The following is a 72,089-nucleotide window of genomic DNA, read 5'->3' as shown; positions in this document are numbered from 1 at the left end:
TGATAAAAAGGTTATATTTAAGGCGAAATTGAAGGTTTATTTTCAATCATTTTTCGAGATGCGTGTAGCGGCTGTATAAAAACCTAGGACAGGACCTGACAATTGTTAATCCACTTTTAGAACCAATTTCGGACCAGCTCGTGATTGGTTGAAATTGACATAAGCAAGTACAAGTTGTTGAAATCAGAGATGCCATTTATACAGATTTATCTGTATTATACAGATTTTTACATACGCATACAGATTTAATACAGAGTACAAATTTCTTACAGATTTCTTAAATTTAATACAGATTTATACAGATTTCACCAAAAGTATTAAGGAAAAAAATAAACTATCTATTAGTATTTGAGCTATCTATTAGTATTTGACTGCAATGACGAGATAAACGTTTAGGAATCAACGTACAAATCACTTTTTAAAATATATATTTTTTGAGCAGATATTTAATGAAGAACACTGAAATCCATTTATATTAAAATTTGTAACTAAATTGAACTTACAAGTTAGACAAGTCTTGGCATCATGAAACATTATTGCCAGACTGACAGTTGTATTACCTGACTCGACGTTTCATATTGGGTTTTGGAAATCCATCTCAACTTATGAAGTGAACATTTTCAAACAGACAAGTATATGGCACCATAATTCAATTGTTGTTGATAGGAAAAAACTCTAAAATTTCGTCGATGATTATAATATAAGATATGAAATTTAATGTACCACTCTATAACCATAATCTATTGGAACAACACCTTTTAACATAATTGTATTGTAGAAATTTCATTTTATTAGCGAATACAGATAAATACAGATATTTTATACGAATCAATACAGATTTTCTATGAAAATATCTGGCATCTCTGGTTGAAATCAATATTACTGCAGGGTGGTAGAAAAAGTGTTGTCAGTATCGTCGGTAACAATGTAGCTTGATATTGGATATTTTATTTTTCGGGTCATCTTTTCAAAATTATTAATTTCAATAGGATTTAAGTTCAATTTGTTTTTAAGTCCTGTCAATGCGGAAAGTATACGAGTACATTTAATAATCACTAAATGATACAAAGAGAAAGCCTGAAATCACGAAGTGTGATATGGACGATAATATTGATTATGTTGGTTGAGAATAGCACCGAATCTTTGGATACTTCTGTATGTTATTATTTTTCTCAAATAGAATATGTTGAATACTTTAGTTAATAACGCTGCAAAAATTAATTACCCAAAATTGAGTGTTTCAGAAAAATTTTATTAAGCTCTTTCAACTAAACGTTTTCTTCAAAACAAACATCTGATCAAAATGAATCCAGAGCTATATTTTTGACCGATATAACATTTGTCTAAGTGTTTTCAAATGATAAATAATTGCATGTTATAAGGGGAGAAAGTTTTCAGAATGAATAATTATCTCTACTGGCAACAGTGATCCCGAGGCATTTATTATTCACAGCAGGGAGCAACCGGAAGAAGAAGAGAAATATTTTTCTGCAAAAGAAGCCAGTTGTCTGGTCCTACACTCAAAATAATATTCATATTATAGTTACGTGAAAAGTTATGTGAATATTTTCCACCCTACTTTTCACGTAGGTTTTAATGGACTGGCATTTAAAAGCTGTTTAATGCATAATCCAGTAAAAGTTACGTGTTTCATAGGTAAAATGTAATGTACTTATCATATCACATCTATCTATCAGTTCATATCAAATTTAGATACCAGAAAATTACTATTTTATATATTGGTTGAAGTCAAAAGGGAGATTCCAGATTTTGATATAAATCTATGACATTAAAAATGCCATGAAATATAAAATATTTATTTCAGAAAATTGTCATATAATTCCAATGGCCTAAAAAGCAACTAAGAACATCGTGGTATCTCAAATCGACAAGCCTCCAGAAATCGTTTATGTTGTCACTGCCATCCAACCGAAGCCGAAGTCACGATCCAAGAACTTCCACAACACTACCGATGCAGGTTGAAGTCGCATTACATGGTTCCAGTGTCTCTAGCTTCATACCGACGGCCTGTTTGAAGCATTCGGCAGGAGCGGGTAAACTTCCGGACTCACGCAGGCACTCGGTCCAGTTGAACACAGGGAAACTTTCATACTGGAATGGTCCGGTCGACGGAGTAAAAAATTGTAATTAAAAAACTTTTCTCGCAAATATTTACACTACTTACCTTTAGAGGGCCATTGCTCGCCATTTTCAAAATAGAGTTTTTCACACTGGAAATTCACGTAGATTGTTTGACGTTTGGTCAATTCACGTAAACCTTATGTGATGACTATTCAGTTTAGGGGATGTTCGTATAACATTCATTTTCGTCACGTAAAATATCCAATTTGCATTTGAAACCATTCTACTTGATTTTTAAAGTGAATCGAACGTGAATTTATATTTGAGTGTTTATAAATCTATGAAATGAAAAATACCATGAAAAATAAAACATTTATTTCAGAAAATTAGCATCGAATTTCAATAGCTTAAAAAGCAACTAATAACGTCGTGGTATCTCAAATCGACGTTTGGTCAATTCACGTAAACCTTATGTGATGACTATTCATTTTAGGAGATGTTCGTATAACCACAGACTAACAGACAGGACACTCAAATTAGATTCTTTAACCATATAAACGGTCATTTCGAATATTCCTTTATTTGGGACAGTACTCACATGTGTCATGATGGCGCCACGTTACCCTATCAAAAACATTCTGTCTGTCATCTAGACTGTGTTTATTTTTTTCATTTACCAACCGAGTTGCCATTCATACAGAATTACCTGTAATGTATTGATTTGTATACCTCCATGCGAATTTCATGCAGGATACAGATTAATTACATATTGCCAAAACTATATACAGAATTGTACCTACTTCTCATCCTACAACGCAATACAAAATCGAACCCGTTTTGTTACAATATTTACTTGCATCTGGTCTGCCGTCACTTAATTTCGGGTGAAAATTACCAACACAATCAAAAATTGTCTAGATGAACAACGTTGAGTAAAATAAATGTTAACCTTCCAACATCGCTAAGAAAGTTATATACACTCAGGCAAATTGAGTAGTGAAAATCATAAGGCAAGTCTTATGATGCATCAAAAATCACTAAAATCATCATTTCAGAAGATTAATATGAAAAATATACCTCTGCAGTATACATCTCATCTATCACTATTATAGTTTTCATACGAACAACTTATGAATTCCACAGTATATGAGAGAAGTTATGTTTGTCATAGAAATTTCGCACAATGTTCCTAAAAATTTCGTATGAATTTCATAAGGCGTTTTATTGGAATTCAAATTTTCGTGACTTCATAAGGCAATCTTATGATTCGCATACAATACTCTTGTGGCTAAAAACCATACGAAATCATTATGAAATTCCATATATTTTTTGCCTGAGTGTATATTATCAACGTAATCCAAAAATTTATTGTGACGATTCATTTTCAAATATTTCGATGAAATCAGGCAACCCTGCAAGCAGCTGATCGGTGTTGACAAACGAGGGGAAACCAACTAGTAAAAAAACTTTTACGTAACACAAGGGGTGTACAGATAGTAAATAGTTCGCGCAGTACAATATAGGTGGAACTAGTGCATAACGATATAGGTGGAACTAGTGCATACTGTCATGTCTGTTAGTCTGTGGTATAACATTCATTTTCGTCACGTAAAATATCCAATTTGCATTTGAAACCATTCTACTTGATTTTTAAAGTGAATCGAACGTGAATTTATATTTGAGTGTTTATAAATCTATGAAATGAAAAATACCATGAAAAATAAAACATTTATTTCAGAAAATTAGCATCGAATTTCAATAGCTTAAAAAGCAACTAATAACGTTGTGGTATCTCAAATCGACAAGCCTCCAAAAATCGTTTTTGTTGTCACTGCCATCCAACCGAAGCCGAAGTCGAGATCCGAGAACTCCCCCAACACTACCGATGCAGTTTGATGGATGAAGTGTATCTAGCTTCAATGCCGATTTTGAACTCGGTCCAGTTGAACACATGGAAACTTCCGTACTGGAATAGTCCGGACGATATAGTGAAAAATTGTAATTAAATAACATTTCTCGAAAATATTTACACTACTTACACTTTGATGGTCACTGTTCGCATTTTCAAAATCGAGTTTTTCACAATGGAAATGCACGTAGATTGTTTGACGTTTCATTTTCGTCACGTAAAATATTCAATTTGACATTTGAAACCATTTTACTTGATTTTTCAAGTGAATCGAACGTGAATTTTTATTTGAGTGGCAGTTATCTCTACACGCAGAGAAATTGAGCTTGTTTAAAATAACAAAACAGTCAGTAGATTTTAAAATATGATTTCTGTTGATTTCAAGCTAGAATATGATTATTTTGAACCAATTTCTTCCTTCTACATCAACAACTATATCTATTTGATTTGAAGACGAATTCTCATCCTGGCTAACGAAAAACTTGGTTTGTTTCGGCAGATTTTATCGTAGAAATAAATCAGCTATTTATTACATGTCAACAAAAGTTGAGTTGAAGTTATTGGCAACGTATTTGTTGATTCAATCGTGTTTTACATTAATATCAAGAAAAAAAAATTGGTTTATTTTATCTATGGTCTTATTTGTGTAATGACAACTAAGTTTATTGTTTGAATAATTCGTATCAGTTTTGTTTCTCATAAACCAGAGAATTTTTCTCCCGTGGATAATCGAAAAAGTTTGCACGTGTTTTAGAAGGAAAATTTAAGTGTTTCATTCGTTTCCTTGGAGTCTTTTAACAGTTCAAGTGTATGTATGGATAATTCAAAATATTACTAAACTTGCGCTACATTACATATCTCGTTTTTCACAGAAAATGTTTGATCTTGACCAGATTAATGGAGCACCGAATTATTGATTGGGCCCAACAGCTATTGAAAGCAATTAATAATTTGAAAATGTATAAAAATCGAAATAAGATTAGTTTAAAAAATTGCCTTGAAAATTAGTTCGAAAGAAATCTCTTTTTAAGAATAATGACAAACAAAAATGTATGATTTTAACAAATAAAAGCGTTTGTTGAGATACTAATTATTTTAGGTTTAAATCTTATCGTTCATTTCAACTGCCAAACTTTTAAATTCAAAGAACTAATAATATTATCTTTATCTAAAGCTAGTTCATTTTAAACTTATTTTGAAAGTTAAATTTACCATGAAATTGTTTGTCAAGAAATTTACAGGAACGCGCAAGTAAAAATTTTGTTATTTTTACAAAATATTTCTCGAAACAAACTAATGCACTGAGCAAAATCAAATGTTTTCTTTTGTAGCTTCAAGCAAATTTATTTGCAATTTGGAATCAGATTTTCTTTTGTCACTATTTCAACAAAATAAATCGTTGCGTGAAACCAAAATTTAGTTATTTTTACAATATTTTTCTCTGCGTGTAGTACACGCAGAGAAATTGAGCTTGATTAAAATAACAAAACAGTCAGTAGATTTTTATATATGATTTCTGTTAATTTCAAGCTACACTGAGCTAAATTCTCATTTTCATATTATATGATAATCTAATATATTTGCACTATTGGAAATTCCAATCAAAATTGCAGTGTATCAATATCATGTCAAACATATAAGATATTCATATAAAACATAATAGTTTTCTTAAAGTTATTTTCATAAGAATTTCATATAGCGAATGGAATTTCCAGACTCAATAAAATTTATTAGCACCCCCTATAACAACTATTAGATAATCACACAACATATATTGGGACAATTTATGAATTGCATATTCCATTCAATCAGAATTTATATAGATAGATTCATGTAAAACATATGGCTTGTTGTATAACATTTATAAATAGCCTTAAATGCAGGCCATTATAGTCCCATATACCAGTAATATATACATCAAATGATTACTATTGAATTAAACAAGTGATGCGAATATGCAATATTGCTAAAAACAATGGGCTTATTATATTAAGAGAAATTAAAAGCTGCAATAAAAGATAGTTGCATTATTATAAAAACTTTATGTATTTTTATCATTTCAAAATAATTTCGTTCTCACACTTACGTTTATCGGAGATTTTCTGTTATCGCGCTGTTCTTTTAGGATTCGAGCTTTACTACTGGTGAATCCCTGGAAGCGCTTTCTGATATTAACGGTAAAGAATTGTGACCCAAAGCTATTAAATAAAAAATAAATCATTTTACTAGTCAGTAATGAAAAAATGAAACATACCTTATTATTTCATGATTCGTAAATATATCCTTAATAGGAGTTGAAAGAGCTAACGTGTCTGCGATTATAAATTGCTTTATGATGCAGAAATCCCAGGTGAACTGCCTGAAGCAGCTGATGAATATCGAGGACTCACCACATACATGATGAAATGGGAAAAGTTCTATCGAGTTTTCATATAAATTGTATGTGATATGCTTATCAATTCATTATTGTTACACTAATTTAGACTTCATGTTCATTCTTAATAAAATATATAAATTTCCATATGGCTTCAATGAGTTATACGATGCATACGATTCATATGACGAATCTAATGAATATAAAAAAGATTTTTATTTCAGTGTAGAATATGATTGTTTTGAACAAATTTCTCACATTTACATCAACAATTATATCTTTTTGATTTGAAGCAAAATTCTCATCCTGGCTAACAAAAAAATGGTTTGTTTCGGCAGATTTTATTGTTGAAATAAATAAGCTATTTATTAGTTGTCAACAAAAGTTGAGTTGATGCTATTGGCAACGTATTTGTTGATTCAATGATGTTTTACATTTATATCAAGAAAAACTTGGTTCACTTTATCTGTGATCTCATTTGTGTAATGATACAACTAAATTTATTGTTTGAATTAACCGTAGCAGTTTTGTTTCTTATAAACCAGACAATTTTTTTCTTCCGTAGGTAATTACACGCAGAGAAAAAGATTGTAAAAGTAACTAAATGTTGGTTTCTCGCAACGATTTATTTTATTGAAATAGTGACAAAATAAGATTTGGTTTAATAGAGCAAATATTGTTGCTTGAAACTACAAAACTAGATGTTTGATTTGTCTCAGTGAATTAGTTTATTTCAAAAAATATTTTATTAAAAACAACAAATATTTGTCTTGTGCATTTCTGTCAGTTTCTTAACAAACAACTCCATAGTAAATTTAACTTGCAACATCAGTTTACAATGAAATAAGATATAAATCTAAACGATTATTATTCCTACTTACGTTTTTGCTTTCTCATATAGAAAGGTTATGCAATCACTTGAAAACCGAGTAGTGAAAACTGGCCCAGAGGGCCAAGTGTCATATACCATTCGACTCAGTTCATCGAGCTGAGCAATGTCTGTGTGTGTGTGTGTCAAATAATCTCACTAGGTTTTCTCGGAGATGGCTGAACCGATTCTGACAAACTTAGATTAAAATGAAAAGTCTCGTGGTCCCATACGAAATTACTGAATTTCATCCGGATCCGACTTCCGGTTCCGGAATTATAGGGTCAAGTGTGTTGAATATTGTACACCGTCACTTAAACCGGCGAAACAAAAAACGTAACAAAAATTCTAAACTGGTCTCAAAACTACACAAATCGATAGTCATTATCAGTAGGCAACTAAACAAACCGATTCCGGCTATCCTGGTTCCCGGTATCCGGTTCCGAAAGTACCGGAAATAGTGGTCATATATACCATAATAGATCTCACTCACTTTTCTAAGCGATGGTTTGACCGATTTCCACAAACTTAGATTCAAATGAAAGGCCTTCCGGTCCTATACGAAATTCCTGAATTTCATCCGGATCCGACTTCCAGTTCCGGAATTATAGGGTAAAGTGTGTTCAATATTGTACACCGTCACTTAAACCGTGATAGGACAGTTCCAGTACAACATATGCCGAGTTCCTTTCTTCAAATTGACAGTGTCGCCAAGAAACTCATCCGACTTCGAAATATCTACCGGAGGCAGTATCAACGAACTGGCATCCTAGATAAGTCGACTTCTTATAACAATTAACTAGGATAATCCAGAAAAGGAAAACTGAGCTTCGCAACAGTAACTTCCAGCAAAAGCTTCGAGAAATTCTCCTACATTCAAAGCTCTTCTGGTCCTTAACGAAGCCTATTCCTTCTCTGATGTCACCCCAGGACGCAGCTGAAGGAATACCTTTAATCACACCAGTAGAGAAGGCAAATGCGCTAGGCCAGCAGTTTGTGAGTTCTCACAATTTAGGACTCAACATTGTTAGTCCACATGAAAGAGCCATTGCTGATAGCGTAGCTGAGGTTGACCAATCAGACAGCTTGGTTCCGGAGGAAAGTAGAGTCACTGCGAATGAGCTGATGGCTATTGTGAAAAAATCCAAAAATATGAAGGCCCCCGGTTTCGACAACACATTGAACATTGATCTGAAACATTTTAGTATTCGCTCATTTGTCTTCTTAGCTAAAATTTTTAACAGGTGCTGGGAGCCTGGTTGCTTCCCTTCAAAGTGGAAGTTAGCTAAAGTTATCCCAGTTTGAAACCGAGGAAAGATCCTTCCTTTTCCAAGAGCTATCGGCCCATCAGCTTACTCTCTGCCCTATCCAAGCTGTCCGAAAAGTCAATACAAAGGCGAATTCTTGCTTTTGCAGATGAACAGGATATATTTCTGGAAGAACAGTTTGGGTTCCGGAAAGGAAGATCCACCATCCACCAACACACAAGGGTTTCATTCAGCAAAACAAATCAGTGTCCAAAACTACTGCCATGGCAATATTGGATATTGAAAAGGCATTCGATAATGTGTGGCACGATGGCCTGGTGTTTAAACGGCATCGGTATAATTTTACCATGTATCTTATTAAAATTATCAAAAATTATCTTGCAGATAGAGCATTCCAGGTTTCTCTGAATAATGCACTTTCAGAAAGATTTACTATTCCTGCTGGTGTACCCCAAGGAAGTATCCTAGGTCCCATTCTATACAACATTTTTACATCAGACATCCCACCTCTTCCGGGTGGTGGTGTTCTGTCACAATTTGCTGATGATACTGCCATTCTTTACAAAGGTCGTGTCATTAATGCTCTGAAGAATAAACTACAGACAGGTCTGGACGCTCTAACTGAATATTTTACAAGCTGGAAAATTGTGATCAATGCAGCAAAAACTCAGGTCATCTTGTTTCCACATTCAAGATCTCCAAAACTTGTTTCATCAGACGAATGCCGAATACGATTCGGTGATGAGGTCATCCAATGGTTTAATAATTAAAATAAATATTATGATTAAACATTAGTATGTAAAACAAGAGTAACTAAAACACCTATTATTAATAACGAATCGTATGAACAACAAAGATGTAAGGCCAAAGGGTCAAAACACTTGTACTGTAAAATGTTGATGTAATACACAAAAATAAGATTAATAAACAGATATTTATGCAAAAAAAGTACAGGTGTGTAATGTCAGAGACATAACTGGATTTCGTGAATACGAATAAAACAGACACTTTTACTTTATACTACCGAATATAAATTAGTTGATCGATAATGTGAATTGTGCAAGTTTTGCCCTTTCACACTACTCGAATTAGAAACGATACACCTAAACTACAGCATAAATCAAATAAAAATAGATTTCTCACTGTACGGTGACACTAACAGCACCTCTAGTGACAAACGGGTGTACTTTTTTCCATTAGCTACTGTGGTTGTGTTAAATGCGCAGGCAACTTTTTGCATGCATTTTAGTTGCATTTACGCACCCATTCTCCACCAGACGGTGCTTTTGGTGTCACGGGTTGCTCAACTACATTACTATTACACTGGGAAATCTATGTTTATTTGATTTATGACTACAGTACAGATTAGTTACATTAAACATTCTGACACACAAATATTACGAAATAACCAGTATAGTTCCTTATAATAAAATAATGGTGGTTCTGAAAAGAACCTTTTATGAAGGCGTTCGTGATGGACAGTGACAAATTGAGTTCAAATTCCGATGGATACCATTGACTTCCGATGGATACCGCTGACTTCCGTCTTCTATTTCCAGGATGACCTGTTGTCCGTGAATGCGAAACTAATATGTGTTCTGTTGGAGTCTTCTGCTTCTTCCGCTTGCGGTAACAAGCAAATTCCTCGATCGCACCATAATGAACACGATGACAACGACAGCCCAATTCGAAATGAATGGTTTCTGAGCCGGTGCTATGCATTTTATACAGCAAATCTGCAAAAAGTTTACTACAAACTACAATTGATTGAAAAATGGGCCGTATACAGTATAGTGAATTAAAATTTCGCTTAATTTTTTGGGTATAAAGTTATGGTTCTAAATGGTACCTTAGTCAATTTTTATGTCGATTATTTCATTTCGGATTTCAATATTTTAGTAAAAGATACTATCAAAATGCTGTACGGGATTAATTTCTGGCATCCCAGAAGAACCAAATTGTATAATTTTCTAAGATATTAAACACTGATTGGATATAAACGATTTTAAACATAGTTGCGAATTTAAAACTGTGAAAATTGCAAAAACGGATCAAATTATCTTAGATTTGTACTGCACTGATAATTTTAATTTTCGAATTACAAAGAAGCAAATCTTTAGGTAACATTTAGAGCCGTTAGAAGGGCTGATTTTGCATAATGTTCCACATTGTTGTCCATTTTCCGTTGTATTTTGCTCCAATGCAAACGACCACCAACAAGATGATGTAATCGATTTTCTTCGAAGAGAAACTGGCTTTGCGACCTGAGCGTTTGAGGTTTTGTACAACACTAAAGGTCTGCTCTAATTACTAGCGACTGCTCCACCTGACGACCGAAGTACAAATGAAAGCATTGACGACTGCTGCTCCCGACGATTGAAGTCCACATGAAAGCACGACCTAAGCGTTTGAGGCTTTATACTACGCAAAAGGTCTGCTTTCATTGCCAACTGATCCACTTGACTGAAGTCCAAATGAGAGCATGACCTGAGCGTTTGAGGGTTGATACCACGCAAAAGGTCTGCTCTCATTATTGACGACTGCTCCACCTGACGACCGAGGTCCAAATGAGAGCATGACCAGAGCGTTTGAGGTTTGATACCACGCAAAAGGTCTGCTCTCATTATTGACGACTACTCCACCTGACGATCGAAGTCCAAATGAAAGCATTGACGACTGCTCCACCTAACGATTGAAGTCCAAATGAAAGCACGACCTAAGCGTTTGAGGTTTGATACCACGCAAAAGGTCTGCTCTTATTATTGACGACTGCTCCACCTGACGGCCGAAGTCCAAATGAGAGTTTCGACCTGAGTGTTTGAGGTTTTTAACAACGCAGAAGGTGCACTCTCCGAAGCTGCTGATTGATTAAATTATTCCCACGACGACCGCTTCCATCCAACGCACAAGAAGAAATGATGGATTTTCGACCACGGTTCCCCTTTTATACGCAGTCAGTTGAAGATATGTGCCTGACTACCTCAAAATCGTTGTCCTTGCTCGAAAAACCCAAGCGAAAGTGAAGAGTTTGCCGCGTTGTTTTCAAATTTTGAGAAAACCTAATTTTTGAGTTATTTGTGGTTATCTCACACTGCTCAAAATTTTATAGTAAATTCCTGATCATATTTTTGATGAAATAGTGAAAGAATTATGTTGCTGCCATTAATACAAGTCGAGATATTCACGATTATGTTCTGCCCATTCTTCCATATGGCTAATTTCGAAAAGGCACCCCATAGTAAAGTAAGTCGTATTCACGACAAAAAAAACGAAATTCGATCATTTCTTCTTGTGCGTTGGATGCAAGCAGACGTCGCGGGACCAGCAGCTTCGGAGAGTGCACCTTCTGCGTGGTTAAAAACCTCAAACGCTCAGGTAGCAACTCTCATTTGGACTTCAGTCGTCAGGTGGAGCAATCGGCAATGAAAGCAGACTTTTTGCGTGGTATAAAGCCTCAAACGCTTAGGTCGTGCTTTCATTTTGTACTTCAATCGTCGGGAGCAGCGGTCGTCAATAATGAGAGCAGACCTTTAGCGTGGTGCCAAACCTCAAACGCTCAGGTCGTGCTCTCATTCGGACTTCAGTAGTCAGGTGGAGCAGTCGTCAATGAAAGCAGACCATTTGCGTGGTATAAAGCCTCAAACGCTTAGGTCGTGCTTTCATTTTGGACATCAATCGTCGGGAGCAGCGGTCGTCAATAATGAGAGCAGACCTTTAGCGTGGTGCCAAACCTCAAACGCTCAGGTCGTGCTCTCATTTGGACTTCAGTCGTCAGTTGGAGCAGTCGTCAATGAAAGCAGACCTTTTGCGTGGTATAAAGCCTCAAACGCTTAGGTCGTGCTTTCATTTGGACTTCAATCGTCGGGAGCAGCGGTCGTCAATAATGAGAGCAGACCTTTAGCGTGGTGCCAAACCTCAAACGCTCAGGTGGTGCTCTCATTTGGACTTCAATCGTCAGGTGGAGCAGTCGTTAATGAAAGCAGAACTTCTGTTCTTGATTCTAAATTTAGTTCTTGAACTCAGGTCCAGTTCCTTATTCTAGAATTCTATTCGGTTCTTTTTAGAACCATAATAATACTCTCAAAGAATTATGCGAAATTTTACTTTACTGTACTCTATACGGCCCATTTTTATTATAAAGAACTGTCTAGTTATTTCATTATATTTAATTGCGTTTCAGAATGAATAATATAACTCAGGCGCGTACCCAGAAATTTTTTTCAGGGGGTGTTTAAAAACATGTTGATCAATACGAATAGAAATATGTAATATGTATCATATGAAAAATTTTGGGGTAAAAAGTCGTTTGTTGAATATTAATCATTTTATAATTGACTTAAATATTTAAAGAGAAAAGTATTCATAATATAATAATTTTTTGAGTTTCGGAGGGGGTTTCAACCCCTAAAACACCCGTCTGTATACGCGCCTGATATAACTAATCTGTAATTTAGTCTAGGCGCATCGTTTGAAATTCTAGTAGTGAAAAAGGGGAAAGTTGCACAATTCACACAATCAATCAACTACCAATTCGAATTCGGAAGTATATGTTAAAGAAAGTGTGTCAGTTTTATTCGTATTCACGACATCCAGTTATGTCTCTGACATTACACACCCGTACTTTTTTTTGTTGTTAAGTGTGAAATGATTTCTTTCAAAATAATTTGGAGGGTTACACGCAGAGAAATTGAGCTGGTTTAAAATAACAAAACAGTCAGTAGATTTTAAGATATGATTTCTGTTTATTCCAAGCTAGAATAAGATTGTTTTGAACTAATTTCTCCCTTCTATATTAACAAACATATCTATTTGATTTGAAGACAAATTCTCCTCCTGGCTATCGAAAAACTGTTTTGTTTCGACAGATTTTACCGTTGAAATAAATCAGCCATTTATTACATGTCATCAAAAGTTGAGTTGAAGTTATTGGCAACGTATTTGTTGATTCAATCGAGTTTTACATTTATATCAAGAAAATAAATGGTTCGTTTTATCTATGATCTTATTTGTGTAATGGCAACGAAGTTTATTGTTTGAATTAACCGTATCAGTTTTGTTTATTATAAGTCAGACAATTTTGCTCCCGTGGATGATCAAAAAAGTTTGCACGTGCTATAGAAGGAAAAATTCAAGTGTTTCTTTCGTTTCCTTGGGGTATTTTAACAGTTGAAGTGTATGTATGGATAATTCAAAATATTACTAAACTTGCATTACATTACATAACACGTTTTTTACAGAATATATTTGATGCAGGAATTCTATCTTGACCAGATTAATGGAGCACCGAATCATTGATTGTTACATGTGAAAAATTTTATCGTCCCGCGACAAAAGGGTTGAAAGCAATTAACAATTTGAAAAATTATAAAAATCGAAATAAAATTAGTTTAAAAAATTACCTTGAAAATTAGTTTGAAAGAAATCTCTATTTAAGAATAATGACAAACAAAAATGTATGATTTTAACAAACAAAAGCGTTTGTTGAAATACTAATTGTTTTAGGTTTGAATCTTATCGTTCATTTCAACTGCCAAGTTTATAAATTCAAAGAACTAATAATATTATCTTTATCCAAAGCTAGTTCATTTTAAACTTATTTTGATAGTAAAATTTACCATGAAATTGTTTGTCAAGAAATTGACAGGAATGCGCAAGTAAAATATTTGTTATTTTTAACAAAACATTTCTTGAATCGAACTAATGCACTGAGCAAAATCAAATATTTTATTTTGTAGCTTCAAACAACAATTTTTGCAATTTCAAACCAGATTTTCTTTTGTCACTATTTCAACAAAATAAATCGTTGCGTGAAATCAAAATTTAGTTATTTTTACAATATTTTTCTCTGCATGTAATTTTGATACATTTTTTGTCGATTTTCTTTTAGCAATTCTAATTACTTGCATAAATGAAATTACTATTGTTTCCAAACCACAATCATTGCGCGATGCCCTTGTAGATCGGTTAAAATAGAGATATCCTGTAACAATTTTTTTTGTAGAAAAAAAGTGGTATGTAATATTATGAGGTTTCTAATATTACTGAATATCAATACTTACGCTTGGATTGTTGAAATACTCCACGAAAAAGTAATAAGCAGATGAAATTTCACTTTTTGAAACGCGTACGAACTATTTTGTTGATTCACAGTTGAAAAAGTTTCTCTAGTTTATAAGAAATATGACTGACACGGTTCATTTCAACAATATACTGTGTTTTATCATTCTACAAATTAGATCATATATAAAAGGAATAAAAAATTTTATTAACATAAAGATAAATTAGAATTGAATCAACAAAGATTTTGCAAATAAAATCAACTCAACTTTTGTTGATAAGCAAAAAATTTGTAGTTTATTTCAACAATAAAATCAGCTATAACAGCAATTTTTTTCGTTGGGTTAGACCAAAATGTTAATTCACATCGAACAGAGATCATTGTTGGTGTAGAAGAGGGGAATTGGTTTGAAACAATCATTTTCTAGATAGAAATTAACAAAAATCAGATTTAAAAATCTACTAGTTCTTTTGTTTTTTTAAACAAGCTCCATTTTTCTGCACGTGGAAGAAAAACTTATGTGCTTCTTTCGTTTCCTTGGGGCTTTTTAACAGTTTAAGTGTATGTATGGATTATTCAAAATATTAAACATGGATAACATTACATTACACGTTTTTGCTTTTCTTATATAGAAAGGTTATGCAATCACTTGAAAAACCGACCAGTGTAAATATACCATTCGACTCAGTTCATCGAGCTGAGCTGTGAGTATGTATGTGTGGGTGTGTGTGTGTATGTGTGTCAAATTTTTGTTACGTTAACTTTTTTTTATTAGTTTGCAACTAGAAATTTGAGTGATTACAACTAACATCTAACCACTCGCGTGACTCGAGAAGCGCAGTTTCTATTAATTGCTAAGTCGGCTTAGAATGAGTTGTCGTTACGTTGTAATCAGGGATGTCAGGTTCACAGATTAATCTGAAATTTTGAGTTTTCTGCACAGATTTTAAAACTGACACAGATTTTGACAGATTTTTGAAAACGGTCACAGATTTTCACAGATTCTTGAATAAATCACAAATCTCCAATTATCAAGGGGAACGTGCCATTTGAGCCAATTTGTTCTGATTCCTGATTCCGCAGATATCCACTTATATTCTAGGCACTCGTTCGCGGCCTTTAGCTGCCCTTACACGAGACAATATTATTGTCAATACAAGGAGTATTGACAATACTTTTGATTGTGTAATGGAAACTTTATTGGATTGACGAAAATATTGTCAAAAAATCAAAACTGCTCATCAATCCGACAATACTTTTTCTCCAGAGAGGAAACTGTCAAATATGTACAATGGACTCTTCTCTCAATGATTCAATGTTCAGTTGCAATATTTGAAGCTTCAAACGCTTAATTATTTCGAAAAATGCGGACTCAAGTTACCAAGTCAATTGGATTGACGGTATTGACAATACTTTGGATTGACAATAATATTGTCACGTGTAAGGGCTGCTTTTGACTCAACGCATACCACCGTTGTTCCGCGCTCTCGCCCACTGCTACACGCTAACCCGATCATACTCAATGTGGATAGCACATAATTCAGGATACCACATAAATTACTTGAAATCACAAGTTTGATACGATGTACAGATTTCACAACGATTTTAAAACTTTCAATTTTGACTTACTGTTTTTAAGCGCCTTAAATCAAAATTTGTTTATGAAAATATGAAAAATAAACAACGAAATAACCCTGTTCAGATTGCTCAAAATTAATTCAAGTAGAGTGATTTATCATATTTTTTTTAAATTCATATATCATGAGAATTATAATATCACAATCGATGTTCAATCCAATATTGTTTTCTTCGTGTTTGTTATACTGCAAAGAACAAAAATTACTACTCCGGGTTTGATTATTTTGGCCAAAAGTAGTTTTGAAAACAGAAATATTCTGGTTTTATTTATGTTTCATGCACTTCTTGCGACTCCATAGTGTGTTCGCCATATTGAAGTCAAAAAAAATCTTAAGGTTGCATTTTCGTTATCATTACGTTGAGAAAACCAACCGATGGCCATCTGAATCAATGCAAAAAATGTATGTTATAATCTTGTAATATCTATGTTAATGCTATATCAATTCACAGTAACGATTTTCACATTTGGTTACGTATTTATAAAATCCCGGGTTGGCGGCTCAATGCATAGGGCGCTGGTCTTACAAACCAGTTGTCGTATGTTCGGGTCCCGACGTGGAAGGATTCGTAGTGTCAGTAGAATCGTAGCACTAGCCATGCAATGGTTCTGTACACTCTGAATCGGCTGCGAAGTCTGTTGAAACAGAAGGTCAAATTCCATTACAGGAATGTAATACCAAGGCTTTTTACGTATTTATAAAGGTTTCGCAACGTTAGATAAACCTTGTTTTAACTAGTAGCTGTAACTAGTAATTTACACATGATAGATAGTTCATGTCTAGGGGAACGACAGATCTGGTTTTTTCAATTACAACACAAAAAGTAAATGGAAAGCGAAAAAAACTACATATAACCAAACATCTATATCGATCCGTTTGAAAGCGTTGCTAACCGTGGTAAAGAAAGTCAAAGAACATGCGATCTCTTCAAAAGCGTTTATTACTGTTCTTGACAATCACTGAGTGTCAACATAAAATCAAAGATAAACTCAAGATGGAATACTCTATGATTTTTCATATACCATTCAAATAGGACCCCTCGATGAAATCGGTTCACCGTCAGTTGCAGTATACAATTCTCATTTAAAACAAAACAACAAGCGTCGAACCGCTACATGCGTCGTAACTATGACAATTTTTGTTTATGTAGAATTAATCTTAAATTGCAATGTGATAGAAATCGTAGTTTTTTGCTGCATATCGAGTGGTTTTTGAAACAGGAAAACAAAAATCAATAAGAATTATTGCTAAGATTGCTGTTCAATTTGAAATATTCTTATCTTACGATGCATTAAAGTGAATGGATGTTACAACATATTTTGTGCGGTATGTTTACTTCTTTCCAAACTTGTATTGTTGCTATGGAATTTTACCGTCATTTTCAAATGCTTATTGACGCTTATTTACGAAGGGTCAACAAAATTACACTATTACTAAGTTCACTGGTTCACGATTACTGGTCCGATATTTTTCGATGGATCGTATGGGACATTGTAATCTTGAGTTTATCTTTGATAAAATCGTCAGCAGATTGAAAAAATGAAATTATGGTTCCAAAAAACGTTGAATTCAGTATCTGGGAACGTGAAAGTTTAACCAAAGATATCTCTGTCCCTGTTCCTCTGACGGTCATACTATTTTTAACTATTTGCTGAGAGTAAATTGATAATGGTTTCGAATTGGTGGATCCGTCATGATCTTAAGTTCCTTAGCGCAAAATTTCCTAAGAGCTTGAAGATGTAACAAAAGTGCCTTATATTAGTTTATGGCATGAATGTTACTCTATTATAAGAATTTTAGACCTTTTGAAAATCATCCATTTAAGATTTAAGAGCTATTCAGAAATTTTTAGATAAATTTTCGATATCTACATGACGACGATGAGCTGCAAAACGGTATAGAATATCGGTTCCAATATTATTGTGAAAATACACCGACGTTTTCAAAAGTCAGTACCTCGCAGACATTGACGATTAGTTTGAGCTTATCATCACACCGATCATAGAAATGGCAATGTTCCGGTAGATTTTCATATTTATTATTTCGTCGGTAACCCATTTTTTCGCACAGAGAGTTTGAAGTATGTATTGATTTTATTCAATTTCAATTTTGACATTTAGGCCGTTCACCAGGGTGTTGTACTATTTCCCGGTAAACTTATTGTTACCACCAAGTATATTTTCCACCGCATGTTTAGCTGGAAGGAGCTCTCTTCGTTCTCTGTTTGGACACAACTTAAATTCGATTGTACTGACTGACTCACTTTTATTTCGTGTCGAATTTGAAATTGATTTAATAGTGGCATGACTGAAAAGAAATTTTGATGAGGCCGGAAGTATATATTGCTAAGTATCTCTTCTCTAAACTCTTCATTATGGAAGTCTTGAAAAGCTTGAAGCCAGGAATTGAAGCTGTATATGAAACCGGTTTGATTTTCCAGTTCATTGATAATTTTCCAGTTCATTGGAGTAACTTCTCCAGATGAGCTGTGTAATTATAGGGACTGAACAAAAGCGTTGCCTCGATGTCAATGTTGGGATATTGCTCTCTACTCATCTGAAATAAACCAAATTTTATCAAGTTTCTAGCTAATATTTACTAAGCTGTGAATATTCAGCCCAGTCGTGATTCTTCTAATAAGCTTAATTTACACAAGCAAATATTATTATAAACAACGTACAAATCACCATGGTAATGTTTCTAACCCGAAAAAACTCAGCAAAAGACAACCGATCCAGAACCATCCGTTACTATGCACAGTAAAGATGACGATTTATCCTTTAGGGTTTAAAGTAAAGTTTTTAAGTGTTATCCCCCTCGTTCAATGTTTATGTTATAAAGATACACTGCTGTCACCTTGTTCGCGCTCTTGTTGCAACATAGTTGAGCCGACGACTTGAGCTAAGTGGTATCAGAACTAGTTACGGGTTGCTACGCTTGAAGTCAAATAAACTTATTTTCAACTAGTAGCCAGAATGTTTGGATTAAGTAACGATAGCTTATAAAATAAAATTAATTCAATATGACGAAAAGATGTGATGATTGGAAACCTAAATAACTATTTCGTAACTAGTCATGTTGGGAAGAAATATTGCTGTCACCTTGTTTTAACCAGTATAACATAAAAAACATGTTCGTGCTCTTGTTGCAACCCTTAAACCGGTCTCAAAACTACACAAATCGATAGTCATTATCAGTAGGAAGCTAAACAAACCAATTCCGGCTATCCTGGTTCCTGATATGCGATGCCGGAAGCACCGGAAATAGTGATCATATATACCAAAATGGATCTCACTCACTTTTCTCAGCGATGGTTCAACCGATTTCCACAAACTTAGATTCAAATGAAAGGTCTTCCGATCCCATACGGAATTTTTCTTAAGGATGACCTTTGCGAGCAAAGTACTGTTTCATTCTGTATGTTATACTAGTAAATGCACAAGAAACTCCTTGGTTCCTTTCAAAAATCGAAGATAAAAATTTTGAATAGAATAACACAATATTATACATGAGATAGGTGAATTAATACAGGTTTTTACAGAAAATAGCTGATGCAGCAATTCTATATTGACCAGACTTATGGAGCACCGAATCATTTGCTACAATAAAAATTAATGCACCAGAAACTTGACTGTTGCATGTGAAAAATTTGATCATCTAACGACATAAGGGCCCAATTACTATTGAACACGCAGAAAAATGGTGCTTGTTTAAAAGAACAAAAGCGCTAGTAGATTTTTAAATCTGATTTTTGTTAATTTCTATCTAGAAAATGATTGTTTCAAACCAATTCCCCTCTTCAACACCACCAATGATCTCTGTTTGATGTGAATTAACATTTTGGTCTAACCCAACGAAAAAAATTGCTGTTCTAGCTGATTTTATTGTTGAAATAAACTACAATTTTTTTACTTATCAAAAAAAGTTGAGTTGATTTTATTTGCAAAATCTTTGTTGATTCAATTCTAATTTATCTTTATGTTAATAAAATTTTTTATTCCTTTCATCTATGATCTAATTTGTAGAATGATACAACACAGTTTATTGTTGAAATGAACCGTGTTAGTCATATTTCTTATAAACCAGAGAACTTTTAACTGTGAATCAACAAAATAGTTCGTACGCGTTTCAAAAAGTGAAATTTCATCTGCTTATTACTTTTTCAACAATCCAAGCGTAAGTATTGATATTCAGTAATATTAGAAACCTCATAATATTACATACCACTTTTTTCTACAAAAAAAATTGTTACATGATATCTCTATTTTAACCGATCAGCAAGGGCATCGCGCAATGATTGTGGTTTGGAAACAATTGTAATTTCATTTATGCTAGTAATTAGAATTGCTAAAATAAAATCGACAAAAAATGTATCAAAATTAACCCTCCAAATTATTTTGAAAGAAATCATTTTACACTTAACAACAGAAATAAAAGAATTTTAAGAAACAAAAAACGTAAGTAGAAATAATAATCGTTTAGATATATATCATCATTTATTTCAACTGCCAAGTTTATGAATTCAAAGCACTATAAAGATTACCTTCATTTAACGTTAGTTCATTGTAAACTGATTTTGCAAGTTAAATTTACTATAGAGTTGTTTGTTAAGAAACTGACAGAAATGCACAAGACAAATATTTGTTGTTTTTAATAAAATATTTTTTGAAATAAACTAATTCACTGAGACAACTCAAACATCTAGTTTTGTAGTTTCAAGCAACAATATTTGCTCTATTAAACCAAATCTTCTTTTGTCAATATTTCAATAAAATAAATCGTTGCGAGAAACCAAAATTTAGTTACTTTTGCAATCTTTTTCTCTGCGTGTAAATCGTTGCGAGAAACCAAAATTTAGTTACTTTTACAATATTTTTCGCTACGTGAAAGCAATTAATCATTTGAAAATCGATTAAAAACGGGACTAAAATTAGTTAAAATGACCTTGAAAATTAGTTTGAAACAAATCTCTTTTTAATAATAATGACAAACAAAAATGCATGATATGAACAAACAAAAGCGTATGTTGAAATACTAATTATTTTAGGTTTGAATCTTATCATTCATTTCAACTGCCAACTTTATAAATTCAAAGCACTAATAATATCCCCTTTTTCTAAAGTTAGTTCATTTTAAACTTATTTTGAAAGTTCAATTTACCATGAAATTGTGTGTTTGTTATTTTGAACAAAATATTTATTGAAACAAACTACTCCACTGAGCAAAGTCTTCAAGCTTCAAGCAACAATATTTGAAATTTCTAATCAAGTTTTCTTTTGTCACTATTTCAATAAAATATATCGTTGCGAGAAACCAAATTAGTTACTTTTACAATATTTTGCTCTGCGTGTAGCAACGGTAACTAAGCAGGTACAAAACAAATCAAGTTTTGTTACGTTATTGATTCTAGTCGAATTTTATTTTGAATAATAATATCAATGAAGAACTATAGTTACTACAAATCTAGCGCTATGTTAACTAAAATAATCTACGTTGAATTCATGTTTTCAAAATGGGAAACTGTTTTACGCGTTGCTTCATGAGGGTACAACCAGAAGAGTACGAATTGATAGCATAAAGATACACAAATTCAAATATTCATCTGTTTATTTTTTACAAACGACTTCTGTTGCATAGAACTGTTTTGCGACTGCTTATTGTTGGACTTGAAAACGCCGGTAAAACGGAAATAGCGCATAAAATTTGCGGTTCTATTCGCACCGAGTTTCTTCAAACTAAAGGATGTAGAGCTTTTCACACTAACATAGGTGAGCATTTTATTGAAATAGTTAAGAGTTTAGCATGTCTACATAGCTATATTTACAGAAGGAACACGCGTCCAATTATCTGAAGTTGGAGGAGCTCAAGAGTTTTTGGATATATGGAAATATTATTTCTTAGATGTTTGTATGGAGTATTATTGAATTACGTTTGGAATAACGATCAATATTGTAGGTGTACGGAATCTTATTTGTAGTTGATTCTTCAAATATAAACTGCATCAACCAGTCATACAACATTTTTGAACGACTCATGGCACATGATTTATTGGTGGGCAAGCCATTTTTAATTATTGCGAATAAACAGGATTTACCATGCTCAATAGATTGCATTGATTTATGTGAGTGCATGAACGTTGAAGTTTTAGCCAATAAGTATCGAAATCCTTGTATGATTGAGGTTTGCGGTAACTGGAATAATTCAGATGATGCATATGATGGCCTTCAGTCGGGAATTAGGTGGCTAGTAAAAACGATTTTAATGAACAAGCAGTTGATTATGAACAGTATAAAATTCCATCGAGGAATATGTGAATTTGAATCAATACTAAAAGCCAGCCGTCGTCCATGGACAGGACTATCTCACAACGTAAGTAATAGTTTACTAGATGTCGAAATTACTTTTATATTTTATGTATGTTTACTATTATTAGTATTAGTTATTAGTATTAGTCTATTAGTTCTGAGATTAGGAATAATAAGAATGAAGAATTTTTGCCTTTCTCATATCTATCTATCTATCTATCTATATATATATATATATATATATATATATAAAAATGCAGAGATCATTCTTTGTAATCGCATCACGTAAGAACGGATGGACGGATTGAGATGCTTTTTTTTTTGTTTTATCAGTTTTTACCCCCACCGGGTTCGTACATCAAAAAAATTAGAAAAACTTGCCGGAAAAGTGGGAAAAACCAATAAAGTTATTTTGTATGGACAATGGAATTTTCCACTGAAAAAGTCGCCAATGATGTTTAGCGCGCAACGAGTTGCATAAGTGTTTGCTCGTCGAAAAAAAATAGAGGGTTCTATTCAAGATACGACCGAGCACAATAACATTAAAAATGAGATGTTTCTAGGGTTAACATAATAAATACGAAAATAAAGATGATAATGATGATGATACACTAAACTAAAAACTTTCTCAATTGACTAATCACAAACTTGCTCCAGTTTAAGCGCTTAGATTGTTAGCGAATGATAAAATTGACAATTAGATTCTTTCTTGATAATATATTCTATTCAATTTTGATCATTTGCACAAATTTTTACATTGTTAAGTTTTTGAATAACGTCCTTTAACTAGAAGTCAATTATGATGAATTCAAAGTTACTCGAAATCTCAATTTTAGATACAAACAACCTAAAGATTTGAACCTCAACAAATAAAACTATTTTATTTTATGATAATAATTTTCGAGAAACGTATAAACTTGTTAATTTTATAAACAGTTAATCGATCCAAGAGAAGATTTTATATATTTTAACGAAAAATGTTGTGTTGGAGTTTACACTCAGTAATAGTGTAATTTTATTAATCCTTCTTCTAAATCGTCGATAATCTTCGGAAAGTGTCGGTAAATAATATGGCAACAATACGAGGAAGAAAACATGTGAAACAATCCGCATAAAATATTTAGTTACTTACATTGATTTTCGCTTTGGCATATGAGTAATATACAGAATGGATACGCATATTGTAACTTGATGTTATTAGCACATGAATGAACATTGTCATAGTTACAACGCGTGTAGTCATCAGACGTTTATTGTTTTGAAGCAAATAATAATTAAACTGAAACTGGCGGTTAACCAAATTCTACGAGGGTTCCTATTCAAACGATACATGTAAAATCGCAGGTAATCTTACCTTGAGTTTATTTTTCAAACTATACGATATTGCATCTAATTGTACTGTATATGTGAGCCTGTGGAACTCATTTATACTACTAAACCGAGGAGGCTGCTCTTAGATAAGTTTCAGAATTTAATTTTGAATCATTTGAAGCGTTTAATTCCTGGTGCGACAACAACTTGTTCAGTCACATATTCACGTTTTGTTCGTATGGGAATTGAGATTTAAGTATGCAAACCGATCCGTTGGCAAATTAAAATATTGTTAAGTTTACAATATTGAAGTTTTGAAATCATTTAAATTAGGAAAATCCATTAACAAATCATCGAGGAACAAGCGCTGCAAATTAGATCCGAAAAATCAATCGCCGATAATTCTAAATTGCCCTGATAGTTACCAAAAAACCAAAAAAAATACTCAATTCAAGCCAATTTTTCAATGGGATGCAATTGAAATATTCAAATGTCGTTATCTCATAATGACGGACCTAAAACACAGCAGAGACGCCGAAACGCAAAGCAGAGAGAAAAGGAAAACCGGGAAGTACCACTCGGGAGAAAAGCAAGAACGCGTCCGATAGGTTTCGAATTCACTTTATTATGTAACATGAGATTGGAAAAGGAACAAAAGCAGTGTTGTCAATGACACTCCTCCTGGTCGAGTGCTGAATCTACTCATTATTTCAAACCAATATAGTTCAAAAACTTACGCATTTTGGCTGGTCCGACGGGCTTCGTTAGTGCGTCAGCGATCATTTCCTCAGTTGGACAATATACAAGTTTCAGGATACCTACTTCACAAAGATCTCGTACAAAATGTCGTTTGGTGTCGATGTGCTTTACTCGACCAGAAGTTCTCTCTGCTGTGGCGAAGCTGATGCAACCTTGATTATCCTCAAAAAGCGTCGTCGGATCACATTGTTGAAATCCTAATTCGTCCAAGAGACGCCTCAACCATATAGCTTCTTGACAGGACAAAGTCAGCGCGTTGTACTCTGCTTCTAAAGATGATAGAGCTACTGAACTTTGCGCTTTGCTTACCCAGCTAACTGGACCATCACCGTAGAAAAAGATGTAACCGGTAGTAGAACGCCTAGTCTGCTGATCACCTGCCCAGTCTGAATCGGTATAACCAACTAGCGAACAGTTATCTTTCGATCCATACCGCAGCTTCCAATCCTTTGTTGCATTCAAATACTGTAAAATACGTTTCGCAGCGGACCAGTCTGACATGTTCGGTTGACTAACTTTTCTTCCAAGGAGCCCAACACTTAGCGATATGTCTGGTCTTGCGTTGACGGCTAGATACAGTAGTCCTCCAACTAAACTCCTGAACAAAGATGGATCATCAAACGGCTGACTATCAGAATTATCCAAAGTATAACCCGAATCCATTGGAGTCCTCACAGGTCTTGAATTTTCCATATTAAACTTTCGAATTTAACTATAAATATACGGAGTCAACCGCAGCGTATAGTAACCATTTTCATTATCTATGTCATAGCCAAGAAAATGTTTAACGGAACCGAGCGCTGTCATTCCAAACTTCTGGTATAATTTTTCGAAAACTTTGTCGATCTCCTCCTCATTAACGCATCCGATGATTAAGTCATCAACATATACAAGTAAATAAATAGCGATTCCTCCATGACGTACATATAGGCAAGCATCTGCTTGGCAAGGATTAAATTTTAATTCAATAAGTGCTGTATGTAAAACTTTGTGCCAGCATCTCGCGGATTGACGTAATCCATAAATACTCTTCCGAACTCTACACACAAAGCCTTCTTTGTCATTATCTGTGAATCCAGGGGGCTGGTTCATGTATAACTCTTCCTCGATTGTGCCGTTGAGATACGCAGTTTTCACGTCATACTGCTTCAATTTTAACTTTTCTCGACTGGCTATTGCTAACAACACACGTAATGTTGTTTGCCGCGTTACTGGAGCGAACACTTCCGTAAAGTCAATTCCAGGCTTCTGAGTGTACCCTTGGGCCACAATGCGTGCTTTGTGCTTAACTACCTTACCTGTATCGTCACGCTTTATTTTATATGCCCATTTAGTTCCTATAACTTTCTTTCCGACAGGTAGTGGCACAAGCTCCCACGTTTTATTTACTGCATGAGCCTTCATCTCTTCGATCATTGCTTGCTTCCACTCAGGAATCATTAATGCTTCCCGATAGTCCCAAGGTTCTTCGTCACAAGTAACTTGACCCACCACAAAGTCATCGTATCTCTGTGGCAATACTCCACGTGTATGTCGAACTCTACTGTTCACTTCGTTTTCCGCATTTACCTCGATGGAATTATCATCAAAACCGTAGAAGTCACCTTCAATCGAATCGTTCGCATCGTCATATACAGATCGCTCCTCGTCACACATTACACTTTGATCAAAACTACGTTGAATAATTAAATCTTCGCCAGGCTCCAGTGACGGGTTATCCTGTATTTCGCCTTTCTCCTCCTTTTGCTCTAAGCCATTACCTAGCTCCAGAAATCTCGCGTCGCGACTGATGACAATCCGATTTGTAGCACGATCCAGAAAACGGAAACCTTTGTGCTGGCTGGAATATCCAACAAACACAAGCTTCGTTGCCTTTGCGTCCAATTTCTTACGTTTGACATTAGGAATATGAACATACGCCTCACAACCGAATATTTTCAAATCTGTCAAATCCGGCGCTGTACCTGTCCATAGCTCAAAAGGAGTTTTATCAATTGACCTTGATGGCATACGATTTTGGACGTAGTTGGCTGTCAGGATCGCTTCACCCCAGTAACATTTCGGAAGCTTAGCATCTAACAGCATACAATTGGCCATCTCCTGCAGCGACCTGTTTTTACGCTCTGCTATCCCATTTTGCTGCGGGGAATAAGGAGTGGAAAATTGTGCCTGGATACCTTCGTCCCTTTAAAATTGCTGCAAATTTTCTCCTGTGAACTCCCCTCCTCCATCGGATCTGATTACCTTTGGTTTCCTCCCAAATACGTTTTCAGTCCATCGGACGTATTCTTTAATTTTCTGCTCCGCTTCATTTTTCGTTTTCAGAAGAAACACCGAGCAAAAACGTGTGTAATCGTCGATGAGAGTGATTAGATATCTATTACCACTCGGAGTAGCGTTCTCCATTGGACCGCATAAATCCGAATGTATGAGATCCATGGGTTTCTTTGATTTGCGTTCAGTTACAGGAAGGAATGGCTTACGTGCTAATTTACCTTTAAAACAGCATTCGCATATTATAAGCTCTCCGCAATCCTTCACTTCCAGACCCTTAACTAGCTTTCTCGACTGCATTTCATTAACCACATTCATGTTCCGATGTCCGAATCGTCGATGCCATGTATGCTGACATCTTTCTGTGTGGTTGGCACTTAATACCATCATAATCTGCTCAGCCGTTTTCAGTCTATACTGGCATCCGATTAATTCGCCTACAGCAACAACACTGTTCGCACTTTTGATCTCGCAGCTCTTCTCACAGAACACTACCGTAAATCCCTTTGCTGCAAGCTTTCGCACAGAAATTAACCCTCCTTCCAATTCGGGAACAAACAGAACATTTTCCAGTGTGATTGCCATACGCTGGCCATTGGCATTTACACCCATAACAATTCCGCTTCCGCATCCAGATGACTTTGTTTTTGATCCGTTCGCTAAAGTTATTTCAACTTCAACATCACGCTTGAAATTACCGAAGAAATTCCGATCGCTTGTCATGTGACAAGTGCACCCGCTGTCAATCATCCAACCTCCTGCAATTGAGTTTCCAGAAACACTTCTTTGGTTCATTCTTTTCATTCACTTCAGCTTTATGCACTTTTTCTTCCTTACCCACGCCAACACCACGCTTCAAGCATTCATCGCGCAGCCTTGCCACGACTAAATCCATCGTAAGATCGTCTGGAGCGCGATTCTCCAACGAGGTAACAAAACTGCTGAAGGATGATGGTAAACTGCGCAGTAGCATAATAACTCTCAGTTGCTCACTTAATTCGACACCCGCGTTATCAAGCCGGTCGAACAAATTTTCGACTTCTTCAAGATGTTTTTCGACTTCACCACATTCGCTCAAATTGATAGCACACAGTTGCTGCAAAAGCAATGCCTGTGTACCGACAGTGGCCTTTTCGTGATAGCTTTTCAGATTTCGCCACATATCACGCGCAGTTTCAGCCTTTTTTACGAAACGAAGTTGACTGTCGTCGATGAACAAAGCAATTGTAGCACGAGGTTTGGTGTCACTTTTCTTCCACAACGCGAAGCCTGCGTCATTTTCTTCCGGCTTTATTTGTTCAATAACTTCCCACAGCTCTTCGCGTTCCAATAAAGATTTCATGCGAAACCGCCATGACACATAATTTCCACTGCTGAGCTTGGGAAACTGTACCTTCAATGAATCCGCCATTTTGTTTATTCCGAGCCGAAGATTTTTCGTCAAAAGAACACCGGTGATGCCTTTCGGAATACAGACCTTTACCGGCCGAAACAAAACTCTAATTCCTCGTAACTGGGCCCATAACCTGACGGACCTAAAACACAGCAGAGACGCCGAAACGCAAAGCAGAGAGAAAAGGAAAACCGGGAAGTACCACTCGGGAGAAAAGCAAGAACGCGTCCGATAGGTTTCGAATTCACTTTATTATGTAACATGAGATTGGAAAAGGAACAAAAGCAGTGTTGGCAATGTCTTTGATTATTCTCTACGCTTCATACTCCGCAGGGTTGATTCATCGTACTCGACCTATCACTACACATAATAGGCATTTATAGTGGTAAAATCGACCAAAAATTTGCTAAATATATGGGATATTTCGAAAGAATCGGTAACCACGCTGATTCGGTTCTACAATAGCTAGATGATATATAAGATACTCAAGCGAACACGGTGTTGTGCAGACAACAGGAAATTTCACCAACGCATAATGCAAAAGCGACAATCCAGCGACAATTCAGTCATCAGCTCACCGTCAAACATCAACTAGGCAAAGAAATATTGTGCAGCCTATATTTATAGATTTCTCTTCATACTACGCAGAACGATGTGGTGTTTTTATGCATGACGCAAAGCCTCCTATGCCGAACAAGAAGTTGACGTCATTTTGTACAACAGGGATTGGTGGATGAAAACATAGGTCGATTCCAACCATTTTTTCAATAGTATGCTATTGAAATACTGAAACGACGTCGTCATACATGTTTAAGTTAAAAGTTTCCGAATCGATTGGTTGTTAAATTATAACAATCCATCAACAAATGACCGAGTTATTAATGTTCAAAATTATGACACAAAAAGGTTACGCGACTATTTTTGAAACTTTTGATTGACACCCGGCCCCATATAGTGAAGAGTAAGGCATTTTTAATGCCAAAAGAATACTAGATCGTTGAAAAAATCATTTGGCGCGCAACGAATAGTTTTGTGTGGAGATTTCACATGCACACTTGATTCATGTTGTTCGGCATTTCGAGCCACGTGCTTAATTGGATACCAAAATTATTGCTTGCCAAATGACTCAATAACGGAATGCATATGACTGTTCTAGAAAACCACTATAGGCAGGAGAAAAAGTTCTGATATCGTTTACCAGTTGATGGATTGTGTGTAATGGAGTTAAATAAATAATATTGGTCATTGTGAGCGCGGGTTCAACAAATCAGAAAGTTTTTGAATGAATCAATGAAACGATTGTTCTGTAGAAACGCTAATGTCAAACTAATAGAGTTTCCTTGCATTTTGCTTTCTAATGATTTAGCGCACATAATAAGTGACAATAAGATATCAATGTTCAATATGATTATCATAATGGATTTAAACTGCCATTTTATATTTCATATACTGAGAAGAATGTTCAAATTGGTAAGATCAATATCGAATTAAAATTTAGGCGACGTCTCTTCAAGTGACCAAAGAAAATGTCCACTTTATTAGAGCTCTAAAGTACGCGTTGCACTTTATGGCCACTTGAACAAGCAGAACAAGTTCTGAGAAAACTTGCTCGCAGCTTAAAATCTGTACAAAGAATTGCTTCAAAGTTTTTTTTCTGTTGTGTCGGATGAACAATCAAGTATGAGTAATTCCTTAAAAACGGCCTGTTCAGAATGCTATGTATGCTGCTTAAGTCAAGTCTTTTTTACGAACTTTTGGTTACTTGGACTAAATACAAATTGTAAATATATCCTATTCTACCGAAAGAACAACTCTAGAAGAAAAAGTGAGCTCTTTAATCGATTACCGGAAGCAAGAATCACGAAACCGAAGCCTCTGTTCAGTGTATTGACTAAAAGGATGAGATGCCAATCTGTGCATTTGCTCAATTGTTGCTTAACAGAAGTATTTAATTTTGGGTGATATATCTTTTTTGGGCTAAAGCGAATGTGTGTAGAACTCCGTTGATTGTAGGTTAAGTAATCAGAAAATTATTAGAGAGAAACGTTAACCACTTAGTCGTTGGACAATTCTGCTATCTTGTCTGCTATGTTGTCAGCTATAATAAAGTGGGAGCGATGTTTTAGCTAACGCCGTCTCTGGAAGCATTGCTGGCAACACAAGCAAGAGAAACAAAAGCTGTGAAAAAAACTACCTGTAATTGTTCAATAGAAAAGCGACGTGTACACTAATCGGTCCCGTGTAAATTTTTCATTTCCTTTAACTTACGCAATTCCCGGTTGTTCCGTTCTTGAGAAGTATTTCTGCTGTTTTAAGCTTTACGTGGGGAATCCGTGTTCCCACAGGTTATGGGCCCAGTTGCCGTGAAGGACGAGAATTGAATTTTGGAACAAAGTGTTCGAAAGCCGCGTGCGAAGTTTTGCGTCGGTACAGTTCTTCCAGCTCGATTTACAATGCAACAAATAGTTGAAACAGTGTGTATATTTTCTAGTGGCAATACGGTACATTTTACTGTCGGCGGTTGGTGTTTGTGAGATTGGAGGGAAGCTCTGGAATATTTTTGTTCTCGACGTGTACACCATGTACTTATTGGAGAAGAAAAATGAGTAAGAAATTCCTATTTGCTCGTCTAAATAACCAGAATTTCGCTGTGTGGCGAACCCGAATGGAAATGTATTTGAAGCGTAATTGCGGAAGCAAAACCCGAGCCGGTCACTGCTGTTTGGACAAAGCTAGATGAGAAGGCATTGGCTGTGATTGTCTTGTGTGTTGAATACAGCCAACTTAATCTAGTGCGAAATGTAGATTCAGCTTTAGATGCTTGGAACAAGCTTAAAACTTTTCATGAGAAAACATCAATGACGTCACGATTGGTTTCACTTCGTCGTATTTGCAGTCAACATATGAGTGAAGGTGACGATATCGAAAAGCATTTATTCGTGTTAGATGATCTTTTCGACAAGTTGTGCAGGCCAAGAAATGGAAACTTCGCTGAAAATCGCGATGATTTATCGGAGCTTACCAGAGTCTTATGGCAGTCTAGTTACAGCTCTCGAAAGTAGGCCAGATGCCGACAAAGACAATGGAACTGGTAAAGCAAAAGTTGATCGATGAGCATCAACGTCGACAAGAGCGTTGTGGTGATGCCAATGAAAAGGCAATGAAATTGCGAAACCATAAGAAGAGTGAAAAAGTTTGTTACCAGTGTGGCAAACCGAGACACTTCCATCGAAATTGCAAGCAGATATTGCAGCCGAAAAAGGAATCAAACGGTTCGAAAAAGGAATCAAACGCAACGCGAAGCGTGATGAGAAATCTAAATCCGGCAGTGCGAAAGCTAAACAAGCTGAAGAAAATGATTCGGCAATTTGTGTTATCGCTAAAACGAAATGTAGTGCACCGTGGATCGTGGACAGTGGTTGTTCGAGCCACATGACGAACGACAAATCGTTCTTTGATAAATTGGACACAAGTATTAAAGTGAAAGTTATATTAGCTGATGGAACTTAGACAATGTCTGGTAGAATCGGTGAAGGTACAGTGAAGTGCGTGAACGGTGAAAACTCTTTCGTAGACATAGTATTCAAAGAAGTATTATACGTTCCTTCGCTGGACAGTGGACTGATATCAGTGAGAAAATTGGCCAATAAAGGTTTTAAGGTGGAATTCAGTGGTTTGCGATGCAATATTTTTTCGGAACAAGGAAAAGTGGTGGTTGTTGCAGAGCCGCGCGGAAATTTGTTTGTCTTGAAAGTTGCTGAAGAAGCCCGCCTAGGCAGCGAAGCACATTATCTGCAGTTTCGTCAGCATACCTGGCATCGCCGGTTCGGACATAGGGATCCAGCAGTATTGGATGTGATTCAGAAGAACGAGTTAAGCAAGGATTTCAAGATTCAGGACGTTGGCATCCGACAGGTTTGTCAACCTTGTCTCGAAGGTAAATCAGCTAGAATTCCATTTCCCAATGTCGTGAGCAACCGAACCCAGCGTGTTTTGGACGTCGTTCACACTGACGTGTGCGGACCGATATCAAAAGTGACTCTAGGGGGTGCTCGCTATTTGATGACGATTATTTACGATTATAGTAGATGTACAGTCGTATGTACATTGAAGCGTAAATGTGATGTTGCCGATTGCATCAATTGCTATTGAAGCGTAAATGTGATGTTGCCGATTGCAACAAGAGATTTGTTGCGCATGTTAAAAACTTATTCGGCCGGGCTCCGTGTTTTCAGTTTCGTTAAACACCGGAGCCGAGAGTTTTGAATTTTGCGAAGGCACCGAAGAGCACCCATGCGTTGGTTATATTGTCAATCAATTGAATTCAATTAAACGCGTATTGATGAAAAATTAATTAATCATTCAAACGCATTTTTCGTCATAAAGTGGTGCTATAGGCGCTTATAGTTGAAGTATATGGCAAAATCGGAAATACTCGGCTTCGGTGTTTGCCGAAGTTGACACTCGACTTCAGTGCTGCCCGAAAATCCAAGCACCGTTGTTTCACAATGACTCGACCATCGCGACGGGTGCTTTTTCTGCTGCGTTCGGTGTTTGTTTTTCAACACCGGCACGAAGCGTAACATTCAATACTCCTCTGGTGGTATGCTCACGAGTGAAGGTGAGTACCGTGCAGAACGGATCCGTGTTTTTGCCATGCCTGGTTTTCGCAGAGTGTGGTGTGGATTTCAACACCGTCTTTGCTCCGGTTGTAACTCAAACAACATTGCGCATTCTCCCAACGATCGCTGGTCAAAATAAGTATTTTGTACACCATTTGGACGTGAAAACACGGAAAGCTTAAGGAAGTAGTGTATATGCAACAGCCAAAGGGTTTTATTGTTCCTGGGAGAGAGAAACTTGTATGTTTGCTCGAACGGAGTCTTTATGGTCTGAAGCAGGCTGCGCGCGTTTGGAATGATACTATCAGCAAGTTATTAAAGGAGCTTGGTTTCACACAATCGAAGGCCGATCCTTGTCTTTTTGTAAAAAAAACTATCTGAACGTAAAGTTGTATATTTGTGTAGACGACATGATCGTTGTTAGCGCGACTCAGGAGGAGATCAATGAGATAGAAAAATCGTTACAAGAAAGAATGAATTTCGTTGAATTTTACTCTAGATCAGAACCTATTCATTACTACTGGCAGAACGTTTTGGTTTGCAAGACGCGAAGAGATCAAATATTCCTCTTGATTCAGGATAGTATCGCAGTCGAGTTAACAGTTCACCGATGAACTCGAATGAAAAATACCACAGTCTAGTGGGTGCGCTCTTATATTTGGCAGTTAATACACGCCCAGATATCGCGGCGAGCGTGTCGATTCTAAGCAGACAAGTAAGCAAACCTACCGAAACTGATTGGGTCGAATTGAAACGAGTGGTACGATACCTACTGAAAACTTCCGGGTGTAAGTTGATGTTGAAGGCTGAGCGGAAGAAGATGTTGATTCTTAGCGGGTATTGTCTAATTCAGGTTATCTGTTTCTACTAGGAAACGCTACGATTTGCTGGGCGAGCCGCAAGCAAAGCAGTGTTTCACTATCCAGTATGGAAGCCTTTATCGGAAGCGTGCCGTGAGTTGGTCTGGCTGAGACAACTTCTTGAAGAAATGGGTGAACAGCAAAGCGAAGCAACGGTCATAATAGAGGACAACCGTAGTTCATTCGTAACCGAATGTTCGAAACGAACACACGCGTTTTTCTTACAATCGACATCGGCAAAACGAAGGTGCCTTTCACAGCAAAGGCTGTAGTATAGGCATTACACCGTAATGATAAAAAGCAGAATCCCGAAAGTGAGTTCTGCCTATGCACCGACTTCGCATCGGTATCGACAGTGGACGCTATTATGTTATACTCGAGCAGCAGCGGACAGTACCATACATCTATTGTTTGCTACCCGCATCGCAGCCGTACAATCCTGAGTCAAGGTCACACTGAGCCACAACGGAGGAGTGAAAGATCAAACAACCTAACAGATTGCCGGGTCTACTGTTAAGTATTTTTTCTAACTTTTCTTCTACTTCTTCTATTTTAATATTTCCTTTTTCGCTTTTGTTTTTCTTATTACAAGTGCGGGAGACTCTTTTCTCCCGTATATAAAATATGAATAATGATGACAATGGGGGTGTTTCAATGAACGAAGAACGTTTAAAAACCGAGTCTGAATCCGAGATGCTGCCATCTCCCCCTCCGATACCACCCCCCCCCTGCGATGACTCCATCTTTCTCTGAGATATTGTCACCTCGTCAAAAAGTTTACCAAGACGGATCTGCACTTCCAAATTATTTGGTAGTGAGTGGAGTTCGTCTACCTGTTCGGCTGTATGTACCACGAGTAATGCACTGTACAAGCTGCAAACAGCTAGGGCATACGGCAACATATTGAAGCAACAAAATGCGATGCGGCAAATGTGGAGAGACCCATCAGGACGATCTCTGCAGAAGAGCAGCGGAAAAGTGTTGCTACTGCGGAGAGAATCCTCATGATCTGTCGGAGTGTCCTACGTACATACAGCATTCGGAGAAATTGAAGCGATCCGTCAAAGAACGTTCTAAATGTTTTTACGCAGAAATCCTGAGAAGAACCACTCCATCGAACCCTGAGTACCCGTTTGCACTCTTGTAGAGAATACCTCTGACGACCCTACCTAGAGAATACCTCTGACGATCCTACACGCAGGTTGAAGGAAGCAGGAAAAGACAAAATCTGGCTTCTCCTAAGCTTCCTCGTAAAGGCCTCATAATATCCTCTTCGTCACTAAATGATCAAACAAAAACGAAAAGTGCTGACTCAAAACCGAAGCAAACACCTCCTGGTTTTAAAAACCTTAGAGATGATAAGGAATACCCAGCACTTCCAGGGGCATCAAAAAACCCGAATGACCCCAAATCACAACCATAAAATCAAACAAACACTGGATTATTGAAATTTTCTGATATCGTGGACTGGATATTAACAGCCTTCAATATTACTAATCCTCTAAAAAGCCTCCTAACTGCTCTACTGCCAACAGTAAGGACATTTTTAAAACAGCTGACTTAACAATGGCCCCTCCTTGCAGCGATTGTATCTTTTGATGGATATTTTACCAATGAGAATCGAAGATAGGATCAGTATCATCCCAAAACTTGATTCTTTCAAACACTTAATACATACTCGTAACTGCGATGTATTCTCCTCGAGTGAAACTTGGCTGACTTCCAACATCAACTTCGACTTCCATAATTTCAACATAATCCGCCTGGATCGAAAAGACTCTTATGGGGGGGGTGGTACATTTAGGGATCAAAAAGTGCTATTCATTTTATCGTATTAACCTCCCATCGACACCGGGAATTGAAGTTGTTGCTTTCCAAATTAATATTGAAGGCAAAGATCTATGTATAGCTTCCATCTACTTTCCTCCCAGAGTCTTGATAGGGTATCGTCTTGATAGGGTGACACGGAACCCTAGACCGCCAGCACAACCAAGTGCGCTGGATTTATCCCTTTGCTCGACTTCGCTACAGTTAGATTGCAAGTGGAAGGTAATCTGTGATCCTCGCGGTAGCGATCACTTGCCGATCATAGTTTCTATCACCAACCGTGTAAAACCATCGGAAACAATCAATGTTTCGTACGATTTCACACGAAACATTGATTGGAAAAGTTACGCGAGCTCGATATCTGCGAAACTAGAAACATCACAGGAGCTTCCTCCGGAGGAAGAGTACATTTTTGGCTGGCTTGATTCTTGACACCGCAATTCAAGCTCAGACGAAACGAGTACCCAGCGCGTAAACTAGTATGCGTTCACCCAACCCATGGTGGGACAAAGAGTACTCAGAGCTGAAAACGAAAAAAGCTTCAGCCTTCATCTCGTTTAGAAGGAACGGAACCCCAGATAATTATCGGAATTTCAAATGAAAAGTCTGATTAAAGCTAAGAAACGCGAAACGCGATTACTGGCGAAGGTTTGTTGACGGATTAACGAGAGAAACAGCAATGAGCACTCTTTGGAATACGGCCCGTCGCATGCGCAATCGAAATCACGCGAACGATAGCGAGGAATATTCTAACCGTTGGATATTCGATTTCGCTGAAAAAGTATGTCCTGATTCTGTTCCGGAACAGAAGATATCGCGACTTTGAATACAAACGAAACACCGTTTTCGATGGTAGAGTTCTCACTTGTGCTATTGTCGTGTAACAATAGAGCCCCGAGGTTAGACAGAATTAAATTCAACTTGTTGAAAAATCTACCTGACTCTGCCAAAAGGCGCTTGTTGAATTTATTCAACAAGATCCTCGAGGTTAATACTGTTCCACCCGAATGGAGAGAAGTGAGAGTTATCACCATTCAAAAACCTGGGAAACCAGCCTCCGATCACAATTCGTATCGACCGATTGCTATGCTTTCCTGTATTCGGAAATTGTAGGAGAAAATGATTCTCTTCCGTCTAGACAATTGGGTCGAGACAAATGGATTGCTTTCAGGTACACAATTCGGGTTCCGCAGGGGCAAAGGAACGAACGATTGTCTTGCGTTGCTCTCAATAGAAATTCAAATGGCATTTGCTCGTAACGAACAAATGGCATCAGTTTTCCTCGACATTAAGGTTGCGATTCGATTCAGTTTCCATTAACGTTCTATCAGAGAAGTTGCATCAGCATGGTCTTTCACCAGTTTTGAACAACTTTTTATATAATCTATTGTCTGAGAAACACATGTATTTCGCACATGGTGATTTGTCGGCAAAACGATTTAGCTACATGCGTCTTTCTCAGAGCTCATACTTAAGCCCCCTTTTATATAATTTTTACGTAAATTGTTTTTGATGAATGTATCAACACATCCTGCACGCTAAGACAACTTGCCGACGACAGCGTTGTGTCTATTATAGGACCCAAAGCTGCCGATCTCCAAGGACCATTACAAGATACCATCGAAAGCTTGTCAATATGGGCTTTTCAAATGGGTATCCGGAGAAAACTGAGCTGGTTGTATTTCCAAGGAAGCGAGAACCAGCACAACTACAGCTTTAACTAAGGGTTGAAACCATAGCTCAGGCCTTCACATTTAAATATCTCGGGTCTGGTTCGATTCCAAAAGTACCTGGGGATGTCACATTAGGTATCTGAAACGAAAATGCCTACAGAGAATCAATTTCCTTCGTACAATAACCGGAACTTGGTGGGGCTCTCACCCAGGAGACCTGATCAGGTTGTACAAAACGACGATATTGTCAGTAATGAAATATGGATGTTTCTGTTTCCGCTCCGCTGCGAATATTCATTTCATTAAACTGGAAAGAATTCAGTATCGTTGTTTGCGTATTGTCTTGGGTTGCATGCAATCAGCTCAGGATGAGTCTAGAAGTGCTGGCGGGCGTCTTACCGCTGAAAAACAGCCGCAGTGATCCAGCTTCAGTTTACGTCGCAGAACTAGCTGCAATTCAGTATACCCTTGAGATCATTGACACTCTTGTGGATGATCCGCAAAACTTTCTCCAAAGATGTGTGCTGGTTTTATTCGATCTATTGAGATGATCACTCTTTTGCCATAAATTAAGTCGTCCACACATTTATCGTTCTTCTAAAGAATTTTGTAGGAGCCTTCGTAAGGTTGTTGCACTGGTTTCCTGACGGTGTCCACTCGGACGAACCCATGAGATTGTTTTCAGATTGGGGTGCACAAATGCGCGTTCATTTATGTGCCGGGTTGCTGCTGGTGCTTTGAATTCTGAGGATGTACGATGCAAATTATTTGCTAGCTCCGTTCGATCAACATCAAAATCTGGCGGATGTGAATGTGATGTATACCTAATAATCGAGCCAGCTCCTTGAAAAATTCTGATTCAAATTGCCGTCCATGATCGGTTGTAATGGTTTCTGGGGTGTCAAATCGTGCAATCCACACCGAATATAGTGCTATGGCTACAGTGGGCGCCGTCATGTCCTGAAGCGAAGTTGCTTCGGGCCACCGCGTGAAACGATCGATTATGGTCAACAGATATCAACAATCCTTTGACGGCAGAAGAGGACCTACCAAATCCATATGTATATGACGAAACCAGGATGAGCGAGTCCTTCTGTGCTGTGACATTATTTCCGAACGATGTCACTCAGGAATGTATGGTCGTACTCGAATTTTGGCTGAAACATCACAATAAATAGGGTTATTTACGTAAGGACAATTTCTCAGTTCCAACTTCAGTGATGTTTTTCTTGACCCCAGTAACTGTTTAGTTGCTGATCGTTGCTTTGATCCTTAGCAATCCGGTGGAAGTCTATGTTTCCCACAAGCGCGCACACTCTCGATAGAGTGTCCGCTACAGTGTTGTTTTTGCCACTAATATGTTGTATATCAGTCGTGAATTCAGCAATGTATCTTGAATATCTCTCCTCATGCGACAAACGATTACTAGGGTCGGTAGTTAATGCGTGAGTGAATGGATAATGATCCGTGTAGATCGTAAACTTACGTCCTTAAACAAGGTATCTGAAATATCTTACTGCCAGCTTCATTGCCGTGAGTTCACGGCCGAATGTCGAATATTTCTGCTGGTTCGTTGAGAACTTTGCAGAGAAGAATCCCAGGGGTTGCCAAGAGCTGCCATCAAATTGTTGTGAAACAGCACCAGCCGCAAAATTTGAGGCATCGATCATGAGGCCTAGTGGTTTGGAAGCGTCCGGGAAGTGAAGTAAAGCCGCTTCTGCAAGTGATTGTTTGCATCTGTCGAAGCATATTTTCGCACCGGGCTCCCATGCAACTGCCCTTGTATCGTTTTTTTATTATCAGGAATCAGCTTTCGTAAATTCTCCTGAACTGTTATATATATATTTGAGATGCATGAAGGTACCGTTACCCATTTTCAAACCACCATAAAACGTCAAAGATTGACTTGATTTACCGTTCATTTATTGTCATCGTGGGAAACCCAAATGAGATACGTTCACTACACTTAATTTCCACTTCAAACTGGTAATAAGGGCTGGAAGTATGAAAATAAAACATAAAAAAAGAGCTCCGGCCTCTCCAACACCGGATGTTGGAGCGTAATGCAATCAACATCTTATTCAAGTCGTTCCATATGTTATTCATTTAATTCAATTATGAAGCTAAAAGCTGTAAAGCCTATCTTTATCAAATTGTAACGCTAATTAATTGTATGAGATGATGTTTGCAATACCGTCAAGCCTACCAACCAATGAGAGGGTTTGTATAACATCAGAACCGATATCGAACCGGATCGGAAAGGTTTGAAAGTTCCTTAACGGTTCATAAGATGTCAATCCACTCCTATTCCTGATAATCATAGTACTCTTTTTTTAATTAAATTCCCCTGTTTAGGACGAATGTGATATTTTAATCACCTCTATTCTGCACCTCGATCGAACCGGACCCAGTCGAACGAATGCAAAAGTTCACACTCTGTAACTCTATCGAGTGATGCTTTTGTATGGAAAACTCGGACTCGATCGAGCCACAGAACGCAAAATTCCACCCTCGATCGAAACAAACTGATTCGAACGACATACGGAACACTCATCCCAATTGGATCAAGATAATTCAAATTGGTGACCAATTCCAGGCATAAGAATGCCTGAAACCACCTAATGACCTATTGTCAATTTTAAGCAGTACTAGTCAGTCAATGCCATTTTTACAGTTTCAAGCGTACGATCGATCTCGGCATGGTCCGATTTTGTCAATACGAAGTGTAAATTGACTCTCTCCCCCATTCGCCAAGCGGGGGTACGCGCCCTGTAGTTCATCATCCTAAGCTTAGGGCTATAGGATAGTTACTAGTAATAATATAAATTAATAATACAAGTTTACGTGTTGCACACTTCCCACGTTAAGAATATTAGCAAGAGTCACAAAGTGGGTTGATAATCGAGACATCTGTAGTAAGATGTTAGTTCCTTATCAACAGTTGCACTCTGTCCCACCACTCCTCATTCTGCTAAAAACAGGAGTTACTAGTCATCATTTGACACCGGGTAGGTATGAGGTCGGGGCTTGTGACGACCAGAGCTAAGTCAATCAAACTGCCGATACAAACAGTATGATATGATATTTGTCGCTCTTTCCAGGATGTCGTGCACCTGTGACCCACATGCATAAATATGTGAAAATAATGCACAAAAATGTGAAAATAATGTTACTCACTTTTCTCGGAGATGGAATTTTTTAATGTCATAAGAATATCCCAATTTTCATTCGTATCAAACTCCTGGTTTCGGAGATAGAGTGCTCAGTATGAAAACGTCAATTTCAGGAATACTTTTTTCATAAGCTACCTTTTTATATTGGCTAGTGATTTTCTCTAGTTTGCAGACCATGAGAATCTGTAACCAAATAACTTACTCTTACTCTTTCAGTCGTAGACCACGCGGGTCTCTGCTGTGTCCAGGAGGCGTCTTCATTCAACTCGGTTCATGGCTGTTCGCCGCCAGCCTCGGTAGCTGCGAAGGGTACGCAGGTCGTCCTCTATTTGATCGATCCGTCTTGCCCGCTGCAGCCTCTTCTTCTTATACCGGTCGGATCATTGTCGAGAATCATTTTAACCGGGTTGTTCTCGATAGTCTAACAACATGCCCGGCCCACCGCAACCGCCCGACCTTGGCCGTTTGGACGAGGGTTGGTCCTCCCAGCAACTGGTGCAGTTCATGGTTCATTCGCCTTCTCCACGTACCGTCTTCCATCCGCACTCCGCCGAAGATGGTTCGCAACACCTTCTGTTCAAAAACACCTAGTGCGCGTTGATCCTCCGCAAGCATTGTCCAGGACTCGTGCCCGTAGAGGATAACCGGTCTAATAAGCGTTGTTAGCGCAAAAACAAATAACTCATTTGAATTCTAGTATTTAAAATTGAATTTAAATTTATTGATGTGTAATTGAATTTATTGAATTTATTGTAAGATCTAGATCATAATACACTACTTACCCTAATTAATTTGAAAGCAATCTAAAATTTGTAAAATCTAATAAGCTAAAATAGTACGACAATTTCATCACATGCGTAAGCGAGATACAATGATTTGATAGCAAATCAAGGCCAGTATATATGTACTTTAGAGAACAATAGATCAGGCCAATAAAAGGACTTAAGAATCCTACATTCTAGAGAGTAATAAACCAGATTGAAACGATACACATCGTCTTTTCGTCGCGCGCAATAAAATAGCTAGTCTGCACCGGTAGTTTGATTCGGTAAATCGAACATCCGAACATTCTTTGGGACTTAGAATCTTTCCGGAGTGTTGCATAATTCGAATGCTTAGTGGCTTGCCCTGCACTATCCAGGCAGAAAGTGGGGAAGCAAAATGCATTATAGCACACAGTCCAACCGCTATTGTGATACAGAGGTGTGTTGTGAACGTGGTGACAACCAAATTTGGTTGAGGCTGAAGGCCGTTAAGTAAACCTTCGTATTCCGTCATCTCAAGCCCATTCGCTTGATCAAGCGTTTTGTAGATAGTTAACTTCGTACGAAGGAATTCAAGGTGTGTCAGTAGAATCGTAGCACTAGCCATGCAATGGTTCTGTACACTCTGAATCGGCTGCGAAGTCTGTTGAAACAGAAGGTCAAATTCCACCACAAGAATGTAATACCAAGGCTTTGCTTTGCAGACTTCGTACGACGGCGAATTTTGCTCAATCGAAGCGTCCTGCGCAGTCCAAAGTATACACGATTTCCTGACAATATGCGTCTCTGAATTTCTCTGCTGGTGTCACTGTCGGCAGTCACCAGTGAGCCCAAGTACACGAACTCGTCGACCATTTCGATTTCATCACCACCAATCAGAACTCGTAATGGGTGGCTGACGTTAGCTTCTCTCGAGCCCCTGCCTTTCATGTACTTTGTCTTTGACACATTGATGTCTACTCCGATCCGCTTGGCCTCAGCTTTTAGTCCGATGTAAGTATCTTCCATCTTCTCAAAGTTGCGTGCTATAATATCAATATATTCAGCGAAACCAAGTAGCTGGATGGACTTTCTGAAAATCGTGCCACTCGTGTCTATCCTCGCTCTTTTTTTTTTATTCAATAATAATATATTTAAAGGCACACTGCTAAAGCTCTAAGATGCCAAGGGTATTTTCTAATCTTGATTACCGACTAACTTAAAACTAAGATATTATCATTAGGGTAGTGACGTATTCCGGTCGCAATGGTCGATATCCTCGCTCTTCTTATCACACCCTCCAAAGCAGACACGAAAAGCCATCACCTTGCCGTAGCCCTCTGCGAGTTTCGAAGGGACTCGAGTTTATCCCCGATACTCGAACAACGCACATCACTCGATCCATTGTAGCCTTGATCAATCGTATCAGTTTGTCCGGGAATCCATAGTCGTGCATGATTTTCCATAGCTGTTCTCGATCGATTGTGTCGTAGGCTGATTTGAAATCGATGAATAAGTGATGTGTGGGCATATTCGCGGCACTTTTGCAACACCTGGCGGATGGGGAACACTTGGTCCGTGGTGCGCGTTCGCTTATAAATCCTGCCTGATATTGTCCCAGGAATTCGTTTGCAATCGGTGAAAGTCGATGGCATAAGATTTGGGAGAGTACCTTCTAGGCGGCGTTCAGCAGTTATCGCACGGTAATTGCAGCAATCCAGCTTATCGCCCTTTTTGTAGATGGGACACACGATTCCTTTCATCCATTCCTCCGGTAAAATCTCGTCCTCCCAGATCTTGGTAACGACCCAGTGCAGTGCTTTCACTAGTGCATTATCAACTACCGATACGACCGGTACAATTTTTCCCACATTCAAATCGTCATAGAGACCCGTGAATAAAGTTGTAGTTCATGTTAGTATATGGTTAAACGAACCGAATTTCACTATTCCGATATCCAGCTTTCGGTTCCGGAAGTACCGGCAATAATAATCAAATATGATAAAATGGAGCTCACTTCACTTTCTCACATAAGATTGAATAGATTTTCACTAACTTAAATTCAAATGTAGTGTATCAATGTAGTAGTATTATGAGACAGAAATCTTCAAAACTATTTTCTGAACTTTTCAAATTGACGTATTTCGGGGAATTCCTGCTGTAATACCTATACAGGAGAGAATGAAAATAAGAAAGGCATCATTACACCACTAGGTGGATTAAAACAGGTTTTTTATATAATATATATTGCACTTACATACATACATACAAATATACATATATAAATACATACCTACATTAATACATATACACAATAGTCATCTCATTAGTAGAACCACCATGTTATCTTACCAATTACCTTTTAATCAATGAGTTATGATAAAATCGAATACAATATTTTTGTTTCGGTTTTGTGAAGCAATACCGCAGAAAAAGTAATTTTTCAATACTGTTGTTAAAGCGACGCGAAATCTCGAAGTAAATGCTTGTTGTTCCATATCTTCCTTATATAGTTTCCTCGTATTACATTTTGGCGAGGAAAGAGTTCCAATCAGCTTTACAGCCATGTCCAAAATGTATGCCCTCCCCGTTAATTTGTATCAGGCCGAATAAGCGCATGCGCGCCATAGAAACGCCTCTTTCAATATGGGGAAATTATATTATTACCCAACAGTTTTTATTATTTATTTATTTTGGTTTTCTTACCTTTGGTCATAGTTTATATCTTGTTTTACCTTAATTCCGGTGGTTCTTTTCAACTGTCTTTCGTAAGTGTCTTTTGTTATCATTCTATTTTATTTCCAATCCGTACTTTTGCTGACATGTTATTTTGTTTCTTTAAATGTAAAAGTTAGTTGTATGCAATGATGTTTTTGTTCTTACCAATTTTCTATTAGAATAATAATTTAATTAACATTATCTAAGACACGAATCTTGGATAATGTTAATTAAATTATTTTCTAATTTTTCAGTTCCACATCCATCATATTTTTGTAGTTTTCGCTATTCTTGAATTTCTTATTCCTTATTCCTAATTTCTTATTCATACTCATTCATCCATTTCCGAGAAAAAACCACAAGGATCAGCCCCATGTGGTTGTTCGCGCCATTGATGTACAATCAAACAGTTCAATCAATCGTCACACTTTTGAATCCGCTATTGCACGAGAGTCTGCTAGATTTACCTTGATTAGGAACCAACACCGAACATTGTTTGTTTTATAGTCGACGAAATTACACCAATATCCCAAATGTATGCAATTATATCTTTGTACATACTTGCGATACGGATTTTGATGTGTCTAACAGACCTGTGTCGTCATAGAATAGTGATTTCTGACAACCAGAGTGGCATTGAGTCATCATCCACACGTCAAAGCAAACGAAATTTCCGGTGTGAAAAACGCCATTCAAAGTCGTCGAATTGATGTCATGGGGAGCGTACGGCGAACACGAACAACAGTGACGCGAGAGTGGCAACACGCAGAGAGTAAAATAATTCGATTGAGAGAAGAGATCGGTTATTCTGTTTGTTTTTGAAACGGCCAGTTTACAGTTCTTTAATTTTTGCCTTTCTCATATAGAAAGGTTATGCAATCACTGTGAACAGACTTTTCAACCGAGGCCGAATGTTATATGCCATTCGACTCAACTCAACGAACAGAGCAAATGTCTGTGTATATGTATGTGTGTATGTAACAAAAATGTGCAATCGATTTTCTCGGAGATGACTGGACCGATTTTCACAAATTTAGATTCAAATGAAAGGTCTCTTGGTCCATAGAGTGCTATGGAATTTTACCCGGATCGGACTTCCGGTTCGGGAGTAACGGGGTAAAATGTGTAAAAAATTAAGAAAAATTGCACTCGATTTTCTCAGAGACCACTTAACTGATTTTCTTCAACTGAGATTTAAATTGAAGGCCTTGCAGTCTCATAGGTTGCTATTGAATTTCATTTGGATCCGACTTCCGGTTCAGGAGTTATGGGGTAAATGTGTAAAATTAGCTAAAAACGTGCAAATGATTTTCTCAGAGAACACTCAACCGATTTTCATCAACCAAATTCAAATTGAAGACCTTGTAGTCTCATAGGTTGCTATTGAATTTGATCCTGATCCGACTTCCGGTTCCGGAGTTATAGGGTAAAGTGTGTTATTGTACACCGTCCTACCAAAAATTACTGCATATTTTCGGATTCAACAACTTAAACTTTTAAACCGTCATTTAGAGTACGGTGGCAAAATCGTATAAAAACTTCAAAATTTGAATAAAAACTAGGAACAAAACTGCTTAATTGTCCGACTTTCTTCAAGAGAAGAATGTCGATATTGCTATTTTAACTGAAACTCATCTTAAACCTGAAATTTCTATTTTTATTTCCAATTACAAAATTCCCAGGCTCGACAGGACAACTATCAGAGAAGGGGGAGTTGCCATTGCCATTCAACGTTTCATTCAGCACAGGCTTCTGCCTGCCTTTAAATTGCAACTTATAGAAGCCATCGGAATTGAGATTACAACGACGATGGGACCCATCATCATCATTGCAGCGTACTGCCCCAAACAAACCAATCTTCGAGATGGTACGTGTGCATCATTGAAGCTATATCTGGCTATGCTCACTCGACAACAGAACAAATTCATCATTGCTGGAGACCTGAACGCACGGCATGAGCTGTGGGGAAACAAAAGACAGAATCGAAACGGATTCGTACTTGCCGAAGATTACGAAGCTGGACAGTACAACATTCTCGCTCCGGATCAATTAACGCGACTTTCCAGATCGGGAGTTCATTCCATTTTGGATATATTCATCAGCAACATCTCCATAGACAGGGGTAGAATCATGTAAGGTGATTATCACCAAGTGATTATCACTTTTGAAAATTTGGAATCATGTAAGATGATAATCACCAAGTTCTGTCACCACTGCTGAAAGGCTAACATCACTATCAAACGTTGGCATTACGTAAGGTGATGGTCACCACGATTTAATCACCTTCATGTCAAAATGCAGGTGATAGCAATTTAGTTATCACATTTAGTAGTGATTTGATTTTTTGAGAAGTGGCTTTATAAATTATTGTCCGTTAGGTGAATTTTAAGCCACTGATGTAAACATAACGTACCAAAATTGGTCGGAGAGGAGAATTTACTGATACTGATTTTGTGTCAAAATTAAATACCAAAATGAAAAGTAACTAAGTTTATATAGTTTAAAAAATTCACAGAATGAACGGTAGTATTTATCAATTAAATCAATTCATTTATGTACCTAGTAATTATTATTTGAAGGAATATCATTGGGGTATTCGTAGAGTCAAAGATAAATTTCTTTCTGGAAAAGTGATAAGTTTATGAATGTAGACATCTCCTGTTGCACATAACGTAACAACATAAAAAATCTATGCTAACATTCTCAGTAGAATTAGATGGTCGTGACTAAGTGAGCGACATATCAGTCTCGTTCAACTGAACGAGTAAAAAAGATTAAACTGCGTTCTTAATTTTCTTCTTGTGAGTTGAACTGAATAAGGCGATATTTTTGGACAATTAGTTGCTGCTAATCATTGTGGACATTCGTAGTACCGGTGGGTAAAATTTCCAAAATGGAACTAGCATTTGAAAGCTCTGTGAAATGCCATAATCGTAAAGTGAATGAAAATTATACAAGAAATTATTAACCGGATCTTTCTCATTCGAGAGGAATGCCATCCGTTGTGAAACATCAAGAAGATCTAACAATTCGTGTCATTTCAAAGCTAGCAAATTTATCCCAATGAACTGACTGTGACATTGATTTCCATTGAAAAATAAAAATCGGCACTAAATTAAACAAACAAGTGATTTTTTTTATTTGTTTGTGCGCAGTTTGCCATACTCACGAGGCATTTTTTTCAAGGTTACTCTTCGATCCATACAAATCATCATTGATAAACATGACTCGAATTAATGAAAAGCATTGAAAACTATAGGAATAAAAATTTAGATTTTAAAATATTATATGGGTATACGCCACTTTCATATGTTACTCCTCCTAATATCAACGGTATACGCCACATTCATATTTTACTCCTGAAAAATTGACGTTTCTTGACAGGTGATAAATGGAGTGAAGTTGGCTCAATCACCGGTGATGGTGATAGTAAAAGTGATCACCTTCGGTGATTGCAAACATTCTGGTGATCACCTCTTTATCACCAGGAGGTGATAGTCACTTATCACCTTACATGATTCCACCCCAGCTCTCCGGTTGTCTTCAACGGACTCTCTTCTGACCATTATATTGACGTTGGGATCTTCACCAGAAACAGTGCCTATTCAATCTCGGACTATTATCGCACCGACTGGGTCCAATTTTAACAAATCGCCGACCAACTTATTAATATCGATTTGCCACTTGATTCCCCGATGGAAATCGATGCGGCCCTATCTTTCTTCCACCATTCTGTGCTCGTGATAGGACAGTTCCAGTACAACATATGCCGAGTTCCTTTCTTCAAATTGACAGTGTCACCAAGAAACTCATCCGACTTCGAAATATCTACCGGAGGCAGTATCAACGAACTGGCATCCTAGATAAGAAAACCTCTTATGACAATTAACTAGGATAATGCAGAAAAGGAAAACTGAGCTTCGCAACAGTAACTTCCAGCAAAAGCTTCGAGAAATTCTCCTACATTCAAAGCCCTTCTGGTCCTTAACGAAGGTGCTTAAGAAAAAACTGAAGCCTATTCCTTCTCTGATGTCACCCCAGGACGCAGCTGAAGGAATACCTTTAATCACACCAGTAGAGAAGGCAAATGCGCTAGGCCAGCAGTTTGTGTGTTCTCACAATTTAGGACTCAACACTGTTAGTCCACATGAAAGAGCCGTTGCTGATAGCGTAGCTGAGGTTGACCAATCAGACAGCTTGGTTCCGGAGGAAAGTAGAGTCACTGCGAATGAGCTGATGGCTATTGTGAAAAAATCCAAAAATATGAAGGCCCCCGGTTTCGACAACACATTCAACATTGAGCTGAAACATTTGAGTATTCGCTCATTTGTCTTCTTAGCTAACATTGTTAACAGGTGCTGGGAGCTTAGTTACTTCCCGTCAAAGTGGAAGTTAGCTAACGTTATCCCAGTTTTGAAACCGGGGAAAGATCCTTCCTTTTCCAAGAACTATCTGCCCATCAGCTTACTCTCTGCCCTATTCAAGCTGTTTGAAAAGTCAATACAAAGGCGAATTCTTGCTTTCGCAGATGAACAGGATATATTACTGGAAGAACAGTTTGGGTTCCGGAAAGGAAGATCCACCATCCACCAACTCACAAGGGTTAACAACGTCATCCAGCAAAACAAATCAGTGTCCAAAACGACTGCCATGGCAATATTGGATATTGAAAAGGCATGGCCTGGTGTTTAAACTGCATCGGTATAATTTTCCGATGTATCTTATTAAAATTATCAAAAATCATCTTGCAGATAGAGCATTCCAGGTTTCTCTGAATAATGCACTTTCAGAAAGATTTACTATTCCTGCTGGTGTACCCCGAGGAAGTATCCTAGCTCCCATTCTATACAACATTTTTTTACATCAGACATCCCACCTAGTGTTCTGTCATAATTTGCTGATGATACTGCCATTCTTTACAGAGGTCGTGTCATTATTAGTAATTGTTATTAACATCTAACCTTTTGCGTGACTCAAAAAGCACTAGTTTCTATGTCGATTAAAAATAAATTGTCGTTACGTTGTAATGCCATACGGAAATAACTTATTTTCTATAACTTGAAAATAGCTTATTTTCATGTAAACTAGTTGAAACTTTGTTGCCATTGACATTATAAACATTGAATGAGTCCATAATGTTTTTCTATCAACAACAAAAATACAGTATAGTATTTGAAATTACGAATTTGATACAAGGTACAAATTTCACAACAATTTTAAAACGTCGAGCGGAATTAAATTTTAAATCACTGTTTTTTATGCGCGTTCAATCAACATCTGTTTTTGAAAATTTGAACAATAAACAACGAAAAAACCTTATGTTCAGAATGCTCAAAACCAATCCAAGTAATGATTTTTCATTATTTTTTATTCATATATCAAAATAATTGTAATATCACAATCAATGTTTATCCCTATATTGTTTTCTTCGAGTTCATAATAGTACATAAAAAAAAAATGACTATTCTGCCTTTCATTATTTTCGTCAAAAAGTAGTTTTGAAAAAAGTAATATCCTGGTTTTATCTATGCTTCATACACTTCTTGCGACTCCATAGTGTGATCGCCATACTCAAGCCAACAAAAGTTTTTTAGGTTGCATTTTCGTTATAATTACGTTAGGAAAACCTACCGATAGCTATCTGAATCAATACAGGAATTGTATGTTATAATCTTATAATATCTAAATTATTGCTACATTAATTCACCGTAGCGATTTAAATATACGCTTACGTATTGATAATGGTTTCGCAATTTTTTTTCAACTAGTAGCTAAAACAAAACCGGTGATTAAAGATATGTTAGAACCAAGTAACGATAACTTAAAAATGATAGCTAGTTCAACGTTTATGTTATAAAGAAGCACTGCCGCCACCTTGTTTTAACCAGCATAACATAAAAAACCTGTTTTAATCCACCTAGTGGTATTCTATTCAAAAAATTTCTCTTCGATTTTTGAAAGAAACCAAGTGATTGTTTATGCATAATATACAGAATAAAACAGTGCTTTGATTGCGTAAGCCATCATTGAGAGAACGAAATGGGTTCACTATTATATGCACTTCCGGCACCGGAACCCGAGAACCGGTATAATCAAAGTCGGTTCGTACGGCCACCAACTAACATGACACACAAACTCTTCTAGTACGCACTCTATAACTCCGGATTCGGAAGTCGGATCCGGATGAAACTCAGGAATTCCGTATGGGACCGGAATACCTTTCATTTGAATCTAAGTTTGTGGAAATCGATCAAACCATCGCTGAGAAAAGTGAGTGAGATCCATTTTGGTATATATGACCACTATTTCCGGTACTTTCGAACCGGATACCGGGAACCAGGATAGCCGGAATTGGTTTGTTTAGTTGCCTACTGATAATGACTATCGATTTGTGTAGTTTTGAGACCAGTTTAGAAAAATTTTCACGTTTTTTGTTTCGCCGGTTTAAGTGACAGTGTACAATATTGAACACACTTTACCCTATAATTCCGGAACCGGAAGTCGGATCCGGATGAAATTCAGGAATTCCGTATGGGACCGGAAGACCTTTCATTTGAAGCTTAGTTTGTGGAAATTGGTCAAACCATCGCTGACAAAAGTGAGTGAGATCCATTTTGGTATATATGACCACTATTTCCGGTACTTTCGGAACCGGATACCGGGAACAAGGATAGCTAGAATCTGTTTGTTTAGTTGCCTCCTGATAATTACTATCGATTTGTGTAGTTTTGAGACTAGTTTAGAAAAATTTTCACGTTTTTGTTTCGCCGGTTTAAGTGACGGTGGACAATATTGAATACACTTTACCCTATAATTCCGGAACTGGAAGTCGGATCCGGATGAAATTCAGGAATTCCGTATTGGACCGGAATACCTTTCATTTGAATCTAAGTTTGTGGAAATCGGTCAAACCATCGCTAAGAAAAGTGAGTGAGATCCATTTTGGTATATATGACCACTATATCAGGTACTTCCGGAACCGGATACCGGGAACCAGGATAGCCGGAATTGGTTTGTTTAGTTGCCTACTGATAATGACTATCGATTTGTGTAGTTTTGAGACCAGTTTAGAAAAATTTTCACGTTTTTTGTTTCGCCGGTTTAAGTGACAGTGTACAATATTGAACACACTTTACCCTATAATTCCGGAACCGGAAGTCGGATCCGGATGAAATTCAGGAATTCCGTATTGGACCGGAATACCTTTCATTTGAATCTAAGTTTGTGGAAATCGGTCAAACCATCGCTAAGAAAAGTGAGTGAGATCCATTTTGGTATATATGACCACTATATCAGGTACTTCCGGAACCGGATACCGGGAACCAGGATAGCCGGAATCGGTTTGTTTAGTTGCCTACTGATAATGACTATCGATTTGTGTAGTTTTGAGACCAGTTTAGAAAAATTTTCACGTGTTTTGTTTCGCCGGTTTAAGTGATGGTGTACAATATTGAACGCACTTTACCCTATAATTCCGGAACCGGAAGTCGGATCGGGATGAAATTCAGGAATTCCGTATGGGACCGGAAGACCTTTTATTTGAATCTAAGTTTGTGGAAATCGGTCAAACCATCGCTGAGAAAAGTGAGTGAGATCCATTTTGGTATATATGACCACTATTTCTGGTACTTCCGGAACCGGATACCGGGAACCAGTATAGCCGGAATCGGTTTGTTTAGTTGCCTACAGATAATGACTATCGATTTGTGTAGTTTGAAGACCAGTTTAGAAAAATTTTTACGTTTTTTGTTTCGCCGGTTTAAGTATATTGAACACACTTTACCCTATAATTCCGGATCCGGATGAAATTCAGGAATTCCGTATGGGACCGGAAGACCTTTCGTTTGAATCCTAGTTTGTCAAAATCGGTTCAGCCATCTCCGAGAAAACCTAGTGAGATTATTTGACACACACACACACACACACACACACACACACACACACACACACACACACACACACACACACACACACACACACACACACACACACACACACACACACAGACATTGCTCAGCTCGATGAACTGAGTCGAATGGTATATGACACTTGGCCCTCCCAATTTTCACTAGTCGGTTTTTCAAGTGATTGCATAACCTTTCTATATGGGAAAGGCAAAACATGTTCGTGCTCTTGTTGCAACATAGTTTGGATTTAGTCGTATCAGAACTAGTTACAAGTTGCTAATATTGGAGTCAAACAAACTTATTTTCAACTAGTAGCTAGAAGCATAGTTGTTATTAAAGATATGTTTGGATTAAGTAACGATAGCTTATAATTTATAATTAATTCAATATGACAAAAAGATGTGGTGATTTGAAACCTAAATAACTATTTCGAAACTAGTTATGTTATAAAGAAAAATTGCTGTCACCTTGTTTTAACCAGTATAACATAAAAAAACATATTCGTGCTCTTGTTGTAACATAGTTTGGACTTAGTCGCATCAGAACTAGTTGCGGATTGCTACTTGGGGAGATAGCCTCTCTGGATATACTAGAACAAAAATTCGAACAAGAATGCACGAAATTTGAAGAGAGGTGCTCAATCTCTGATATACAAATATTTAAAAATTTGTACGTATTAGGTTAGGGATAGTTATAAGTAGGTAGATATTTTATTAATAATAAAAATAAAAATTATTAAACATTAGTATGTAAAACAAGAGTAACTAAAACATCTATTAATAATAACGAATCGTATGTACAACAAAGATGAAAGGCCAAAGGGTCAAAACACTTGTACTGTAAAACGTTGATGTAATACACAAAAATAAGGTTAATAAACAGATATCTATGCAAAAAATGCGGCAACCAGTATTACTGAATTGGCTGTCTAGCTGTTAACAGTATCTCGTGGAATTTTCACGCAGAAACACGCACACACAAAATGTCTGGCCGTGGTAAAGAGGAAAAGTTAAGGGAATTTGTCTAAGGCGTTGATTTGATCTAATCGCGTTCTGCAGTTTCAAAGTTTTGTTGTCATTGTTTCAAAAATGACGATAGTTGTTCAGCAGATAATAATGCTTGTGGTTGATTATTGCCGCAGGGATTTTGGAGAAAGAACCTTTTGTGATCCAGCGGCTGAATCTTTTGGATTGCTGTGAGGAAATAGCGGCAAATTTGGAATATCCCTCTTCGGTGGGAGCCATGGGAAATTAGTTTCATAATTCTTTGGAACATTCTTGCGCGTTGATTGTTTACGGGACGCCTGCTGCCGAATTTTTGTTAGCTCAGCACGTTTCGGACACGATTTTCTAGTAGATGGATGGTCGCCATCACAGTTCACACATTTTACAGCGATGTCATCTAGTAGGCAATTGTTGGTATTGTGGGATTCAGCACATTTCCCGCAGCGACCTTTCATGTGGCAATTCCTCGCTCCATGTCCGTAGTTCAAACAGTTCGTGCACTGTGTGACATGTGTGATAGTCTACTATTGAAAAACTTCAATGTTGTTGCAATATACCTTCAAGTTGAAAAATTTGGAATCTAATGGTTGTTAGATTATATAAATACTTCCACAGACTACTGAGCTATGAGCTTTCGAAATACGAGAAAGGCAAACAATCGTCATGTGTTTTCCCCGTATCAACTCGTGGATACCAAACATTTAAGATAAGCTTAGTTTTGAACTATTTAAGATTATGTCACACCACTGAAAATTTTATCATAAAATTGTGATCATATTTCCGATGGCATGTAGCAAAAATTATGTTGATACGTTAGACGCAACAAGAGATATTCACGATCAAAAACTTATCACTCTCTCAAAGAATAAGTTTTGAAAAGGCACCCCATAGTAAAGTAAGTCGTTTTCACGACAAAATTCGAATTTATATCTCAGTTGACCGAACCGAAATGATGTGCGCCTTCTTGAACACTGCTCAATCCGACGAGTCCAACAAAAATTACCCTCGAACGATACTGCACCCTGTACCTCAATCCCTTCAAGATTTTTAATAATTGTTTGACAGTTAGTTGTAACGACAATCAGTATTAACAGAAGCACGATTATTCAAAGACAATTTTACCATATTCAGATTTACCGTAAGAATTGTATATCTATTCACAGAATGCTGTAATGAGAACTATATATATATATATATATATATATATATATATATATATATATATATATATATATATATATATATATATATATATATATATATATATATATATATATATATATATATATATATATATATATATATATATATATATATATATATATATATATATATATATATATATATATATATATATATATATATATATATATATATATATATATATATATATATATATATATATACGGGTTCGTACATCATAAAAATTAGGAAAACTTACCGGAAAAGTGGGAAAAACCAATAAAGTTATTTTGTATGGACAATGGAATTTTCCACTGAAAAAGTCGCCAATGATTGCTAGATCATCGATAGGTGTTTGGCGCATAACGAGTTGCATAAGTGTTTGGCCGTCGAAGAAAGGAATACTAGATCGTTGAAAGAATCATTTGGCGCGCAACGAGTTGTTTTGTGGGAATTCATGTGGTTCGTCATTTCGAGCCACGTGCTTAATTGGGTATCAACAATATTGATTGCCAAATGATTTATTGATTTGGAACAAAAGTTCTGATATTGTTTTCCAGAAGATGCATTGTGTGCAATGTAATCAGTTAGACGATTAATGTTGGCCATCGTAGACATGAGATGAACCGTTTTCGAGTATGTGTCGCGTATTCAATACTTGCTCTGATGAATTTGATTTAAATCTATCTCGTAACACCATTAAAACCCGTTATCTCCGATTTTTCCCGCTAGTTTTATTTAGATAATTAGACGATATCAATAGTTGTTAGCTAGCTTTGTAGTTTAAATAAGGGTAATTTAAGATTTCGTTATGTATCAGTTGGACAAATGTTATCTGTTGATACAAAGATGAGAAGGTTTTATGCCTGCTGGAGAAGGAGAACAAAGATCTCAGCTCCAGCGGGCTTTTCCCTTGCTCCTAAAAAATAAAAAATAAAAAATAAAAAAAAAATGAGAAGAACAAATCACATTATAGAACGATTTTTGTACCAATCAATGATAGGATTAAATTAAAAATGAGATCAAACAAAGAGGTTTGCCTTGCATTTAACATGCTGAAGTTCGTTCGCGTCGGGTAAATTCTGGTGGATTGAAAACCATTAGTTGTGAGATTTTATGCATTGACTCGAACGATAAGCTGCATACTGGTACAATCACTCCTCATCTTCAGTCCTCTATAACAGAAGAACTGCACATTATTTTCATATAAAACTTTCTGATATAGATTCTCAGTGCCGAACTCCACCATTCATTAATTGTAGGTGGGGTACTAAACAAAATTATGTGGTGTTGACTAATGAGATGACTATTGATAAAACTATTAAACGAATGCAGTGTTCATGTAAAAGTTAATGGATACAATATTTAAAAGAATGGTAACTTGAACTTTCGAATGTCCAAGAATTACTCATTTTATCATTCGATTTTTTAACAATATCAAACTAACCATAGTACTCAAGGAGGAGTAAGGATTTGAAGATAAAGTGCGAAAAATTCGACGTAACAAGGTTCATTTAAGTAAGAAGAAGATTTCTCGCATCTAAACTTTTACCGTCTACCAGAGGAGTCGAACTTAGCAATGCGAAACCTCCGAGTCTCTGATATGTTAAATTTTTTTTTTGCCCACCACACTCCCCCACGACCAAAAAATTTACTAAATAGTTTCTGACTGACCAGAGGACATACATTAAAAGTAAAAATAAAGTTTTATCGCTAAATTGTTAATGGAAATTTTTTCCTGTGATTGTCATGCTACGAACATTCATCAAACACGATTAAATAATATCACCAGACTAGCGAGAAGTGACGAACTAAAAGTCGCGAGGGCAGCTTTGTAAATTTGTTCTAATCAATTTAAAGTAGTCATCTCAGTTATTTTTGCTTCACTTTTTATTCCATATGTCGAAACCATAGTCTGAGAGAGATCAACAATCGCTATTCGATGCACTGACTCAAAAGATGATTCGCGGTGCATTCGCTTTATTTTTGCGTAACAAAAGCTTTTAACATATTCACAATTTTTTTATGAATTCATCGCAGCCAAGTAATCAGTAAAATAATGGAAAGATACATTAACAGCGTAAAGTTTGACAATTCTACTGTCCGAAAACATAAATTTAAAAAAAAACGGGCGAGACGAAGTTCTACGGGTCAGCTAGTCTATATATATAAAAATGCAGAGATCATTCTTTGTAATCGCATCACGTAAGAACGGATGGACGCATTGAGATGCTTTTTTTTGTTTGATCAGTTTTTACCCCCACCGGGTTCGTACATAAAAAAAATTAGGAAAACTTACCGGAAAAGTGGGAAAAACCAATAAAGTTATTTTGTATGGACAATGGAATTTTCCACTGAAAAAGTCGCCAATGATTGCTAGATCATCGATAGGTGTTTGGCGCATAACGAGTTGCATAAGTGTTTGGCCGTCGAAGAAAGGAATACTAGATCGTTGAAAGAATCTTTTGGCGCGCAACGAGTTGTTTTGTGTTGATTCATGTGATTCGTCATTTCGAGCCACGTGCTTAATTGGGTATCAACACTATTGCTTGCCAAATGATTTATTGATGGAACGCATCTGAGTGTTCTAGCTAAACCGTAAACAGGAACAAAAGTTCTGATATTGTTTTCCAGAAGATGCATTGTGTGCAATGTAATCAGTTAGACGATTAATGTTGGCCATCGTAGACATGAGAAGAACAAATCACATTATAGAACGATTTTTGTACCAATCAATGATAGGATTAAATAAATAATGAGATCAAACAGAGAGGTTTGCCTTGCATTTAACATGCTGAAGTTCGATCGTGTCGGGTAAATTCTGGTGGATTGAGAACCATTAGTTGTGAGATTTTATGCATTGACTAGAACGATAAGCTGAATATTGGTACAATCACCCCTCATGTTCACTCCGCTATAAAAGAAGAATTGCACATTATTTTCATATAAAACTTTCTGATAAAGATTCTCAGTACCGAACTCCACCATTAACTGTAGGTGGGGTACTAAACAAAATGATGTGACGACTATTGATACAACTATTAAACGAATGCAGTGTTCATGTAAAAGTTAATAGACACAATATTTAAAAGAATGGTAACATAAACTTTCGAATGTTCAAGAATAACTAATTTTATCTTTCTTTTTTAACAATGTCAAACTAACTAGAGATTGTGAGAGAAGAAAAAATATGAAAAAAATGTAGAGCCAGGAAGAGTAAGGATTTGAAAATAAAGTGCTGAAAAATTCGATGCAACAAGGTTCATTTAAGCAAGAAGAAGGTTTCTCGCATCTAAGCTTTTACCTTCTACTAGAGGAGTCGAACTTAGCGATGCGAATCGTCCGAGTCTTTGATATGTCAGAAAATTACTGACTGACCAGAATGATTTACTAAACAGTTCGTATTGTATATACAATGTAGTCTTCAGTAACTGAAAACCAGAATTGTTTATAAATTAAAAGTAAAAAAAAAGTTTTGTCGCTGAATTGTTAATCGAAAATTGTTCCTGTGATTGTCACGCTACGAACATTAATCAAACACGACTAAATAATATCACCAGACTAGCGAGAAGTGACGAACTACAAGTCCGAGGGCAGCTTTTGTAAATTTGCGGAATCTATTTAAAGTTATCATCTTAGCTATTTTTGCTTCACTTTTATCCCATATGTCGAAACCATTAGTTTGAGAGAGATCTACAATCGCTGTTCGATGCACTCACTCAAAAGATGATATGGCGATCGGTGCATTCGCTTAATTTTTGCGTAACAAAAGCTTTTAATATATTCACAATACTTTTTGATTAATTCATCGCAGCCAAGTGATCAGTAAAATAATGGAAAGATACATTAACAGCATAAGACGTTTGACAATTCTACTGTCCGAAAACATAAATTCAAAAAAACATTCGGGCGAGACGAAGTTCGACGGGTCAGCTAGTATATATATATATATATATATATATATATATATATATATATATATATATATATATATATATATATATATATATATATATATATATATATATATATATATATATATATATATATATATATATATATATCTATATATATATATATATATAAATATATATATATATATATATATATATATATATATATATATATATATATATATATATATATATATATATATATATATATATATATATATATGTCTGTGTGTGTGTGTGTAATTACAGTAAGTTTGTTTGAGGATTTATTTGTAATAGTTTTTTATTTATTTTCCAGCGTTCTACCCCCAGTTTAAAAAAAACAAGGCCTAAAACTGCACCGTTCATTTCCCCAACTCATCTTAAACTTGATGTGAATCGCGTTTGGAATCGGAATATCCCGGTGTTTGTACGAGCCAGCCCAATAATACATCCAGAGAAAACAACGATCATTGCAGTAACAAATGCACATTAAAAAACCTATTTTAATCCACCAAGTGGTGTAATGATGCCTTTCTCATATTACTCATTACATCATAAATATAATCGTGAAATTCGCAAAAACAACTGTTTATTGAATAGAAATAGGATACTTTGTTCGGATCTAATCTCACACACTCTAAAAAAAACCTGTTTACCCTGTAGTTCCGGAACCGAAAGTAGTATCCACAACAAATTAAGGAATTCCGTATGAAACTGTAAGACTTTTCTTTTGAACCTATAAGTTTGTGAAAATCGATTTGGCCATCTCCAAGAAAAGTAAGTGAAATCCTTTTTGCAGTTTTTGATCACTATTTCCAATTCTTCCGAAACCGGATTCAGATAAACGGAATAGCCGAAGTTGGTTCGTTTACTACCAACAAATATTACCTACAAATTGGAACAGTTTTAAACGTAGTTAAGGTGACCATGGAAGCGAGCCACAAATGGCAACCAAGAAACCGCTTACCCTCCCACTCCACCTTCTGCTATTTTGCCCTGCTGATGTGAAACACATTTTTTCTACGCGTAGGGGTAAATATATTGCGTAGAATTGCTACTGCAGTTTGGTGACATAATCACTCATCGTATTGATATATGTTTACGATAAACTATCAACTCTGAAGAATTATTTGTTCAAAACTTGTTCGGACCTTCATTAGAAGGTTTCTTCTTAGAATGCTATTATTTTTCACTCACCTCAAGATTTCAACTGCTGATTATAGCTCTGTGACATAAGTAAGCTTTATGAAACTCTTTTGAATTGTTCTACACCGGTAAACTTATCCTCTAATCTAAACATTCTATTATCAAACCTTTGAATAACTCACAGTTCTGGTTTTGAAAATTTTCCAAAAATCCACGATAAAAAGTTTGTCGGCCTGCTTTAGTATTGGTAATGCCACCCTTTTATATTAGCAGTGATGCCATACATATTTAGAGAAAAAAAAAAACCATGCAATGAACTAAAAATGGTAATATTTTTAATTAGTCGCACATTGATATAGTTAAAATTACGGATCAAAACTACTTTCGTACGTCACCATCTAAAATTTCAATATTTAAAAAAAAACGATAACATTTGCCTAATTTCCAATTCCCCTCCTAGTTATCCGCAACTCCGTTATCTTATTTACCGTCGCTATGGAATGCAAAAAATAAACGAACAGTTCAAGTATTGCAATCTTTACAAAAAGCTTCGTCCATCTAAGAAAAAGAAAGCAGCGCTCATTCGCGAAAATCAATAGGAAAATTGATGGAATACGTTTATAGTGTTTGTTTTGGGTAGTGAGTATGTGCGGGACTCATCAGTTCAAACAGTGGAAGAACTGCCAGATGTGCCAGTTCAAAACAATACCACAGAATTTAGAAACTGTACTGGATCCAATAATTTGGTATCAATAGGTAAAGTTCTAAAATATTTTCGTCAATATATGAAATTATATCTTCAAATTTGCATGATAAATCTTTTTAGAGCAAATAGCCGATTTATCATCAAGCCCTCTCGTCAAGTGCACTTGACTGTTCTCTGGGTGAGGTGGCTTCCCTATCCGAAAACGATGATGTTGTCGACAAAATGGAAAATGTAGAAGTTGTTAGTTTGTATTTTTTGAATATGTGAGCTTCATATTCAAAAATTAAAATTAATACAAAAAGCCATTGCAACAGAGTTTGTTCTGATTTCGTGTGGTGTTACTATACTTAATCCATCAATGTATAATCTTCCTTTTTACTTTGTAATGTAAGAAAAATGCCAAGAACCAAACGAAGGCTATCTTCTTTGGCACAATCATTATATTCTTTTGGTCACATGATTGCAATTTGTTAACTCCAGAATTAGCATGAAGATGAAATAAGTCCACTCTGTTCTGTTAGGTGATTTGAATAGTTTCAATGTTTACATATTGTTCTTGCAACTGTATTCCTTTCAGCACACAAATATTATTATTTCATTCTTCTCTACTCACAAATACTATTACTATATAAAAAAGTTTTGTTTTACCAATACATTTACATTTATTTTCCTTGGCTTTTGTCCACGGTCACCTTAAACCTATACTTACTATCTCATGCTCTATTTCGATTAAACCAATTAAACGAAATCTAACAAACGAAACGAACCTGCGTTTCTGTTACTTCTGCATATGTAAGTCAAGCTAAACAGCATAAAACATGTAATAGGATTATTATTATTATTATTATTATTATTATTATTATTATTATTATTATTGTTATTATTATTATTATTATTATTATTATTATTATTATTATTATTATTATTATTATTATTATTATTATTATTATTATTATTATTATTATTATTATTATTATTATTATTATTATTATTCCAGTCTGTTTATATCTGTGCCACAGTAAAACTCGCTGAAGCTTCACAAAGGTTTTTGATACCAAAATTTGAGTGCATATAGGACGTTCTGGTGAAAATTGTTAATAACCGCGGCAGTTCAAAGTACCGAGTGCTAAGTGACATTGGAGCGAGCATCGTCCATTCCGTAGAAAGGAGAAACCAACATCTTGGTTTTACTTTCACTCAGCAGAAGTAAACAAGACAGCTAGTCGAAACAGTCGAAACGAACAAGAACGCAGCCTTAACAGAGACGGCAAGCCGATTGGCTTTGCAGGCTTGTATGCAACATTGCATGCACTAAGCTTTTGCGCTCATGGCTAGTCGCAATTGAAAGCTCCGACAAAACTGATCTCTCTGTCGTACAGAGGGCCAACTGTTCTATTCTTGTTGGAGGCGACTGTGTAAAACTTGCGTGCGACAAGAGGTGCGCGTGTTTACGTGAACAAAGTACCAAGAGGCGTCATAGAATCCACTATCGGTGGAGCAGAGAGATATTTAAACAAATTGAACCTGTCAGAACCTTTGAACGTATTGGGCAGGATTCACAGAACAGGTAAAAACGTTCCTATTTCGATTGGACCTTCTAACGCTTGGTCGAAATAGTAGCTGGAAAAAGCGTAGTCGTCATCCGCTCCGGCGGAGCCGCGCATTTAACCACTTGTACCTTTAACCCTTGGGTGGATCAATAAAGAATAAGGTGAAAGGGTAGACGTTACTTGCCTAGGCAAGAACGCATACGAACCACACTCTAAATACTCGGCAAACGTAAGCTGCAGTTCTGAGCGAACAATTCAACGAGAAATCTGTTAGGCTTGCTGGCAACATGGAGTCAGCAAGCACCTCCTTTGAGAGGAACGTACCGCCGGATAATCCACCCGGAAACAGCCAAACAAACGCAAACGAAAGAACGATCCCCGAATGGGTGGATCGTTCGGGGATGCATGGTCAGCGAATCATATTACAGTTACGTGCTGCTGGGGAGAAACCTCTCCCGAAGCACCCATTCACTATCGGTAAATCCATAGAAACAATCTGCGGAGGAAACATCGAATCAGCTCATACCGAAGAGCGAGGAACTAAATACGTTTTGAAAACAAGAACTGCCGAGCAAGCTAAAAAACTGATCCGCATGAACAAACTGATTGACGGAACCGACGTAATAGTTGAATCTCATCCAACTCTAAACAAAACCCGCTGCGTGCTGAGCTGCCGGGAGGCTATGGACTTACCCACCGAAGAAATCAAGCAAGAACTGGAGCATCTTGGAGTTTTGGAAGTTCGAAGAATCACAAGAAGAAAGGAAAACGACCGCGTAAACACACCAACGCTGGTCCTTACGTTTCAGGGAACCACATTCCCCAAATATATAAAGATTGGCCCACTCCGAGTAGAAACACGAGAATTCATACCGAACCCAATGCTCTGCTTTAACTGTTACAGCTACGGTCATACGAAAGTTTGACTCAACAATGCAGTTTGCCAAAACTGCTCAGGAGATCACAAACTGGAAAAGGATGCCTGCAAAGAAGCCCCATACTGTAAAAACTGTAAAGGTGGCCACTCTCCAACTAGCAGAAAGTGCCCACAATACGTAAAGGAGGAAAAAGTAATAAAAATCAAAACTGAGAAGGGAATATCATTCAGTGAAGCTAGGAAAGAGTACTCCAAGCAGCATGGAGAACACTCGTATGCAGCAATTTGCGGTGCTCAGAACAGATTAGAAAACATGAGGAAGGATGACGAGATCAAGCTTCTGAAAGAAGAAATCCAAAAACTGAAGAATGCAGAAAGAGACATCGAAAAGGACATCGTGATAAAAAACCTTCGGGAAGAAATCGAACAGATGCGAACCATCTTGGCTGACTTCAACATGATGAAGGTTGAACTGGAAAAGCTGAAGAAAAGCAAAAACATCGAGTATCCTGAAATTTCTGAAGATGAGCATGATCAGGCGATGTCCGAAGGAAGCGACTACACGGAAGAAAACGAAAAAGAAAGATCTAGTGCGACAACGAAACGAAAAATAGATGCAACCGACAGCGAAACTGACCCACGAGGTAGTGCCGACGAGAAATCTGCCGAAATGAACTCCAAAACTGCAAAGGACCGCCCTCCTGCTAGGAAGGGAAGAGGTCGACCACGAAAACACTAAAAAAACTAGAACCCGAAGCTTCCGACGAAGGCAACGGAACCGGTACCGGAAACCGAAGCGCACCTAACGATTCTAATACATCCATGGAAAACCAACACTATTACAGCGAACTACATAATGCAAACGTACAAACTAACTCTGTACGAGAACCTAATAACACGATAATCAGTACAAACTGGTCGGGGCAGAGCGAAGAGAAAGTAGCCTCCCCACTCCTTTCAGAAGGAGAGAACGATCCGATGGACGGGAACGAGGACGCTATACCCAAACCTGTGTTCCGACGGCTTCACGGACGTTCTGCCAACAATATCGACGACTTCACTAAAAACCTAACCGTATACCCAACGATCATCTCCTGGAACGTACAAGGCCTAAAAACCAGCAGATCCGAGCTGGATATAATAATCAAAGAGAAAGACCCTGTTGTTTTATGCCTGCAGGAAACAATGTGCTCTCCGAGGAACGTCCCCAAAATAAACGGATATACGGTCTTACAGCGTGACCGGCAACATGTCAGACGAGCATCCGGCGGCGTCCTCACCCCTGTCAAAACAGGAATCGAATGTGAACAAATCGAAATTGATACACACCTCGAAGTTATAGTCACTAAGGTAGGTCCACCCTTGAACATGACAGTGATGAACGTATACCTCCCACCAGGCGAAGAAATTTCCTGCGACGAATTAGCAAAAATAACACAGCAGATCGGAAAACCTCTCCTACTAGTCGGGGATGTCAACGCCCACCACCCACTATGGGGGTCAAAAAACACTAGCGCTCGTGGACAAATTATAATGGACTTCACGGAGAATTGCGAACTGACAGTATTAAATACAGGAGAACATACACATGTGAACCACGCTACTGGCAGTCTATCGTGCATTGATGTCGCTTGCTGTTCGAATGATCTAGCAGCAACACTGGACTGGGCAACCTACGATGACTCCCACGAGAGCGACCACATACCGATGATCATTACATCGCCAGGAAAAATCACAAAACAGAAGTGCTTTCCCAAATGGAAAATTAAAGATGCCAACTGGGAAGCTTTCCGGTCCACTATACAGTTCGAAAAAAAAGACGACCCCGCAGACCAAATCGAAGAAATCACGAAACAAATATTGAAGTCCGCACAGGCATCCATCCCTAAAACGAAAGGTTACACGGGGAAAAAGTGCGTACATTGGTGGAATGAAGACGTCGCGAACAAGATTAAAGCAAGAAAAAAAGCATTAAGGGAATTAAAAAAAGCAAATGAAGGCAACGTAGAGAAACTATGTGAAGAATATCGCGCGGCAAGAGCATCTGCCAGAGAGGCTGTTGCGAGCGCAAAAAAAAAGAGTTGGGAAGAGATGGCAAAGAGCTTCACTGCACAAACACCCATCAAGGATATGTGGGGAAAATATAGCCTTTTACAGGGAAAAAGGAAAAGCGTTCGAATCAATGCCATCACCCTAAACGGATTAACTGCAACCAACGATACACAAATAGCTGAACTTATAGGAAACTCTTTCCAAGAAACGTCGAGCAACAGTTCCTATAACCCAGATTTCCTTAATTGTAAAAAGAAAATCGAAGCAACACGCCTCAACATACCAGCTCAACCTGATGCTGAATACAACCAAGCTTACAAGCAAGCTGAACTGGAAGAAGCACTCGAAGGATTACGCGGATCTTCACCAGGCCCCGATGATGTCCACTATGCGATGATTAGTAACCTACCCTTAGACTGTAAAAGAAGCCTACTCGAAGCATACAATCGACTATGGTCAGAATCAATCTACCCCAGCGAGTGGACCAAATCAACAGTAATCCCCATTTATAAAGGGAAAGGAAAGCGAACTGACGCTCGAAACTACCGACCCATATATCTCAACAGCTGCTTGAGCAAAGTTTTCGAGCGAATGATAAACAACCGTCTTATGCACATACTGGAAACCAGGAAATTGCTAAGTGAACGCCAATACGCATTTAGAAAGGGTAGAACCACTACTGATCATTTAGCAACGATGGAGGAAGAAATTAGGAATGCTATGCCGAAAAAACACTACGCTCAAGTCGCCTTTCTGGACGTCAACAAAGCTTACGATACCACCTGGAGAAGATTAATTCTCCAGAGGCTTAGTGAATGGAAAATCGGAGGAAAAATGCTACAGTTCCTGGAAAAAATGTTAAGCACCAGAACCTTCAAAGTACAAGCAAATGGAACTTTCTCCAAAGAAAAGGTAATGGAAACAGGACTTTTTATCCAAGGATCGGTGCTAAGCGTAACAATGTTTCTAATAGCTATAGATACAATCACCCAACGCTTGCCCCCAAACATCCAATGCTTACTGTATGCAGATGACATCATTCTGATCGCTAGTGGAGAAAATGCACATTCTGTCGAATCTCAGTTGCAGACCGCCTTGGACACGATCGAGAAATGGGAAGCTGAAACTGGATACAAAATATCGGCTGAAAAAAGTGCTACAGTGATCTTCAAAAACAGCCATTCTCGCAAACCAAAAATCCCAAACTCACTAAAACTCAACGGCACACTCATTCCTCGAGAAACCAGCCACAAATGTTTGGGTGTGGTCTTCGATCAATGCCTACAATTTCGAAAACACGCAGAGGAAGTAAGAGCCAGCTGCCAACAAAGAATCCAGTTTCTTCGAGGAGTAGCAGCAAGAAACTGGGGAGGAGATAGAAGCACATTGCTAAAGCTGTACCGCGCAACAGTACTCGAAAAACTGCTGTACGCTGCACCAGTAATCTCAGGAATGAATGAAGCGTCGCTGAAGAGGCTCGAAACAATTCACAACACTGGACTTAGGACGATTATAGGAGCATTCCACACAAGTCCAGTCAGCAGTTTGCAAGCCGAAACCGGAATACCAAATATGCGAACCCTCCTCGAACAAAGAACGGCTATGTTCACAGCGCGCCGAGCTGCTAAAGACGACGGTAGGATTGATAATCTTAACGAGGGTAACACGACTTTGAGTGAAGAAAGCTTCCCCTCCAGTGACGATGAAAACGATAGCGGAGAGCTCTGGGGAACAGAAACACGCACGACGAAAGAAGTGAACTCCACCATAACCAGAGGAAAGCAAACTTTACACACACTTCAGCTAGATCTACCGGAACTAGAAACCTTCACGTACCCAAGTACTCCACCCTGGACTAGGTCGAAGATACCGACGGACAATAGCCTTCTTTCAATTAAGCAGCAAACAGCCAATCTGCCAGAACTACGTTCACAGTTCAAAAGACTAAAAAGTACCAAGTACCCCATACACCAATGCATTTATACAGATGGATCCAAAGACGAAGACCGATGTGGTTACAGTGTAGTATCAGCAGATCTAATAATTCGGAAAAGGATAAACAATAACTGTAGCATATATACAGCTGAGAGTCTGGCAGTCATGGACGCACTATCTTGGGTGGTGAACAGCCCAAGAATAGGAGCATACCTCATATGCACAGATTCGATGAGTGTACTCTCAGCGCTCGAAAAGTGGAAAATTAACAGCAGGTGGAAAGACAATGTCCAAGCACTGTATGCTCAAGCTAGGCAAAAAGGCACAGAAGTGATCGTATGCTGGGTACCAAGTCAAATTGGTATCACCGGAAATGAAAAGGCAGATCGAGAAGCGAAACAAGCCCTGAAATCTCCAAACATGGACAATAAATCAATTGACGTAAAAGAATTCAAAACGGTCATAAAAAATCCGATACGCTGGAGATGGCAGCACGATTGGAGCCTGGAAACAAACAACAAACTACGCGAAATTACAAACACCATTATACCTTTCACCAAGGCAATAGGAGGAAACAGACAAGAATGCGTCAAATTGTCGAGATTGCGCATAGGACACACACTTTTCTCACATAGCCACCTACTGGACAGAACCGAAGCACCCCGATGTCAACTGTGCAATGACATTTTAACAGTAAAACACGTAATTGTCAACTGCGCAGCCCTCACAGAAAAGCGAACGGAACTAGGACTAGCAGCAAACATGCGCGAAGCTCTAGCGGATGACCAGGATAGAGCAAACACATTTTTAAAATTTTTTAAAGAAATTAATCTTTATGAGAAAATTTGAATTGTACATATCGTAAATGAATTGTATTATTATTATTATTATTATTATTATTATTATTATTATTATTATTTTTATTATTATTATTATTATTATTATTAATATTATTATTATTATTGTTATTATTATTATTATTAATATTATTATTATTATTATTATTATTATTATTATTATTATTCTTATTATTATTATTATTATTGTTATTATTATTATCATTATTATTATTATTATTATTATTATTATTATTATTTTTTTTTTTTTTTTGTATAATAAAATTTTTATTGGGCTCATTTGCGTTAGCTTAACGTGGCCGATTGTCTTGTTGTTAGGTGGAAAAGAGTGGAAGCCGTATTATGGGGCGACCTGCTTCCCTAGAGTTTGTAAAGGAGTGTCAGGAGGGTGGGACCTATACTGTATTGATTTTGAACATATTTTGATATTACAAATCATTCATTAATAGCTTGCATCTTTTAAACACACTTTGCATTTCCGGGTTCTCGACGTTCTCCAGATTGTAACGAGGAAGAGACTATACTAAACTCGGATGCTTTGTTGGTGTACTTTTATGTTGGTGTGTCATTTATGGATGGTTTCCAGCAATTCAGCTTGACCAGTGTTTAGTTCGTTTGGGGTAGGACCACTGTAGAAGAAAGAAAGAGAAAGAGAGGGAACTAGATTTGCACGTTTATAGCTTTGAGGAAGTTATAGAGGTAGGTCATGTAAAGGAGATCTCGGGTTGCCAAAACGTCACGGACTGGAACATAAGGTGGTCTACCTCGGGCCCGAAGGGAATCAATTAGCTGGAGTCTGACGTCGCAATACTCGGAGCACACCCAAACAACATGCTCGATGTCATGATAACCGTCTCCGCAAACGCAAAGATTACTCTCACTAAGGCCAACACGATGAAGATGCGCTTTGAGCAAAGAGTGGTTGGACATAAATCTTGACATTGTGCGAATAAAGTCCCGGTTCACATCCAACCCTCGGAACCAAGCTTTCGTCGATACCTGCGGTATAATGGAATGTAACCACCGTCCTAGATATCCATCATTCCAGGAGGTTTGCCAGCTGACGAGTGCCTCTTGACGAGAACGACTGAAAAATTCATTGAAGCAGATTGGTCTTTCATAGGTTTCACCTTGTAATGCGCCCACCTTGGCCAGTGAGTCCGCCATCTCATTACCCCTTACGGAACAATGTGATGTGACCCAAACCAAGGTAATCCGGTATGATTTTTCAGATAAAGCACTCAGTTGTTCCCGTATTTTCCCCAGGAAATACGGCGAGTACTTTCCAGGCTTCACTGAGCGAAGAGCCTCGATAGAGCTGAGACTGTCCGATACAATGAAGTAGTGGTCTGTGGGCAAAGTTTCAATGATCTCAAGGGTATACTGAATTGCAGCTAGTTCTGCGACGTAAACTGAAGCCGGATCACTGAGTTTATAGGAGGCGGTGAAATTTTCATTAAAAATACCGAAGCCAGTGGACCCGTCGAGATGTGATCCGTCAGTGTAAAACATTTTATTACAGTCGACTTCTCTAAATTTGTCATTAAAAATATTTGGGATCACTTGAGGGCATACGTGATCCGGGATTCCATAAATATCTAATTTCATGGATGTGTCGAAAAACACCGTAGAATTAGAAGTATCATAGAAACGAACACTGTGAGGATTGTAGGAAGAAGAATTATTGTTACGTGACATGAAATCAAAGTACAATGTCATAAATCGGGTTTGAGAATTAAGCTCGACTAGCCGTTCAAAGTTATCGATAACCAACGGGTTTAAGACGCTACATCGAATGAGTTGTCGATATGAGAGATCCCACAAACGGTTTTTCAACGGGAGAATTCCCGCCAGTACCTCGAGACTCCCCGTATGAGTCGACTGCATACAACCCAAGGCTATACGCAAGCAACGATACTGGACTCTCTCCAGCTTGATAAAGTGTATTTTCGCGGCTGAATGGAAACAGAAACATCCATACTCCATCACTGACAATATCGTTGTTTGGTACAGCCTTATAAGATCTGTTGGGTGAGCTCCCCACCAAGTCCCGGTCACTGTACGTAGAAAGTTGATTCTTTTTTGGCATTTTCGTTCCAGATACCTAATATGACATCCCCAGGTACCTTTGGAATCGAACCAGACTCCGAGGTATTTGAATGTGAAGGCCTGAGCTATGGTTTGACCCATTAGTTGAATCTGTAGTTGTGCAGGTTCACGCTTCCTGGAAAATACTACCAACTCAGTTTTCTCCGTGGAGAATTCGATACCCAGCTTTAGAGCCCATGTAGACAAAGTGTCTAAGGTAGTTTGTAATGGTCCTTGCAGGTCGGTAGACTTGGATCCTATAATAGACACCACGCCATCATCTGCAAGTTGCCTTAACGTGCAAGAATTTTCAAGACATTCATCGATGTCATTGACGTAAAAGTTATAAAGAAGGGGGCTGAGGCATGAGCCCTGGGGAAGGCCCATGTAACTAATTCGTGAGGTCGTCAAGTCTTCATGTGTAAAAAACATGTGCTTTTCCGATAATAAGTTGTGCAAAAAATTGTTGATAAGTGGGGAAAGACCATGCTTGTGCCGCTTCTCCGAGAGAATTTTTATGGAAACTGAATCAAAAGCCCCCTTTATGTCCAAGAATACTGATGCCATTTGCTTCTTGTGGGCGAATGCCATTTGAATTTCTGTAGAAAGCAGCGCAAGGCAATCGTTCGTTCCTTTGCCTTTACGGAAGCCAAATTGTGTATCTGAAAGCAAGCCACTTGTTTCCATCCATTCATCGAGACGAAACAGAATCATTTTTTCCAGCAGTTTCCGAATACAGGAAAGCATTGCAATCGGCCGATACGAGTTGTGGTTGGAGGCTGGTTTGTCCGGTTTCTGAATAGCGATAACCCTCACTTGTCTCCAGTCTTGAGGAACAAAGTTCTGTTCGACGAACTTGTTGAACAAGTTCAACAGACGTTTTTTTCGCGATATCGGGAAGATTTTTAAGCAAATTGAATTTAATTTTATCACGCCCTGGGGCATTGTTGTTGCACGATAAGAGGGCAAGAGAAAACTCCGTCATCGTAAAGGGGGTATCGTTTTCAGTGTATCGAGAGGACGCGACGCGATAGGTATTCGATTCCCGAACAAAATCCGGGCAAACTTTCTTGGCGAAGTCAAATATCCAGCGATTTGAATATTCTACGGGTTCGTTATTAGTGGTTGTATTTCTCATACGACGGGCTGTATTCCACAGAGTGGTCATCGATGTTTCCCTAGATAGGCCATTGACGAACCGACGCCAGTAACCTTTTTTTTTGCTTTAATCAGATTTTTCGTGGTCTTTTCTAATGATACATATTTTTCGTAGTCTTCGCGCTTGCCACTGTTCCCGAATTTTTTATACGCGGATGATTTTGTTTTATATATTTCCGAGCACTCTTTATCCCACCATGGGGTTGAAGGTCGCGTAGTGATTGTAGTTTTGGGTACTCGTTTGGTCTGGGCTTGAATCGCGGCGTTGAGGATCAAGTCAGCTAGGGATTTGTATTCTTCTTCAAGCGAATCTGGTTGTTTCGTTTCAAGAGCTTGGGATACCGCGGTCGAGTAGGAATTCCAGTCGATGTTTTTCGTGAGATCATATGTCATATCGACTGATGTCGGTGTTTGTGCACCAGTGGATATTGAAACCAAAATCGGCAAGTGATCACTACCGTGGGGATCAGGGATTACCTTCCACTTGCAATCTAGCTGTAGTGATGTCGAGCAAAGGGATAAGTCCAGCGCACTAGAGCGGGCTGGCGGTCTTGGATTGCGTGTCATTTCACCCGTATTTAAAATTGTCATATTGAAGTTGTCGCACAGATCATAAATTAACGAAGAACGGTTATCATCATATAGGCAGCCCCACCCCGTACCATGCGAGTTAAAGTCTCCTGAAACTAACCGCGGAGTGGGAAGAAGCTCCATGATGTCTGCAAGTCGTCGATGCCCTATCGAGACTCTGGGAGGTATGTAGATAGAAGCTATACAAAGATCTTTGCCTCTAATTCTGCTTTGGCAAGCAACAACTTCAATGCCCGGGATCAAGGGGAGGTTAATTCGATAAAATGAATAGCACTTTTTGATCCCTAAAAGAACCCCTCCATAGGAGTCTCCTCGATCCAGGCGTATAATGTTGAAATTGTGGAAGTCAAAGTTTATATTTGAAGTGAGCCATGTTTCACACAATGAAAATACGTCGCAGTTACGCGAATTTATCAAAAATTTGAAAGAATCTAATTTTGGGATGATACTTCTGCAATTCCACTGAAGTATAGTGATCATATTCTCGATTTCTGTAGGTATTTCAGCCATCAATAGATACGATCGCTGTAAGGAGGGGCCATTGTTCAGTCAACTGTTTTAAAAATGTTCTTACTGTTGGTAATAAAGCCGTTAGAATACTTTTAAGATGATCAGTTATATTGAAGGCTGTTAATATCCAGTCCACGATATCAGAGAGTTTCAGTAATCCAACGTTTGTCGGGTTTTCTGGTTGTGTTTTGGGATCACTTGGGATTTTCAGTGTCCCTGTAAGTGCTGGAAATTCCTGGTTGTAATTCGATTTTCGAAATCCAGGAGGTATTGGTTTCGGCTCTGTGACATTGTTGTTTTGGTTCCGTTTTAATATTTTAGTTTCTAGTATTTTAAGACCTTTGTGAGGAAGCTTAGGAGAGGACATAATTGGTCGTTTCCTGTTTGTTCCTAGCTGAACAGAAGAAGGTCCTTCGTCGGGGTCATTTGAAACATCAGCGTCAGTCGACAAAAATGCGAATGGGTTGTCAGAGATATGTGGAGTAGCTCGTTTGAGGATTTCCGCGTAAGATCGTTTGGAATGCTCCCTCACGGTTCGCTTGAGCTTTTCCTCGCGTTGCTTATATTTCGAGCACTCAAAAAGAGCATGCGGATTCTCACCACAGTAAATACACTTTTCGATTGACTTCCTGCAGGAGTCATCTGTGTGTCCCTCACCACATTTACCACATCGTGGTTTGTTACAACAGACTAGAGCCGTATGTCCCATCTGTTTGCAGTTTGAGCAGTGCATTACT

At 37.5% G+C, this 72,089-nt stretch overlaps 1 protein-coding gene across 2 annotated transcripts; it reads left to right on the top strand.

Moving 5' to 3' along the window:
* The first annotated feature begins 21,632 nt into the window (after window positions 1–21,632).
* On the top strand, window positions 21,633–58,445 carry LOC131431120 (ADP-ribosylation factor-like protein 13B). Of its 2 annotated transcripts, none has more exons than XM_058596630.1 (5): window positions 21,633–21,755; window positions 21,834–21,964; window positions 22,023–22,099; window positions 22,152–22,565; window positions 58,199–58,445. In XM_058596630.1, the coding sequence occupies exons 1-5, from the start codon at window positions 21,709–21,711 to the stop codon at window positions 58,373–58,375; spliced, it is 846 nt and encodes a 281-aa protein (XP_058452613.1). In that variant the 5' UTR covers window positions 21,633–21,708; the 3' UTR covers window positions 58,376–58,445. The 2 variants fall into 2 exon arrangements, with proteins under 2 accessions (XP_058452613.1, XP_058452615.1); XM_058596632.1 differs by lacking the exon at window positions 58,199–58,445 and adding an exon at window positions 40,610–41,380.
* The last annotated feature ends 13,644 nt before the right edge of the window (window positions 58,446–72,089 follow it).

The sequence above is a fragment of the Malaya genurostris genome, chromosome 2 (assembly GCF_030247185.1).
Source record: "Malaya genurostris strain Urasoe2022 chromosome 2, Malgen_1.1, whole genome shotgun sequence".
NCBI lineage: Eukaryota > Metazoa > Arthropoda > Insecta > Diptera > Culicidae > Malaya > Malaya genurostris.
The sequence above is the reverse complement of the archived record's forward strand: the minus strand, read 5'-3'. Positions and strand labels throughout refer to the sequence as shown.

Bases quoted from the DNA above. Each gene is read 5' to 3' on its own strand.
- LOC131431120 (XM_058596630.1), top strand. From the start codon at position 21,709: ATGGGAAACTGTTTTACGCGTTGCTTCATGAGGGTACAACCAGAAGA. The intron at 21,965-22,022 runs GTGAGCATTTTA...CTATATTTACAG, and splicing joins AGCTTTTCACACTAACATAG to AAGGAACACGCGTCCAATTA. The intron at 22,100-22,151 runs GTTTGTATGGAG...TCAATATTGTAG, and splicing joins GGAAATATTATTTCTTAGAT to GTGTACGGAATCTTATTTGT.